A 72089-nucleotide genomic window follows, 5' to 3' on the forward strand; every position below is an offset into this window, starting at 1 on the left:
TTTGCGTTTTTCCCACAGAAACAGAAATTTTATTTAATCATATTCTTCATGTTACTGCATCATCATCATTCATGTTAAGAGTGATTATTGCTACGTACTCTAACGATACAACATCTCATTAGCTTAGCAGCCTGAATGATTATTTCTCACCTAGTCACATTCCAGTGTGAGACAGGCAGACTATGTGGTAACTCAGGTATCCAAGATCTTTTCATCTGTGATGCTGCTGAATTAACAAGATGAGAAAAAAAGAACAAGGGGATGATTATGCATAAGGTGTAATGATCAGGCCTAACAGTGCTGTTTCTCATTTCTACCACATTTTATCATCCAGAATTCACTTACATAGTTGCAATCTACTCACATGGAGTCTAAAAGATATAGCCTTCCATGTATTCAGTAGAAGGAAATGGTTTGGGTGAATAATGACTTAGTCTTCACCACATATGCTAATCCATGCACAGTTTCTCTATTATTTTCGTTTTCTCTTATTTCTCCCTTTGTATCTCTGATTCCTAGACCCATTACCAATCCATCACCATAGGTACCTACTCTGTTCAATTTCTTTTGATATGATTTTTATTCAAAACTTTGAGCTGTTTACACATATAGGTATATTTTTAATTTATTTAAGATATATTGTTCCTAAGATTGGTTTTTATTTAGTATGTTTTACCACATATTTCTGTTGTCATATGTATTTCTATAGAATACTAGAGACTTAAAATTTTCAACTACTTCGTATCATAATCTGAGATTCTGATTCAGTAATTCAGTAATTATAAGGTATGGTATAAACACTTGGGGAAAAAAAAGGAAAAAATAAAAACACTAAGACAAAATAAAACAAAATTTAAAAAGAGCTTCCAATAGGAAATGAGTTTCACGGCCGTGATAGAGACACGGTGGTCTGGTTTTCACAACTTATTAGAAATTAAGTACTGTCAGTGTTATCTGTAATCTAAAAGACTCCATATTCTGGTAATTTCTTCCATTGGTATGTGCCTTTCCCCAAATTATTTTATAGGGATCTGACCATGGATCAAAGATCAACATTCTATGTTAGAAATATCTTAATAGAATCTGTATTCTTAATACTTCCAATAATGTTCTGAAAATAAAACCAAAACAAAGAACTCATAAACATCATTTGAAAATCATGTAAATTTAATGTTGAAAAATATCTTTCTAGACATTTCCTATGCAAATAATATGTGTACATACAGGTACATCACACACTCATATTCTTGTAAAAACAAGAATATACAATGCATACATAAATTGAACAAGCCATGAAGATAGTTTATAAACAAAAAAATGTTGAAATCAATTATTACTGTTCAGTTTTTCATAAATTTCCAGTTGGCTCATTAACAAATTGGAGTTTTTTTGGTTGGCTAATTATCTCCTTAGAAAGCATATATCTCTGCTAGCCTCAAAAAGAGACAGGCATGACCAAAAGAGGGAATATTACTAGTTGAATGGTGTCAATGAGTTCCACGTTCCAAGCTTGGCAAGTAAACCAGAGAGTTCCCAATATGGAATCGCTGACAAGTTAGAGAAGCAAGTTAAACAAAACGATTAATATGCCCTTGTATTGACACCAAATGGGGTTATCAGACAGTAGAGGAAGTCCAAAGTGAATCCCTCCAGCAATTCTTATTCCCTTTGATACCAGAAAAAGTTGTGACCCTTGATACGACAATGTGATAGCTTTGGGTGTGGTGGTAAGAACTCTTTTTGTCCATTAGAGTTAAATTAACCTTTTTTCACGTTTGCTTCATATATATATATATATATATATATATATATATATATATATTTTGCTGTACATAGGGCCCACTGTTTTATCAACAGTTTTTAAAAAGATATTATTCTATTGCCTAGTTATTGAAACGTATATATAGATGAAGAGGTGTTAGTATTAAGGGTGTTTATTTCTTTTAGAGAACCTTGCAAGAGATAAAGCAGTCCTTCTGGCTTCGTAGTGTGCTACTTAGGCTGAGCTTTATTGCTCCCCCTCACTCATTCAAATATTAGTTTTGAGTCATTTGGTTTATTACTGCTGTGAACGTCCTTTTTATTATATGTCATATGAAGGTTTCTATATTTGTGATTTAAATACAATGAAGAGAAAGAAGATGGCGGCGTAGGAAGACGCTGGGCTCACCTGGTCCTGCTGATCACTGAGATCCCACCCGCATCTGCCTAAATAGCACAGAAAACCGCCAGAAGACTAGCAGAGCGGACTCTCCGGAGCCAAGTGTAGACGAGAGGCCCCCGGAAGAGGCAGGAAGGGCGGAGAGGCGGTGCGCGCGACAGGGACCAGCGGGAGGGCGCCGGGGCGGCGGAAGGGCGGCCCGCCAGGCAAGGCAGAGCCGCCGAGTCTGAAAGCGGAGGGGCCCGACTCCGTGAGTTCTGACAGCCAGCAGGACTTAACATCTGGAAGGTTACAAGCGGACAGCTCTGCTCGGAGAGCGGGAGGGAGAGTTGTTGAGCCCCGGACGGCAGAGCTCAGCTTGGCGGGAACAGAGGCGCCCGCCAGCGCCGTCTCCCTCGCCCATCCCCCAGCTGAAATCCCAAAGGGAACCGGTTCGGCATGGAACTTGCTGGCACCGCACAAGTACCCAGCACTGTGCTTCTGCGGATCCATCCCTCCCACGGGTCTGCCTCCCTCCCGGTGCCGCAGGGCCCCTCCCGCAGGGGACCAAAGACCTAAGCCTGCCCCTCCCGCCCCTGTGCACCTTGCGGATCCACCCTAGCTAATACGCCAGGTCCCATCCAAGCCTGGCAGTGTGCAAGTAGCCCAGACAGGGGCCACACCACTCCACAGTGAGTCCCGCCCTTGGGAGAAGGGAAGATAAGGTACACACCAGTCTGACTGTGGCCCCAGCGGTGGCCTGGGGGCAGACATCAGGTCTGACTGTGGCCCCGGCCACCAACACAACTTATTCCAGACAGCACAGGGGAAGGGCCCTGAAGTTCTGTGCCAATCCAGGGACTATCCAAAATGACAAAACGGAAGAATTCTCCTCAAAAGAAACTCCAGGAAGTAGTGACAGCTAACGAATTGATCAAAAACGATTTAAGCAATATAGCAGAAAATGGATTTAAAATAATAGTCATAAAATTAATCACTGGGCTTGAAAAAAGTATAGAAAACAGCAGAAAATCTATTGCTACAGAGATCAAGGGACTAAGAAATAGTCATGAGGAGCTAAAAAATGCAAAATAAAATGCAGGCGACCACAGCTCAGATTGAAGAGGCAGAGGAGAGAATAGGTGAATTAGAAAATAAAATTATGGAAAAAGAGGAAGCTGAGAAAAAGAGAGATTAAAAAATCTAGGAGTGTGAGGAGAGAATTAGAGAACTAAATGATGCAATCAAACGGAACAGTATCCATATAATAGGAATTCCAGAAGAGGAAGAGAGAAAGGGGCTGAAGGTGTACTTGAACAAATCATAGCTGAGAACTTCCCTGATCTGGGGAAGGAAAAAGGCATTGAAATCCAAGAGACACAGAGAACTCTCTTCAGACATAACTTGAATCGATCTTCTGCATGACATATCATAGTGAAACTGGCAAAATACAAAGATAAAGAGAAAATTCTGAAAGCAGCTAGGGATAAACATGCTCTAACTTACAAAGGTAGACATATAGGAGTAGTGACAGACTATCTACTGAAACTTGGCAGGCCAGAAAGGAATGGCAGGAAATCTTCAATGTGATGAACAGAAAAAATATGCAGCCAAGAATTCTTTATCCAGCAAATCTGTCATTCAGAATAGAAGGAGAGATAAAGGTCTTCCCAAACAAAAACTGAAGGAATTTGTCACCACTAAACCAGCCCGACAAGAGATCCTAAGGGGGACTCTGTGAGTGAAATGCTGCAAGGACCACAAAGTACCAGAGACATCACTACAAGCATGAAACCTACAGACATCACAATGACTCTAAACCCATATCTTTCTGTAATAACACTGAATGTAAATGGACTAAATGCTCCAACCAAAAGACATAGGGTATCAGAATGGATAAAAAAAAAAAAAAAAAACCAAACAAGACCCATCTATTTGCTGTCTACAAGAGACTCATTTTAGACCTGAGGACACTTTCAGATTGAAAGTGAGGGGATGGAGAACTATCTATCATGCTACTGGAAGTCAAAAGAAAGCTGGAGTAGCCATACTTATATCAGAAAAACTAGACTGGGGCGCCTGGGTGGCGCAGTCGGTTAAGCGTCCGACTTCAGCCAGGTCACGATCTCACGGTCTGTGGGTTCGAGCCCCGCGTCGGGCTCTGGGCTGATGGCCCAGAGCCTGGAGCCTGTTTCCGATTCTGTGTCTCCCTCTCTCTCTGCCCCTCCCCCGTTCATGCTCTGTCTCGCTCTGTCCCAAAAATAAATAAAAAACGTTTAAAAAAAAAAAAAAAAAAAAGAAAAACTAGACTTTAAGTTAAAGGCTGTAACAAGAGATGAAGGCATTATATAATAATTATATAATATTTTATATAATTTATATTATATAATTATTATATTATATAATTATTATATAATATAATATATTATATTATATATAATTTACTATATAATATATATTTATATGATATGTAATATATTATAATTGTAATTATAAATGTCTATGCACCGAATATGGGAGCCCCCAAATATATAAAACAATCACAAACATAAGCAACCTATTGATAAGAATATGGTAATTGCAGGGGACTTTAATACTCCACTTACGGAAATGGATAGATCATCTAGCCACAGGATCAAGGGCCCTGAATAATATATTAGATCAGATGGACTTGACAGATATATTTAGAACTCTGCATCCCAAAGCAACAGAAAAGACTTTCTTCTCGGGTGCACATGGAACATTCTCCAGGATAGATCACATCTTGGGTCACAAAACAGCCCTTCATAAGTATAAAAGAATTGAGATCATACCATGCACACTTTCAGACCACAATGCTATGAAGCTTGAAATCAACCACAGGAAAAGGTCTGGAAAACCTCCAAAAACCTGGAGGTTAAAGAACACCCTACTAAAGAATGAATGGGTCAACCAGGCAATTAGAGAAGAAATTTAAAAAATATATGGAAACAAATGAAAATGAAAATACAACAATCCAAATGCTTTGGGATGCAGCGAAGGTAGTCCTGAGAGGAAAATACATTGCAATCCAGGCCTAGCTCAAGAAACAAGAAAAATCCCAAATACAAAATCTAACAGAACACCTAAAGGAAATAGAAGCAGAAGAGCAAAGACACCCCAAACCCAGCAGAAGAAGAGAAATAATAAAGATCAGAGCAGAAATAAACAATATAGAATCTAAAAAAAAAACTGTAGAGCAGATCAATGAAACCAAGAGTTGGTTTTTTGATAAGATAAACAAAATTGATAAACCTCTAGTCAGACTTGTCAAAAAGAAAAGGGAGATGACCTAAATAGATAAAATAATGAATGAAAATGGAATTATTACAACCAATCCCTCAGAAATACAAGCAATTATCAGGGAATTCTATGAAAAATTATATGCCAACAAACTGGACAACCTGGAAGAAATGGACAAATTCCTAAGCACCCACACACTTCCAAAACTCAAATAGGAAGAAATAGAAAACTTGAACAGACCTATAACCAGCAAGGAAATTGAATCAGTTATCAAAAATCTCCCAACAAATAAGAGTCCAGGACCAGATGGCTTCCCAGGGGAATTCCACCAGACATTTAAAGCAGAGATAATACCTATCCTTCTCAAGCTCTTCCAAAAAAAATCGAAAGGGAAGGAAAACTTCCACTTTTTCTATGAAGCCAGCATTACTTTGATTCCTAAACCAGACAGAGACCCAGCAAAAAAAGAGAACTACAGGCCAATATCCCTGATGAATATGGATGCAAAAATTCTAAATAAGATACTAGCAACAGCATATAATTCAACAGCATATAATTCAACAGCATATAAAAAGAATTATTCACCATGATCAAGTGGGATTCATTCCTGGGCTACAAGGCTGGTTCAGCATTCACAAATCAATCAATGTGATACATCACATTAATAAAAGAAAAGATAAGAACCATATGATCCTGTCAATCAATGCAGAAAAAGCATTTGACAAAATTCAGCATCCTTTCTTAATAAAAACCCTTGAGAAAGTTGGGATAGAAGGAACATACTTAAACATCATAAAAGCCATTTATGAAAAGCCCACAGCTAACATCATCCTCAATGGGGAAAAACTGAGAGCTTTCTCCCTGAGATCAGGAACACAACAGGGATGCCCACTCTCACCACTGTTAATATAGTGTCAGAAGTTCTAGCATCAGCAATCAGACAACAAAAGGAAATCAAAGGCATCAAAGTTGGCAAAGATGAAGTTAAGCTTTCACTTTTTGCAGATGCATGATATTATACATGGAAAATTTGATAGACTCCACCAAAAGCCTGCTAGAACTGATACATGAATTCAGCAAAGTCGCAGGATACAAAATCAATGTACAGGAATCAGTTGCATTCTTACACACTAATAATGAGGCAACAGAAAGACAAATAAAGAAACTGATCCCATTCACAATTGCACCAAGAAGCATAAAATACCTAGGAATAAACCTAATCAAAGATGCAAAAAATCTGTATGCTGAAAACTATAGAAAGCTTATGACGGAAATTGAAGAAGTTATAAAGAAATGGAAAAACATTCCATGCTTATGGATTGGAAGAATAAATATTGTTAAAATGTCAACACTACCCAAAGCTATCTACACATTCAATGCAATCCCAATCAAAATTGCACCAGCATTCTTCTCGAAGCTAGAATAAGCAATCCTAAAATTCATATGGAACCACAAAAGGCCCCGAATAGCCAAAGTAATTTTGAAGAAGAAGACCAAAGCAGGAGGCATCACAATCCCAGACTTTAGCCTCTACTACAAAGCTGTAATCATCAAGACAGCATGGTATTGGCACAAAAACAGACACATAGTCCAATGGAATAGAATAGAAACCCCAGAATTAGACCCACAAAAGTATGGCCAACTTATCTTTGACAAAGCAGGAAAGAATATCCAGTGGAAAAAAGACAGTCTCTTTAACAAATGGTGCTGGGAGAACTGGACAGCAACATGCAGAAGGTTGAAACTAGACCACTTTCTTACACCATTCATAAAAATAAACTCAAAATGGATAAAGGACCTGAATGTGAGACAGGAAACCATTAAAACCCTAGAGGAGAAAGCAGGAAAAAACCTCTCTGACCTCGGCCTCAGCAATTTCTTGCTTGACACATCCCCAAAGGCAAGGGAATTAAAAGCAAAATGAACTATTGGGACCTCATGAAGATAAAAAGCTTCTGCACTGCAAAGGAAACATAAACAAAACTAAAAGGCAACTGACAGAATGCGGAAAGATATTTGCAAATGACTTATCAGACACAGGGCTAGTATCCGAAATCTATAAAGAGCTCCCCAAACTCCACACCTGAAAAACAAATAACCCAGTGAAGAAATGGGCAGAAAACATGAATAGACACTTCTCTAAAGAAGACATCCAAATGGCTAATGGGCACATGAAAAGATGCTCAACATCGCTCCTCATCGGGGAAACACAAATCAAAACTACACTCAGATACCACCTCACGCCAGCCAGAGTGGCTAAAATGAACAAACCAGGAGACTACAGATGCTGGAGAGGATGTGGAGAAATGGGAACCCTTGCACTGTTGGTGGGAATGCAAACTAGTGCAGCCGCTCTGGAAAACAGTGTGGAGGTTCCTCAAAAAATTAAAAATAGATCTATTCTATGACCCATCAATAGCACTGCTAGGAATTTACCCAAGGGATACAGGAGTGCTGATGCATAGGGGCACTTGTACCCCAACGTTTACAGCAGCACTTTCGACAATAGCCAAATTATGGAAAGAGCCTAAATGTCCATCAACTGAGGAATGGATAAAGAAATTGTGATTTATATACACAATGGGATACTACGTGTCAATGAGAAAGAATGAAATAATGCCCTTTTGTTGCAACGTGGATGGAACTGGAGAGTGTTATGCTAAGTGAAATAAGTCATACAGAGAAAGACAGATACCATATGTTTTCACTCTTACGTGGATCCTGAGAAACTTAACAGAAGATCATGGGGGAGGGGGAAGGAAAAAAAAAAGCGGTTAGAGAGGGAGGGAGCCAAAACATAAGGGACTCTTAAAATCTGAGAACAAACTGAGGATTGATGGGGGGTGGGAGGGAAGGGAGGCTGGGTGATGGGTATTGAGGACGGCACCTGTTGGGATGAGCACTTGGTGTTGTATGGAAACCAATTTGACAATAAATTTCATATTTAAAAAAATAAAAATAAATAAATACAATGAAGATATCAACATCATTTTCAATCGAATTCATCCATATATCTAATTTCGCTGAGACCTCTAGTTATTGCATATTATCAGGGATAGATCTGAAATTGAAACTCACAGGAGTACAACGTTCTCACACCTCTCCGGAATCCCCAAAAATAAAGGCTCAAGTGGTACCCAGGTGGCTCAGTTAGTTAAGCGTCCAACTTTGGCTCAGGACATGATCTCGCGGCTCGTGGGTTCAAACCCTGTATCCGGCTCTGCACTGTCAGCTCAGGCACCGGAGCTTTCTTCTGATTCTATGTCTCCCCCTCTCTCTCTATTCCTCCCAGTTTCCTGCTCTCTCAAAAATGAATAAACATTCATACATACATACATACATACATACATACATACATAAAGGTTCAAGTTAACCAAGAATGTACAAGTAAGTAATCCACTGTCTACTTCTGGATAATCAATTAAGAATAAAGAATAAACAATTATTGGTTGTGAAGAAACCAGTGGTTACAGAATCAAGCTAGCTTACATGTGCAGTGAGCCAGGAATCTTTGTTTTTGTTATTACCATTAGAATGAATCATTATTTGTGGGCATTTTCTAGTTTAGGGTAAAAGACTTTCTCTTAAAACTCACGCTTTCCGTAAGGAACTTAAATGCACTGAGAAATCATGTGCCTTTAACATTTCTTTTTGAAAATGTGACAATTTGATTTAATTTTGCCCCTAAAAGATACATTTATGAACTTAATATCATTTTATATTAATTTGAAAGTTGATGGCAACTTATTTTCTATGCTTGAAGGTTGTTTTTATTGCTTCAAGTATTATTTTGACAACTATAAATGCCGAAGATTTTGAGAAAAGCACTTTTGCACAATCTGTTGGGGGGAAAAAATGGATCCACTAACACATAAAGCAAATTCTAAACTTCATGTTTTCAAGTATCTTCACAGATATGTGCCTTGATTTTTATTTTCCTCTTCAAAATACTGATAATGATCCCTATCTGCCATCTTCACAAAGTTGTTCTGAGACTCAGGTGAGATGGGTATGAAAGCAATTTGAAAAATATAAGAGTTTTGAAATTAAGAACTTTCATACTAAAGAGTACTCTAATAGTCTTTCAAGAGTTTATATAATTAAGGCAAGTGCTTAATTTCCTAAGTTATGGAAATACTCATTGGAGAATAAGCGCTATGGGAACTTGTTTTGCTGAGTTTCTACAAGGTAACTAGAATGAGAAATGGCAGCTTTGTAGGGCCCTCTAAAGGCTTCCATTTCATTCTAACATGTTAAAACAAATCGGTACCTGTATGTCATGTTTCACTTGGGTTTTTAGTGGCATGTCCATGGTTGGGAAGTTTTTGTCTTGTCTGTAAGTAGAAGCTGAGTGTATTTATAATTTGGGAAGTGCCTCTTTATCAACTTTAGGGATATGTTAGGAGACAAAGATTTTTTTTTTCTTGGTTAAATACAATCCACTTACTAAGTAATATCTGCTTTTAAAAACACATTTTGGTTCAATGATATGTAATTCAATATTTAAAAGCTACAAAAAATATTTAAGATCTACTGTTCTAAGAGTCAGAAAGCCAATTCAGGCAACATTCATTAAGGACACATCAGGCATACAAACATATAGCTTTACATACTAAGTGGATAGATAGACATATAGATAAGTAGGTGCAAATTATGTGCATACGTATCCATGGATAAGAATATATATGCATACATACATACGTATCTAAAAAAAATTAAATCTGTCTTGTTGAAATGTATTCTTAAAACTACATTGATCATTTATGGCCAATAACATAAACCCCAGTAAGCCCTTCTTCTCACATAGCCATAGAAATATTGTCCTCGCATGGACTTTCCCCACTTAGTTGAGTCTTTGTGTGCATTTCTTTTCTCTGAGTTATGTCTTTTTTTTTTTTTAATTTTTTTTTAAAGTTTATTTATTTTTGAAACAGAGAGAGACAGAGCATGAACGGGGGAGGGGCAGAGAGAGAGGGAGACACAGAATCGGAAACAGGCTCCAGGCTCTGAGCCATCAGCCCAGAGCCCGACGCGGGGCTCAAACTCACGGACCGCGAGATCGTGACCTGGCTGAAGTCGGAGGCTTAACCGACTGAGCCACCCAGGCGCCCCTCTGAGTTATGTCTTTGATATCACATTACTGGGCTCTCAGGTACATGTAAATGGTTTCAATATAAAGACTGCTCTCAGAATGTTAACAGAAACTCTGTGACTTATGGCAAAAACATTCCATATCTTTCCCCTTTCTGTTCCGTGATAGTGTAAGAGTAACATGGTATGGTGGAAGGAAACATGAATGCATACACATATAAATTTAAATGCCGACTCCTTATTTCATTATTTATCTTTATAAATAGATATTGTAATACCTATCTAGAGATGACAAGGAATAACGTTGGTCCAGAATCCCTATTCCCAACATTTGTTATTTTGTTATTTTCTGAACAGCAAATGATATTGGTTTAGTGAAGTCAGGGTACAGTGACTTATCACTCGTCTCTTGGCTAAAGAGGTGAATTCATGATCTTTCAGCCCAGAATATACGCTGGCATCTGCTTCTGAATACCTGAGATACCACCATGGTAGTGAGGGAGTCTCGCAAGGTTTTAGACCTTTAGACCTCCTCCAACACCTCTCATTCCCTTTAGTTTTATAAATCCCTATGGAATTTGGTTATGAGTCATTGACACTTTAGTGAAAATTCGCTCAATACTCACTCATCTAATGAATAACTCGTATATTCCAGACACTAGGTGAGACAGATGGTATCTTGGAAATAGACTGAAAAATTTCTCCAAGTTTTACTTCTTAGAGACAGATCTTAAAAGGAAGAAACAGGATAAAGAGAATTTTTTGTACAGATCATCTAAGCAGTAGTGCCCCCTTCCCAATTGATGGGAAGCAGATAAACTTTTAGTTTGTTGACAAATTTCTCAACCATCAAAACTCCTACAGTCTGCAAGTCTTCTATTCTCTGATGTCTTATCCACAAATTCTTTTACTATTTTCTCCTTTTAAAGCCATGCTTTCATTTTTCAAATTTGATGAGCATTGGTGCCTTCCCATTTATGACTCAACCTCTTGACTGATTTTATCTCCTTATAGGCAGTGTGCCTCCCTCAGTCACTTGCAGAAAACCCCTTCTAGCTTTAACCTTACACTTGAGAATTTATACTTTATACTTACTAACCCTCTTCTCCACTTTGAATTCACAAGTAGGATTCACACTGTCGAGAAAATGCTACAGAACTGGGAGGGTGGGGTGACTGGGTTTGAGGTTTTCAGCAAAGACAACCTGTTTTGCCTCACTGGCATCATCACAAAGCCATATTACAGAGAACTCAAGGGTTTCTATCTTGTGCCCAGGCTGGAGGGCCTACAGCATGTTGTTCAAAAAAAATTTTTTTGCCTTTTTATAACAAATGGAATTCAGAACACTCAAGAAAGTATATATCACATATGGCAGTCATTCTGACGCTGAAATTAAAATACAAAAGTGGAATCTCTTGGTGAAAAAGATAATAGTATGATCAGAGCATGTTCATGATATGATAATTCTAGTCTCAAGTTGTAATAAATTTACATCTTGGAAGATGTCCATCTATAAATTTAAAATGTATTTTATTTTAAAAAACTTTTATGTTATTTTCTCAAGCCTTAAATGTTACCGTCTTTTGTTCTATTCCTTGAACTAATCACTTCCTGATTACCCAAGATCATTTTGCTTTGTTTTTTATCCCAACTGTAGCATACTTCCTAATATTAAAATGATTTTTATGAACGTGATTTTTATCTCATGTATTAACAATATTGGGAAAAAGAAAAGATATAAATGATGTCCACGAAGCCAGTATGCTGGGTCTCAGCCTCATAAGAGTATAGATCTTGTGAATAAAACTGTAGCCTCTGCAGGCCAAAGCAAATGTTTGCAAAGCAAAGAACACCCTCTGGGCCAGACAACTCCTGGGAGACACTTCAAAGTTAGGCCATAACTGAGAAAAAAAATGAAATCATGACTCTTCCCCAGAATACCCAGCTTTCACTTTGTTCTTGGGGGGGCGGGGGGAGCTAAAACCCAGAATGCATCACTGAAGCTGAATTATTCCATTTTAAGCATTTTACAACTTTAAACATCCTATCTCGGAATTTTCAGATTACATGGGATTAGTTAGGTCATAATTAAGACTTAAAATTTAAAATTAAAAGCTGGAAAACCTACTACATGTACCTTTTCATCTATGCTCATGGATCAATTATGGTTTATAAATGTGATGCCCACTGAACATTGGTAAAAGTAAGGCAGGTGTGTGCGTTCTGATTTACAAATAGGTGTCTAAACCACACTGTGAATTAGTAAAGAAGACTTGGGACACTGTTTATGTGTTACGTGTTATAATGAGATTAAAAACAACAAAAATTTTACATACACACTGTACCAGAGTTCTCCAGAGACACAACACCAACAGAATATATACAAACACACACACACGCACACACACCCATGCACACACACACACACAGAGAAACAGAGAGAGAGAATTTAAGAAACCTGCTACATAATTTTGGGGCTGGCAAGTCTGAAATCTATAAGGTCAACTAGTAAGCTGGGAACTCAGGAGTTGAAACTTTGGTCTTCAGGCAGAATTTCTTTTTCTCTGGGAAATCTCAGTTTTTAGTCTTAACACCTTTGACAGATCAAATGAGGTCCACCCAAATTGTTGACAGTAATCTTTACTCAAAGTCAATTACTGTAGTTGTCAACCACATCTATAAAATATGCTAACAGCAACACCTAGACTAATGTTTGACCAAATAATGGAGTACCATTGCTTAGGCAAATTGGCATGTAAATAATCATTAGAGGGAGGGAATTACACACAGGAGTGAATACCAGGAGGAATTCAATGGGGTCCCCTTGGGCGGGGGGGGGGGCAGTATTTCCAATATAGGAGGTATTTATTTGTGTGTGTGTGTGTGTGTGTGTGTGTGTGTGTTGGGAAGGAGTTTGTTTTTAAATTATTTTTCACCAGATATGAGATGTGTAGAATCCAGTGATGGGCAACACTTCTTCTCACATAAGTTCTACTGAGAAAAATAGAATGTATTGCTTTTAGATAATAAACTGGTAATTCTGGAGATAAAATGGAAATCCATAAATAAGCTCTCTCTCTTTTTTTTTTTTCATTTTAACATTCAGATTTTGAATCAAGTTAGAAGTAGTCTTTCACACCACCACCTATCAAGACAAAGGTCAAAAAACACAACAGTAACCAAAGTATAGTGTTTTCTGCCAGTCCTATTTGCCAAGGCTTTCATTTTTTCTCGGGCAAGAATGATTGGGTGTGTTTACATCTGTGTGTGTATGGGCAAGTGCTTATGACAGAAAAAGGAAGCTGTGACTTAACAGTAGGTGAAATCCTTCACAAAAGTTGTGTCAAGCCTGAATTCTCACTCAATGAGGAAACCTCAATTTCCTGTTCTCAGTCCAAGGTCAGAGCCTGCAGCCCAAGGTCACAGCACATGAGTAGGGCTGCAAGATCACAGAAGAATCTTTCCTGAGATTAATGGCAGGGCTGAGCCGAAGATGACTGAAGGGGCACCCTCTGGCATGCTCATTTATCAGGGATTTACTTGTTGGCTAATGATAGCAATAACAGTTTGTATCTGACAGACACAACTGGATATGTGCAGTAAGAAACTCTGTATTTGAAGTTGGATTATATTGGATCTATACAATTTCCTCTCCTAGTGGTCAGGCTGTCCTCACAGTCTCTGTTGGTGAAGTTTGTGCTTTATTTTATACTTTAAGGAAAAGCAATTGCTGTCTGTTAAAAAATGGTAACACAACTAAAATGATATGAAATTAATTTCATTTTTTTCTACATTCTTTAGAAATATATTTTTCATATGAAAAATCTGGATTGCTATAATCATAGCAGAGATAGAATTAATTTTTTCACTTACACTTTTATTGCCAACACTATTTTGTGCTCTGTATTTCCTAATAGTGTTTTATGATTATTTTTATTACTACAAAAATGTATTCTCTTAGAAAATATACAAAATATTGGTCAATAGAAAAAAAATTTATCATTCTTAATCTCACCACGATACTATAATTACTGGTAGCAATATTTTTCCTATGACCTTCATATTACAAATGCATGTGTATATTCATATATATGCATATTTATATATGTATAATATACACATGTGTATTTATCCATATGCCATGAAATTAGACCGGATTTTTCCTTCTTTATTATTATCTTTGCTATATTTATTTATTATATATAAATATAATATATTTATTATATCATATTATATTATATATTATATATTATATATTATATATTATATATTATATATTATATATTATATTATATTATATATATTATATATATTTATAATATATATTAATATTATATATATTATAAATATATTTATATATAGTAAGGAAAGATAAAGATATATAAATTATATATATAATAAACTATATATATAAACTATATAAAATTTATATATAGTAAGGAAATTTATATATATATAGTATAAATTTATATATATATTTATAAATAAATTATATATATATTTTTATATATATAGTATAAATTTATATATATATTTATAAATATAAATATATATTTATATATAAATATATATACATAAACTATATATAAATTTATATATAGTAAGGAAAGATAAAGATAATAAATGAATATAGTAAATAAATATAGTAAATATATATATAGTAATTTTATAAATTTATAAATATAGTAAATATAATATATATATAATATGTATAATATAATATATATGTTTATAATATATATTATAAATTATAAATATATTTATACATATTATATATAATATATAATATATATTAATAATATATAATATATATTATTATATATAATATACAATAATATATATTATAAATATATTTATATATTATATATAATATATAATAATATATATTATAAATATATTTATATATATTATATATAATATATATAAATATATTTATATATATTATATATAATAATATATATTATAAACATATATATTATAAATATTATATTTATATATATTGACTATATTTATAAATTTATAAAATTACTATAACTATATTATATTTACTATATTTATTTACTATATTTATTTATTATCTTTATCTTTCCTTACTTATTATCTTTTCTTCTTTATTATCTTTCCTTCTTTATTAAGGTTGTATTGTGATAATAGTTATTTCATTATTTATCTTTTTAAAACACAGTTTTAAATGGCAGAATTTTATTCCATTGCAAAATTTCATTTAACCACCTGATATCAGATATTTAAACTTCAAAAAATTTTTTTTCAGCCTATTTTTAAAAAATGTTTATTTTTGAGAGAGAGAGAGAAAGAGATAGCAAGTGGGGAAGGGACAGAGAGAGGGGGAGACAGGATCCAAAGCTGGCTCTGCACTGAAAGCAGAGAGCCAAATGCAGGGCTCAAACTCATGACCTGTGAGATTATGACCTGAGCTGAAGTCGGATGCTTAGCTGACTGAGCCATCCAGGCACCCCCCAGCCTAGTTAATAGTACTGTGATGAAATTTTTTTTATATATTTGTGCTTATTCCTGGAAAAAAATATTAATAGTAAGATGCTAGGACAAATAACAGGTATATTTGCTATGTTCTGAATGTTTGTGTCCTCCAAAGTTCAAATGCTGAAACCTAAAGCCCAATGTAATGGTATTAGGAGGTGGGGCTTTTGGAAGATGATTATATCATGAGGGCAGAGTGCTCACAGGTAGCATCAGTGACCTTATAAAAGAGACCTAGGAAAAGCTCTTTGCCCCTCCTGCCATGTGAGGTTACATCAAGAAGATAGTCAGCCATTTATTTATCAGGAAACAGGCTCTCACCAGCCACAACCTCACCACGCTGACACCCTGATTCTGGATTTCCAGGATCTCCAGAACTGTGAGAAATTAATTTCTGCTGTTCATAAAGTGCCTCATCTGTGTTATTTTGTTAGAGCAGCCTGAGGAGACAATGACATTTGATAATTTAGTTACATATTGTAATTTCTCTAAGTAGACACTCTGGAGTGGGACTGTTGAGTCACATGGTTTAAGTGTATCTACCATTCTCAGAAACTACCAAGCCTTTTCCAAAAGCCTGTGCCATTTTACATTCTCACCAGCAATGCTGTAAAAGTTCTAGTTGCTCTGCATACTTACTATGCTCTTACTGCAATTTACTAGTTGCTCTCACTTACTTTGTGAATAGTTAAAAATATACATACAGGGGCACCTGGGTGGCTCAGTCAGTTAAGCGTCCGACTTTGGCTCAGGTCATGATCCTACAGTTTGTGAGTTCAAGCCCCATGTCCGGCTCTGTGCTGACAGCTCACAGCCTGGAGCCTGCTTCAGATTCTGTGTCTTCCTCTCTCTCTGCCCTCTCCCCTGCTCACGCTGTGTCTCTGCCTTTCAAAAATAAATAAATATTAAAATATATATATGTATATATATTTAAGGCATTCTAACAGTTGTATAGTGGAATCCCATCATGGTTTCATTTCGCATTTCCTTAATGACTATTAATGTTGAGTATCATTTTTATTATCCTTATATCTTTGGTGAAGTGACTGTTCATGTTTTTTGCTAATTTTTAAACTGGATTCTGTTTTCTTATTTTTGAGTTTTGAGTGTTTTTTTTATATATACTCTGTATACTAGTTACTTGTGGGTATATAATATAAAAGACATTTTCTCTCATTCTGTGGCCAACCATTTCATTCTCATAGCAATGTCTTTCATCGTGCTTATTATTATTATCTTTTTATTATGTCTAAGAACTCATCACCAAACCTAAGGTGACATAGATTTTTCTCTTATATCTTTTCTAAAAGTTTTAGATTTTTACATTTAGATACATGATTCATTTTGAGTTAATTTCAGTATAATATGTTAAATTTTGAACAAGGTTCATTTCTTTTGCTGATGAATCTCTAGTTGTCCCAATACAATTTGTTGAGAAACCTAGTCTATATTCATTGAATTCCTCTTGCACCTTTGTCAAAAATCAATTGGTCATATTTATGTGGATCTATTTCTAGAATCTCAGTTCTATTCATTTTATCTATATGTCTATTCCTTCATCAATACCATACTGACTTGATTACTGTAGATTTATAGTAAGTCTTAAAATCCACAGTGTAACTCCTCCAATTTTATTCTTGTCTTTCATAATTCCTTTAGTTGTTCTAGTTCTTTTGTTTTTCCTTATAAATTTTAGAATTAGCTGATTTATATCTGCGGGAAAAAAATCTTGTTTGGATTTTGATAGGATTGCATTAAAGTTATAGAACAATTAGAAGAGAATTTGCATCTTTAATGAGTTAGTTACCAATTAATGATGATGATAGGGTTTGTCATCTATTTAGATCTTCATTTATTTCTTTCATCCCATTTTTTTAGTTTTCAGCATATAGATCCCTTGCATGTTTTGTTATACATATATTCAATTTGGGGGCATTATTATGCTTGCATGGTATTTTATGGTATTATCTTTAAAAAAAAACATATATTCCTGGGTGCCTGTGTGGCTCAGTCAGTTAGGTGTGTGACTCTGGCTCAGGTCATGATCTCACAGTCCGTGAGTTTGAGCCCCACGTCAGGCTCTGTGCTGACAGCTCAGAGCCTGGAGCCTGCTTCAGATTCTGTGTCTCCTCTCTCTCTCTGCCCCTCCCCTGCTCACGCTCTATCTCTCTCTCTCTCTCAAAAATAAATAAACATTAAAAAAAATATTCCAAGTTTATATAGCCTGTACATAGAAATAACATTAGGGGTGCCTGGCTGGGTGGCCCAGTCAGTTAAGCCTCTGACTTCAGCTCAGGTCATGATCTCACGATTCGGGGGTTTTAGCCCAAGTTGGGCTCTGTGCTGATAGCTCAAAGCCTGGAGTCTGCTTCGAATTCTGTGTCTCCCTCTCTTTCTGCTCCCTTCCTGCTCATATGCTATCTATTTCTGCTTCTCAAAAATAAGTAAAAAGAAGAAAAACGTTTAAAAAAAAGAAAGAAGATTATTTTTCCATGTGTTCTCATAATTCAGGAAGTTACTAAACTCATTATTGTAAGAATTACTTTATAGATTATTTGGGATTTTCTACATAGATGATCATATTGTCTGTGGATAGGGACAATTTCATTCCCTTCTCCCCAACCAAATGCTGTTTATTTCTCATTCTGGTTTATTGCCTGGCTGGACAAGAAATAAATTTTATTTTAAAAAAAGTTTAATGTTTATTTATTTTTGAAGGAGAGAGACAGGAAGAGAGAGACAGAGCATGAGCAGGGGAGGGGCAGAGAGAGGGAGACACAGAATCCAAAGCAGGTTCCAGGCTCTGAGCCATCAGCGCAGAGCCAAACGCAGGGCTCGAACCCATAAGCCGTGAGATCATGACCTGAGCTGAAGTCGGACACTAAGCAACTGAGCCCCCCAGGTGCCCTAAGAAATACGTTTTATTTTTTAAAAAATGTATTTGAACTTCCATTTCCAGGACGAAATCAAGTGGATATAGTTTCCCCTATTCCTCTTAAGTGCAACCAAAATCTAGGGGGTATTGTATATATAAAACAAACGTAAGAAGACTTTGAAAGGTAGAGAAAATATAAACTAGTTAAGGACCTTGCAACATGAAGAATGACCTGCTGGTGGATTTCCTGTGCTTTTGTCTAATATATCCCAGATTATGAGCTAGAAAAACTGGAAACCTCAAAACATATACAGGCACAGACAAAACTTCATGGAAACCTATTCTCTGTAGCCAAAGAGCCAGGAAAAAGGATTCTACTCCCAGTTTCCTCAACAAAGCCCAAGTGAGAGCCTAGATTTTTACCCACCTTGTCCCACTGTAATGCGATCCCGCACCTCCCTTCAAGATGATCGCAAAGGACCCAGTAGAGAGGCAAAACTTTCATCCCAGCCTGAAGGTAAGAAACCCTCCACTGCTCCATAACCACACACACAAGGGTGTCAGTGGAGATCTCGTGGAAGGAGTAATGAAGTGCCCTTCCTGACCAGGGTAATGCAAGTAGAGGCCTCATGGGGAGCCTGAACTTCTCCTTCTGCACCTGTTCCCCAGGAGACTGAAAGGAACTTACATGAGGAATCTGGACATCTACTCCATCTTTCCCTTAACTGTAGTGTCAGGAAGTGTCTGCTGAAACAAAAGACTGAAATAAAGGCCAGTCTCAGAACACAACACCTAAACTCTATGGGATACAATTTCTTGACAGGTTAATGGGTAGACAAACTAGTTCATCCATACCAGGGGATATATTCAGCAATACAAGGGAACAAACTACTGATACATGCAGCAACTTGGATGGATCAGAGCATTATGCTAAGTAAAAAAAAAAAAAAAAAAAAAAAAGTTAATCTCTAAAGACCACATATTGTATGATTATCAAAAGACATAGTTGTAGAGATGGAAAATAGATCAGTAGTTGTGGGGGATGGGTAGTGGATGTGCCTCTAAAGGAGTGGCACACAGGAAGATCTTTGTTGTAAAGAAATGTTCCTGTATGTTCCTGCAGTCAAATGTTTGACTGCAGTGATGGTTTTACAAATCTACACTCAGGATTTAAAAAAGGGCGTAGAACTAATCAAACGTATCGTATCAACATCAGTTACCCGAATTTCACACGGTAACTAAGTTACATTAGATATAATACCTGAGAGAAATGGGGTGACAACGTACCTCTCTACTATCTTTGCAACTTCTTGTGAACCCGTATTTCAAAATTAAAAGTTTTAAAAATCAAACAAACAAGCACAAAACGCAGTGTATCTAGAAATACATGTTAATGGGATATAGAAAATATTTTGAAGTTAAAGACAATAAAAACTGTTCAAAGTTGTTTGAGCAGATAAAGCAATATATAGAGAAACCGAATACCTCAAATGCATTTTAAAGAAAGGAAGAGGGGCGCCTGGGTGGCGCAGTCGGTTAAGCGTCCGACTTCAGCCAGGTCACGATCTCGCGGTCCGTGAGTTCGAGCCCCGCGTCAGGCTCTGGGCTGATGGCTTGGAGCCTGGAGCCTGTTTCCGATTCTGTGTCTGCCTCTCTCTCTGCCCCTCCCCCGTTCATGCTCTGTCTCTCTCTGTCCCAAAAATAAATAAACGTTGAAAAAAAAAATTAAAAAAAAAAATAATAAAGAAAGGAAGAATGGTTAGACATTGATAAGCTGAAAATTTGTCTCAGGTCGTTGGAAAAAGAGGAGCAAAATAAATCCAAAGAAGAGTTGAGAAAAGAAAAAAATACATAGTAAAAAAAAAAAAAAAATCTACTGTGTATGATCATCTGTTTGCCCAGCAATCTGTTTTAACAAGCCTTATACAGATGATTCTGATACATGCTAGAATTTAAGAACTACTGATCTAGATGTGTGAAGATCACGTGCACCAAGACGCCTGATCAAGAAAGTTTATGGCAGCATCGGTTGTCATTCCAGACGGAAAACCACCAGATGCCAGTCAATGGTAAACTGTGGTATACTACAAAATGGTAGGCTGTAAAGCAATAAAAATGAATGAACTGCAGATATATGCAACAATATGAATGAATTTAACATACTATTCAATGAATAAAGGAAAACAAAATAATGTATTCAGATACATACACACACACACACACACACACACACACACACACACACATATATATATATATATATGTATTCCTGTTCCAAAGCAGGAAATCTAAGCTATATTGTTTAAAGACGCACAAGCAGGTGACAGAAGGAAAACAAAACAAAACAAAAACCAAGGGCGTGAGGTTCTTTTTTCAACCTTTTATATGGGTTATTTTTAATAATAAAAATGTCTAAAAAGTAAAGCTAAAAATGTGGAAGGTAGAAACGGAAATTATAAAGCTTACTTGAGAGCCATTCTGAAGCTTTACCTTGTTCTTTTGTTTGCAAGGTGTTCCTCTTTTTCTTCATTTTGCTTGGTTCTGTGTTGGTTTCTCTGTGCTAGATGAAACAACCACTTCTCCCTGAAGGCGTGGCCTTGTGTAGGTGACAAAACCTGTCGCTCAACTTTGCTCAAGCCTTGGTGGTCTCACCAACTTTTGTGATTGTCCAAACTGCCTACTATATTTTTTAATAGCTCCCGGCAGCGGAAAGCGAGCCACGACCTGTTCGTGTCCCAAAGGGGAGGATCTCACAGCACCTAGATTCAGGCTGATTGGAAGCCAGACCCTCAGACAGCAGCTTTTAAAGTGTGCAAAGCTAATCAGTCCTGTGGGACCACCAGCATCAGCCCTCATGGCTACCAAGGCCAGGTGATCTGGGGGCATCCTCTGGGTGGCGGTTGGAAAAGAAGAGCTCCAGATGAGTGTATAAGCTCTCTTCTGGGAGATACGAAGGACAAATGTAGGTGCGCATTCCACGTTCCTTGAGAGCAGCTCCAATCGGCCACTAGATGCGTGCCAAACCTGAAGCCTTCCCCTCAGGCCCAAGGTGCAGGACAAGTCAACTGGCCTCTTCTACTGAGAGAGGGGTGCGTTTCAATCTCTGGCACCACCCTGACGGTGGTATCTTGCCAGACCTGTGACTGTTATAACCCCATGGGACCCAGGCCTCTCCTGGGCCATGAAACCCCTGTGAGCAACGAAGGCCCCCTGGGCAGAGGCCGCAAAAATCAGGGCACCAAAAGCATGTGAAAGTTTCCTTCTGGAAGATGGGGGGGGGGTGGCTTGAGAGCACAGCAGAAGGGGGAGTGAGAAGATGGTATCCTCTGGCTGCGGTGAGATGAGGGGGAGCGCCAAGACGGTGCCTCCCAAAAAAAAAGAGAAGAAAAAGAAAGCCTAATGTTAGGGAACCTGGTCTGGATCACCCCGGGGAAGAACCAGGAGGCACTCCGAGATCTTGGAAGGCAGGCGGTTTATTTTAGGCCGGCTCAGAGGAGATCACGCTCCAGAGACGGAGGGTAAGCAGTGGGAACAAGAGATAGTCTTTTACTTCCGCATTCAGCATTCGTGGTAATTTGGCCTGCGCCAGGCAAGCGCGGTAGGAAAAGAACCCGGAAGGGGAGTCTTTGGTCGGGGACTGGAATTTCCCTACCAGTCCTGTTGGCCATCTTATAACAGATTTTTCCCTATCACGAATGTTAAAAACAAAACAAAACAAACAAAACCCTAAAAAATAAAAAAAAATAAAATGGCTCCCATCTCCTACGGCAGGGCGAGGAAGAGAGCAAAACCGGCCCCCTCTAGCTTCCATCCCTGAAGAGTGTTCCAGCATGCTCCTGCATTGTGTGTTAAATTAGATGCCTGCCCCTCAGGCCAATGCTTCAACATAAGCAAAATGAGCCTCTTTCACCGCAAGTCTGGGCAATAAATCTAAGTAGGAGCCATTTAAGAGCTGTTAATCCAGGTTTGTGCAATAACTTCAACATAAGGTTGAAGAAACTGGAGGCCGTGGTAGACAGACAGTGTGCCCTGCTAGACACAGGAAGCTGAAACAGAATCAATAAGAAACTTCTGTGAATCCTGGAGCCAGATACGTTCCACTGGATCACGCTGGTTATTTGTTTAAATTAATTCTATATATTTAAATGAGTTATACTGTTTATACTTAAGAGCCATTTCTTAGATCGCTGCAGTCTTGTGGTCTCGTAGGCACAAACCCTGTTGATTTTCAAAGCTAGATGTTTTGGGGGCTTGTCTCTCAGGTGCAGGTTTGAAAAGCTGGGGTGCCCAATGTGGGGTTCAAACTCTGACTCCTAAGGGGAAGTTCGGGGTCTGAGCTCCTTCTTAATTGCGGTTCACCGGCCTGGAGTGGGGTTTATGGGAGTTGTGTCCCAGTCTCTCCTACCCTCTTTGATGTGGTTTTCTTCTCATTAGCCTGATGTGTAGTTGTTGAGCCAGACTTTAGGTGGGTTGTTTGTTTGTTTTTGTTTTTCTTAGAAAATTCTGTGTGTCTGGGGGGAGGAACTGAGTTCAGGATTTTTCTATGTCACCATCTTGAACCTTAGGACTCTAAAAGGAGAGAATAAAACAAATGGAGGAGGAAAAAAATATTTAAGGAAATAGCAGAAAATACCATAGTATACCAGCATTAGGGGAAAACCACAGTCATACTGAAACTAGTCTCTAAGAGCTAAACAGGGTAAAAAGTCTCACTGATAGAAAAATAATGGTAGTGAAAACTAAGAAAAAGAAAAGTAGAAAATCCTAAAAGCTTCCAAAAAGAGAAGGGAAAAGTAAGCTGCAAATAGACAAGAATCAGATAGATCTGTCGGACTTATTACTGACAGCTCAGGTGCATGAAGACAATAGGCCAATTTTCTCAATGTTCTGAGGAAAAATAACTTTGAGTCTGAGTACATCAAAAGCATCATTCAAATCTGAGTGAGAAATAAGAGGGTCAGACATGCAAAGACACAGAATATTCACGGCCCACCAGTAACAAGGAAGAGGCCTAAAACAATGACTAAATTCAGACTTACTCTAAAAATGAACATAATGAATAAATACATAAATACTGCCAAGAACTTCGACCTTAGAAAAACATACACTGTAGCAGCGTGCACTTCTCCGAGTAAGAGGGTGACAAATGGTCCTGTTGTTCAGAACGAAGGTTCTAGTGAATTTCTGCAATGTTTGCTGTGGAGCATTCTGTCCATCACATGTATTTGCCATGAGCTCTGTGTTATCTGTGGCGTTTAATTCTGCATGTCTTTGACTATCATTTTCTCTGGTCTGGTTATTGTCCCTGTGTGTTTTATGTCTTGTGAGCATTCCTCTAAATTTCTTGTATGCAGATGTTGCTTTTGGTATTTCCCATTGCTTTTTATGTGTATTTAGCTTTTCATTATTGGATCTGGGATTCTGGGGGGGAAGGGGAAGTAAATATATGTGCTCACACCATCATCCCATATGCTATCTTAACTGCATATACTACTCTCCTATGGAAGATTTTATTCAAAAGATGGATTCAAGGTCACCTGCTAATCCAGCTTTGTGCAATAAATTCAATGTAAAGCTGAAGAAACTGGAGGCCATGGTAGACAGACTGTGCCCTGCTAGACATAGGAAACTGAAACAGAATCAATAAGAAACTTCTGTTCTGTGAGGTCCCAGCCAGATACTTTCCACTGGGTCATGCTGTTTATTTGTTTAAAATAATTCTGCTGCATATTTAAATGATTTATACTAAGTGTTTACAAAAGTTAAAAAAAAACTATAAAAAATTAATTAGGAAAGCAAGTAATCATATAAGTTTTCTACAAGTACAAAAACCTTACTATCTGTAAAGTTTTCAAGGAATGCAACTGACTTCTCCCTATACTTTGGCTTCTAAGGCATACAGTTCTATATAAAGAACCAAGTAAATTATGAAAACCTAATTTGTCTATTTTACCAATTTTCTTGAATATGAGACTAAATTCACTACAGCCCGTTCTGTATTTCATGCTACGTCTCATGGTTGATAGCAATTACAGTTAGCATTTATTGGTCACTTCAAGTTCCAGCCCAGACACAGCGTTAAGTACTTAAGAAAGATTTGTAAACCATTTTACAGATGACGAGATGAGGCTACTACTCATTTGAGAAAATTGTGCACAGGCACACAAATATTAATGGGCAAGGTCAGATTCAGAGGTTGTGCTGTGACCACTAAGCTATATTCATCCATGTTCTGATATCAGTGGTGTGTTTATAAATGTTTATTTAGCAAGAGTAGCCTTTGGGATGGAGAGGGATAAAACATCTTGCGTTGTGGCTTCAGTTGCTTTCTGTGCTGTAAGAATCCCCATCATGGTTGACTTAAGTCAGCGAAACAGGTTGGAAAGTGATGTTCAATGTCACACCATTACACAGTGTTCCCATGGTGCGGGTGTAATAGACTTAAACCATCTCAAGCGCATTGGTAATAGTAAAATGTAGCAAAATAATTAGGAAATTATGAATTTTGAGTTTTAATCACTTTTGTTTTTAATATAAGTTATTTAATTGTAAGTTTCTTCAATGTACTTTTTAATAATGGCTATATTTAACATCCAGCTCTCCAAATTTCTGAGAATTTATGTCGTCTCATATAAGCTGGTGTGAAATGGCTCCAGTAGGCTAAAGGAGTAGTTCATAATGACTGTCTTTGCTCTACCTGTAGTTTTGAGGTACAAAAGAATGCTCCTAAATTGGCTTTGCTTATCAAAACACATTCTATTGATTATTTATTTATTTATTATTTTTGCAGGGTGGGGATTGCTCTTTAGGTTTTTGGGGTTTTTTGTTTGTTTGTGTGTTTGTTTGCTATTCCTTAAAGCAAGAACCATAGCCTATAGTAATGCATTCCACAGTACAGTGAATTAATGATATGAAAGTGTTATGTATCATCGTAGATACACATGCACATACATATACATGGAAAGGACATATCTATTATCTACATGTGTGTAGTTCTCATATTTAGATACACAAAATAATAAATTTGGGGTAATGCATTAAAGGAAAAAATGATAGTTCTAAAAAAGTATTAGAAAGTGCTTGAAGGTTTTGCATTTACGATCAGAAATAACTAAATGTATGGATGGATGTGTGGATCAGAATTAACTAATCATAAAGGGTGAAATCTAATTTACTCAAATTTAAATCTGACTCCTCATGCATGGAAAGTTTAGCAGTGACAGTAGACAAAAGATGGTCTCTGGTTGAAGCCTCTACTAAGAACATTTCTCTTTCAGACACAGAATTCAAGACAAGGTCATTGATTGTGTTCCATAAACATCCTTTTCTATTATGTATGGCTTTTGCATTTTTGCCTTGAGATGTTTTTCATTCACGCTAGCACTTATCACTCATCCATCTGTACTTTCTGTAGAATATCTTATTTTACCATTGAACAGTCCAAGATAAATGACTGCTTTACTAGAAGGTAAATAAGACTCTTGAATTTTTCGTATACTGAAGAAATTATTATTTGGTTCAAAGCTATTAAAAGTAAGTGACATTGTAATGTAAGGAAAGACCCTTAGCTATAGCTCCAAATTTCTATTGATGCTATTAAGTTCTTACTTAATTTGATCATATATATATATATATATATATATATATATATATATATATTTCAAGGCTATCCTGCAAACCGATAAGTACCTAATACAATTGCCATACTTAACAGTTGAAAAGTTGAAAAATAATTTTAATTCACTTTTTGGGTTTGCATGTTTCATCATAAAGGATAGCAAATTCTTGTCTTTATCTCTGATCCTGATACATTTATTTTTCTATTATAGAAAAAGTAAATTAATCTAAACATCAAGTAGTTATCATTTCACTATCTAATCTACAAGGATGTTTCAGCAAGGAAAGAAGTTTTCAAGGAAACTGGTTTGGGTTAAGTCAGATGAAATGCATGCCTCCTAAACAATATGTTCTCCATCACTGGCGGCTTTAAGTATAATTTGGATGACTTCATATTAATCATATAATATAATTCTATCGTTAGGATTTATAAAAGGGATTTAAGTATCCGATCAACAGAGAGTGAAGGATGAAGGGTCTAAGTGACTTAAGTTGTCTTTAATATCTGTTACTGTTTGGTCACTGGAACTGCCTCCTCTTGTCACTTTCATACAATAGAACAGCTTAATCATTCAGTACTCCTCTGTCACAACAAAGTGGTGCCATTTTCCCCCAATGATCTATGGTTGTCAATATATTTTTTATATCTGCTTTAATTATTTTAGCTCGGTATAGTGGAAAACACATAGGACCTGAAGCTGTAATTCCTGAGTCATTCCAACTACTATTAGAAACTGTGATGCTAAGAAAGCCATTAGGCTCCAGTGTCCTTGGTACTGAGAAGACTGGTCTCACGGTCTCTGTGTTTGCCAGGAGCTCTAGAAGTATATGATTATAATATCTGCTCTCTATTTCGTTTTTTTCCAAGTAAAGTTGGGCTAAACTTGCTCAACTCTACGCTTACCTCTTACTCTTGAAACTTTATTATCAACTTACATGAAGAAAGGTATTCCCTATGTAAACCTCATATACTGAATTTTGGGTTGAAGTTAAAAGTCTTTGTTTATTGATGTGAGGTACAAGATTTGAGTGCTAGCATTTGAGTATTAGAATCAGCCTCCTAGAAAAGATTGCCAAGAAAAGCTTAAAACCAAGTGTGTTCTGCTAATTTGTTTTTCAAAGTATTAGAAATGTAGTTGCAAGGATAATGTTTTGTGGATTGTGCTATCCATCCTCTCTATTTTGCTGATGTCACACTGAGGTGTCAATTAAAGATGATATGTGCAAATCATTTAAAGCCCTAAAGAGAAAAAGGAAAAGGTTACAAAATATAAGGTCATGCCCAGGCAATTAAGGCAGCAATAAATGGAAATTATAAATGGCAGGCAAACCAAGCCCATAAGAAATAGTATGGGCTTTAAATCTCAGAGACTCTTTTAGGAGGCTGTGTGTATCCTGGCCTTCATATGGAACATGTCATAAATTGAACGATGTCTTTTAGAAACACAAGCATTAGATTCTGTGTAAGTTTTCTATTGTATTGTTTGGTGTTGATAAAATTTATCAGCCTGGAAGTATTATTTTTAAGGATTATTGAAAAAAAATAAGAGACTTTGCTATGTACAGACTTTTTTTTTTTAAGAATCAAGCATATGGCGTAGAAGATATCAGTAAATGCGAACGCAAACTTCTTTAAATAGACAATTATGTGTTCTCGTATGACTCTGCACTCTTCTGAGCTATATTATTGATACGAAAACTTGGTACCAATGCTACATGTTTAAACAAATAATATCAGAATATAAATTCATGTTGCTTCAAAGCATACACTTGTCTAGCTTCACATTCTTAGAATTTCAAATATTTTAAGGTTTATTAGATGCCCCCTCTCCTGGTATTTACATATGAAAAAGAGACTTGTGTAAAAAACATCACATATGCTATTTTCACAGAGCCAGAGGAAAATCACGACGCAGGTGATCACTCAACCCTGCTGAGTTTTACACTGTTATCAGTAGCTGAATGTAGTATTTGCCAGAGCAAAATGAGATGATACTGACAATATCAAGATTTCAGTTTGATGACTTTCTTGCAAGACTTATCTCTGCCCCCAACACAATGTGACACCTACAGTGGTTCAGAGTAGTCGAGCAACACAGAGATTGGTAGCGCTTGTTAACATACCGGTGTGGTCATGGTGGTGACCTCTAAAGCTTAAAACTGGAAGTAATTTTGCCTTCACTGCAGTGTAACAAGTCAGTCAGACCTTCAAAGCAGGTGTCAACTAAGGGAACCAGAGCACCGCAGAATTTCATAGTGGGCATGTTGAAGGCTGTATGTTTTTTGGGGAGGGTTAAGTGTTGTTGTTGTTGCTGTTGTTGTTTTCTTCTGCAAGGAACATGTTTCCTATCATTCTTCACACATCATCCTCTGTTCCCAGCTTCTATGTCATTTTGATAACTCTTTGGACTCTTTAGTCTATTATGTTATATGTAAGCGTTATTATACATTAATTATATACGCATATAATTGTCATATATATAACTTAGTTCTATTATACAATGGTTTTTATTGCCTTTATGGTATATTGCTGTGGTTGGCTTTTGGTTAGGGTTTACAATGCTGAATTTCTAATTTCACTACTGACATTCAATTTTACAAACCACTTTGAACCAGAGTGCACACAGGAATTGGCTTCTCTTGTGTGTTAGAAATGAACTATGCGGGGCGCCTGGGTGGCTCAGTCATTTGAGCCTCTGACTCTTGATTTTGGCTCAGGTCATGATCTTATGGTTTCATGGGTTTAAGCCTCTCATTGGGTTCTGTGCCAACAGCGCAGAGCCTGCTTGGGATTCTCCCTCTCGCCCTCTGCCCCTCCCCCATTTGCTCTCCCTCTGTTTTTTTGTTTAAAAAAAGAAATGAAATATGCTCAGAGATCCCTGTTGGTTCATAATGTAAAATGCCCATGATTTATCGAATTATTTTAAATGCTTTCAAAACAAAATTATTTCTTCAAAAAGAATCTGTTTTTTCCTCAGAAAATTTCTGCTCCACAAGAGTAACCAAATGTGACATTAGTGTTGACGGAGGGAGGTTAAAATGGACCCTCTCTGAGAGTACTCTTCAAATTGGCTCAGAGAAATTTAGATTTCCACCTGGCTATTGTGTTTAAGTTTTTTTTTTTTTTCCTAATGTTTCTTTATTTTTTTGAGACAGAGTGTGAGCAGGGGAGGGGCAGAGAGAGAGGAGAGGGAGAATCCCAAGCAGGCTCCGCGCTGCAGACACAGAGCCCGACGTGGAATTTGATCTCGTGAACCACAAGATCATGACCTGAGTGGAAATCAAGAGTTGGATGCTTAATTGATTGAGCCACACAGGTGCTCCTCCACCTGGATATCATACACAGCTAAAAAGAGGTGTAATTTTGCTGATGTTGTTTGTTTCGCTTTTAACCCCACTATGTATATGAAGTTGGCTTAGACGCTCCAGGATATTTTGGTCACTTCCAAACTCTTGAATGCATTCAGTGGGATTAAGGAAAGCTGAAAGGTCTGATTTGAGCCTCACATACATGAAAAGGCAGAGGTAGAGGATAGGAATAAAAGAAAAATGGGATCAGTCCTGGTTCTGCCACTTCCTACTTGGATGACTTTAGACAAGTCACTGAACCTCTCTAAGCTTCATTGTCTCTCTTTATAAAAATGGGAATAAAATGGCTTCTCTATGCACATGGATCAAATGCCATATGGATTAAAGTGTTTTGGAGGTTGCAAGTAGGATACACATATAAGGCTGATTATTATCATTATTATAATGAAAATGTAGAAAACGGGCATAGGACCAGAAGAGAAGAAAAATATCAAAGAGGCTGGAGACAATGAGTATGAGAAACACCATAAGCATACAACTTGGGAAATGATAGAATGGAAATTTCAAAGTCTTCAGTATGAGGGCTGGTTCACCTCTTGGACTGCGTCAGGTCTATGGTTGCCTGGGCAGTGACCAATGGCATGCATTCTAATGAAACTTGGGGAACAAAGTCTAGGGGATTTGCAGGCTCCTCTAGTCACCAGCTGGGGCTCTGAATCATGGCGGCCCCAGCAATATGGCTCAAGAACAGGAAAAATAACACAATATAACATAAAACCAGATGTGCCACCATTGAATACACAGGTATCTGTTGGCACAGTTGAATGTATACAGATTTTGAGTCAAATCTGGTTAGTTAATTGTGAACAAATGATATAATCCTGTTGATTATCAATTTCCTCAGTTTTAAAATGAGTCTAACACCTGTTTCTTACAGAATTGATGGAGGATTAAATAACACACTTAGCTCCTCGCACAGTATCAGCATAAGAAATGTCTTCAGTTTTCTGTTTCTTCCCTGTCACAAAGACCCATTGCTCTTCTTGTGACCTTCTTTGCTTTTAGCCTTACTACATTATCCTTCTTCTGTTTCTCTTTCATTACAGAATCCTGTGTATCTTACTCCAGTCCTTCTCTCCCTGGTGAGTCTTCCATTACTAGATCTACTGTACAGCTTGCTTTACTAAAATTAAAGTTGCCTATTTACTAGTCAGAAGGAGACAGATGTTCAGTCTCAGGGAACCAATGAAGCTTCCAACCTAATACAGTAAAATCTCGGAATGCGAGCAACTTGTTCTGTCTGTGAGTGTTCTGCAAGATGAGCAAACATTTCTAACACATTTTAACTTGATCAGCAAGGGATGCCTTGCAATACAATGAATAGTATGTGACGGTGAATGTCACATGATCACAACTGAGCCAATGGTTCTTGAAATTCACTTTAATATACAAGTGCTGTGGATTACAAGCGTGTTTCTGGAATGAAGAATGCTCACAAACCAAGGTTTTACTGTATTTGCAAAATACCATTTCCCCAGAAATTTTAAACTCCAATTTAAAGACTCATAAAGTAATTCTCTGTGCACCCATGTTTTTATTTGCTATTGAACGGTTGTCTAAAAGTAAACCGCATGCTTCTTTTCTCCAAGCACTTTCAAATCACAACCTGCTTAATTTTAGCGGAAGTGTTTTCCCAAGTCAAGAATCTTCAGTTTCTTCCCCAGTAGAAAAATGTTTCATTCTTTCCCACAGACAAGTTTTGCAAAGTGAAAAATCAACTGTGTTAACACTGACCTCTAGTTTTCATCTATCAAGATCTTTAATCCTTTAGCCCTGTGTACTGAAGACAGAGTCATTGAATAACAATAACCTGTAAACATACATGACTCTGGAAGACTATGACGTAGACAAAGAAATTATGATCTATATCTGTTAGAGAGAAAATTCAGGGTGGAGGGATCAATTTCTTAATATAGCACTCTGGAACTTGTGCTTTACACATCATGGGATGATGGATGATTGAGTTATCTAATGTGACTTCATCACCAGAGAATGGCCCGCACTATTACTGCAGGTGAAAAAAAAAAAATCCATGTACCAGCATCTACCCAGGCCAATTAATTTTTAAACTGTATCTTTTATGATGTTTTATGGAACCAGGATCACTACTTTCAACCATTTATCTCCATGCTTTTTGTTCATGTATTTCTTCATTCCATCAATCACCAACGTACTTGTTCATTCAATTACCATCTATTGAGGTCTCTGTGTGGCAAGTGCTCTGAGAGATATCATGTCCCTAGACACAGAAGAAGGGGCCTCTTTCCTAGTACATCAAGCAACAAGGAGTCTGTGGAGCGAAAGAAATGTGCCTCCCCCTTGTAATCCATAATTTGGATACCATGAAGCTGGAATTTCCTGTCTGAACAACCCTGGGCCCCCTTCCAGGCTCATATAATCAACTTTGTTCTAGTCAGGGCTGACAGGACAACAGTGTGCCTCTCTTTAGCCCAGAGGGGTGGCTGACTTATAGCTGTTCAGAGGGGTAGTTACTGTGAAAAAGTTAGGATGTGCATTGTGGGGTCTCCACAGTCCCCATACATGCAGGCAAGATGATGTGAGACAGAGACTGAGGTGGAAAGAGAAGGGAAACAGACTATAGGCCAGAAGCCTCCATTTGTAAACCTTCCCCACATCCTGCCAACAGTTGAGATAGAACTGGTAAGAGGTGCCACTAATACAGAGGTGGATGGAATATGTCTTTCTATGTTAGTAGATATAATATGTGAGAAATTTCCCTCTTTTCTTTTCACATTTTGATGTTGTTACAAGAATGTTATACGACTGAGCCAATAATGGCCTCTATATTGCCCCCTGTGTCATTTATTTCTTCAAAGTAGGCTGAGATTCATTAGCTCAAAAGTCTGCTGGAGCCAAACTTGAGTGTTTTTTTTTTAATATAAATCTCATTGTTTTAAATATGGCCTCAAAAAGCAGATTTTTAGCCATTTAGACCTCTTGCTTTGCATATCCCAGGAGATGGAACCCAACATCTGATAGTCCCAGATTAACCCCAGGGTCTATTTAAAACATAAACAAAAACAAAAACAAATAAACACCCCCATCCAAAAAAACAAATAAACAAAAACCCTCAAAAAATAAACCCAGAAGATGCAACTGCCCTTGGGATCTTGTGACCCAGAGATTTCACACAGTATAGCTAAGTGACATTACCTAGACAGATAACTCTCCTCTCCAGTCTCTCTCTCTCTCTCTCTCTCTCTCTCTCTCTCTCTCTCTCTCATAGAAGTTTCCCTGTCCTCTTCCCCTTCTGGATGGTGACTCAGTGCCAGGGGCTCTGGAGGCTATTGTGTGAGGGACTTCCCAACTGCACTCAAACCTGTCAGTGTTACTCAAAGCTTGTGCGTACCACTGCTACCTCATGGTCCTATCTTTTTCCTTGATCAGGCCCTACATTCCCAAATTCACTTTCTATAAGGAAAAGAATTTTTTTTTCCTAAGCTGTGGAACAGTAGTTGTCAAACTATGACCAAATTTGGCCTACTGCTTACAAACTGCAAGCCAAGAATGGTTTTTACATTTTAAGTGATTGGAAAATGGGACACTACTATGGCTCTTAAGGATTTGAAATCTGTTTTTTTACCCTCCTTGCTATATGAGATTTCATTTTTTCTCAAAGATGTTTGATTGACATCATTAGAAGGACTTTAGATTGTGGATCAGATGAAAAAAGCTAACAGTGGGTTTGTTACACACTCTCCCTTTCTCTGGACACCTGAGGTGTTGTTCTTCATCAGACATCCTTATAAAAGGTCAATGGCATTTACTCTTGAAAAGATAAGGAGAGTTCTTATGTAGGCTTGTTTTATCATAAATACCTGATTTTCTGATGCCTACTACCTGATTAGGATACTTACTGCAAATTACTGGAAAATTATGGATTTATAAAACGTAGCTGGCTTAAGAGTAAAAGTGAGTAATATAAATACCTCATCTACATAACAAATAGGATATAAAAATTAGGAAACCCAAAGGGTTTCCTCTGAGCTTACATTTCATTCCATACTTTGTAAGCGTTTCTCTGTTACTCCAAAGCCAAAATCTATTCCAATAAGGAAAAGGCCCAGTCATGAGCCTATTATGTTTTATTTAATTAATCAATTGCTGGGGGTTTTTTCCTTCCCTTTGATGTTATAAGTTCTTTATATATTTGTGATAGTTTTCATTTTTCAGTTATAAGTGTGTCAATTGGTATTTTTTTAGTATCACTTTTTAAAACATATTTTTTGATTAACAGAAGTTCTTTGTTTTTAATGTAATCAATTTTCTAAAATTAATCTATCATTTCATTTATGGTTAGCATTTTCTTTTGTGACTCCATAATTCAAATTTTATTCTAAGAGTATTAAGGTCTTATTTTCTCCTCTTCCAACTTTTTATTTTTGAAATATTCATATCTATTAAAAAGCTAAGAGAATAGTACAAGGATCATTCATATACTCTTGACCTAGATTCATTGATTGACTTTCACTCTTTAGGTGTATATGTTTGTGTTTGTATGTGAACACATACATAAACACACACATATGCATATTTATGGAGAGATGTCTACTATTTGTTTTTTATATCTATATATCTAAGAAGAGCTCTACTTCCCTCCTTTTCTCCTTCCCAATTACTACAACTCAAAGTTTTTTTGTTTTTTTTTTTTTTTCACTTCAATATTATGTACTCTATTAGAACCATCATACCTTCTGTCCCAAGTGTGGCTAGGGGGAGACCTTTCAGGATGGTTTCTGTGTTCTTATGACATCTCCTGATTAATCTTTTTTGTTTGTTTGCTTGTTTTGGTTTGGTTTTGATCACAAAATAAGTGTTTCAGGCTCACTTTGTATTTCCCCTGCTGCAGGTTTAGAAAAGGAATTTCTCTAACAAGCTCTATTTTTCTTTACCTAAGAAGGGGTATTTAGACACAAATATACATGGGTGTCAGGTGTCCTAATTGTTCTCATGTATCACTACTTCTAAACCCTTTTGGTGAGAAGATCAGGAAAAATATTTTTAATAAGATATTTGTGGTGGATATACTTTGAGATAACCTCTTATAACCTCTGCCTATTGGTATTCCCACCTTTGTTTAACCTCTTCTGCTTGACTATGAGCCAGATTTAGTGACTCATCCTAGTAAACAGAATGTGGCAGAAATTATAGGATGTTGCTTCCAAGAGTAGGTTATAAAAAGACTGTGGCTTCTGTGTGGATGATTTTTCTTGCTCTCTTGCTTGGTCCCACAGACGTATGCCGGGTGCCATGTCATAAATTAAGGACAGGCTCATAAGGCAAGGGAGAAAGAGAGAGACTTTCAGCCAATAGCCAGTGAGTAACTGAAGCTTTCAGGAAACAGCCTATGAGTAACCTTGCGAATACGCTTGGGAAACGAATGTTTCCAGTCAAATCTTCAGGTGAGACTGCAGTTCTAACAGTTCTAGTGCAAATTCCTGAGACCTTGAGCCAGAGTCACCCACTCAGCTGCACTTGTATTACACGGATACTGTGAGAAGATGTGATCATTCTTTTACACAGCAACACAATAAGGAATTTAAGAACTTCTGGATACCCATAAGATAATGTTGATCACTTAAAGGGAATCTTTTTCATATATTGGCACAAACAAAAACAAAAAACATACAGGTCAACAAATAAACCATGCATACATAACCTATGTTTATAACATAATTAGGGAACAAACAGTAGTATGAACATCAAATTTGATCTAAGTAGTAATATGAACACTCTTTCCAGTAAAATCAGAATGACATGAGAGTTAGAAGCAGATGGTACAGACAAGGAGTCAGGAAAGCAAATAGGCCAGGCATAATGCGATTAGGTTGCAAACATTTCAAAAAAGAGGAAGTGTGACTCTAGTGACAAAACACTCACACGAGATCAGTGAGTACATATGAACTGAGATGAAGAAGCTTGACAGTGCGTGGAGAAAAGAGATGGGAGTCGTGGGAAGGTGCCGGTTCTGAGAGATGAATGTTTGTCATGGAAAATGGCGATACTTCTCGGACACTTAAGGTAAAAGGGGTTGGGAGTAGGGGAGCAAAAGGTGTAAATTAAGGATACTGCAGAACTCCAGACTATCAAATAGTCAGAAGATATTGTACCCTTTAGCACATCATTGATTAAAGAAACTGCAGTTGACCATACCAAGAAAGGTGAGTGCAAGAACGTACCTCCATGAAACGGAGACTCAAGGAAATGCAAGATCAACTGAAGAGTACACTAATGATACGAAATCCTAACACACCGAGACAGATCAAAACAAGTGCATACGATCAAAAATAAGTATGTCTAAACTATTTGTTTGTTTGTTTGTTTGTTTATATTTTGAGGGAGAGAGCGAGCATGCACACAGGAGTGGGAAAGGGAAGAGAGAAGGAGACAGAGCCTATGAGTGGGGGAGGGGCAGAGAGAGAGGAGAGAGAATCCCAAGCAGGCGCCAGGCTGTCAGCACAGAGCCTGATGCTGGGCACCATCCCACAAGTGTGATATCATGATGCCAATCAAAACCAAGAGTCGGAAGCTTAACCAACTGAGCCACCCAGGCACCCCATATAGAAACTTTTAAAAGCATATTAAAAAAATATAGGGATATGTATTCTGAATTCTAACATTATTGTAGAAAATACACCTTTTTCTCAAATTCATGATGACATTTACAAAAATTGTCCATATACTATTATCAAAGAAACTATTGTCAACTTCCATCTAGTAGAAATCTTACAAACAAAACTTACTTACCGTAAAGGAATCAAGCTAGATGTTATTAAGAAAAAAATTAAATCACTATTAACAAAAAATAGTATACAACTGTTTGGTGAAAGGAAAAATGCAAAACAATACTAGAGAATTTCTAAAAATATAATAAAAAATATAGTGCTACATTAGTAAATTTATGAGATATATTTAAGGCAGTGATCAGAGGGAATTTAGTATTTATATTTATAAAAATGTATTTTTAATTAAATATAAATGAACTAGAATAAATCATAATTAAGAGCATAACAATTTGAAAAATCAGAAAAGTAATAATATGGAAATTTTTTAAAAATAGAGATTTTTTAAAAATAGAGAAAAAAGAAGTTAGTGGGAAAAAATAATGAAATAGATAAATATTAGATGACTTAAGTAAGGAAAATATGTGAGAAAGCACAAATTTTTATATCTTTTAACACCAAACACCAAAGGTAAAATAAGTGAAATATATGAGTTAATTTTAAAAAATCATAAAAATTATAAGCATATATATTTTAAAAAATTTTGTTGAATAATGTCCAGGATAATATAATTTACCAAATATGTCCCATTTGAAACAGAAATCTTAAGCTGATCAATATCCAAAAAAGAATTAATATTATTTAGAAATTTATGCACAGAATAAGCCCAAATGACTTCATATGTATTTCTGTCAATTTTTCCAAACAGAAAGTATCAAAAGAATACAAAATTATTTTAGAGCATGGAAACTAAATAATCACATCCATATAATTTTTATGAAGCAAGATTATGTTGCTACCTACGACTAATAAATATAGTGCACATACACACTCAAAAAAACCCTAAACTCACTGAGAAATATTGGTGAAAAAATATTGAACAAAATACTAGAAAAAAAGAGCTAAGAAACTCATAGATCATAACAAAGCAGAATGTATTCTGGTGAACAAGACTGATTCGATTCTTGGGAAAAGCATTAGAAAAATCATCAAGGTAATTTACCATATTAATAAGTAGGAGGATAAAAATCATATAATTATCTCCATGGGCACTGAAAAGTAATTTGGAAAAAAGTAATGATCATTATTTAAAAAGTTCACAAGAATTAATCGATATTTTCTTAACCTTGTAAAATTAGAAACTTTAAATATAAAGCCAGCATCCTATTTAATTGGGGGGAAAAGGAAGCATTCCCACTAAGGTTAGGAGTAATACCAATATGCACATTTTCCCAAGTCCCTTGTGGCCTAGCAAACATGCTGGGCCAAAGAAACGTAAGTCTGTCTTCAAGGCTGGTCAGGTGTCTGGAATCTGTAGGGAAGGTTGCCGGAGAGGAAGGATCCTCAAAAGAAGGAGGCCTAGAAATCTACATAGAGAATTCTTAGGACTTGGACTCAATCCTAAACTGTGCATGTGCGGAGAGAAACTTAAAAACGCCTAACAGAGAACGGCTCCTGGGGAATGGGGACTGAAACTAGAACAGGATTTCACAGGTAAGAATCCCTTCGCAGAGATGTGGCCTTTCAGTGCAGCCACAGCAGAAAGACTGGGGTGAGTATCCTAAGGATACTATTCAGACCAGAGAATCTACAACTTAGGGGTAAGAAACTACACGATAGGACGAACAGGAATATTGAAATGGGCCTGCCTCAAGAAAGCCTAAAAGCAAGTCTTGACAAGATGACAAGATGATCTGCCAATAATTTCACCATCTGCCAGACACAATTCAACACGCGTAGAAAAAAAAAAAGAAGAACATAATGCAAATCTACAATGTATAATTCATGACGTCTCACTTAAAGTAAGAAAAAGCATTGGACATGTGAAGAAGCAAGAAAATAGGACACATATTCAAGAGTTTACAAGTGTCAGTGGGGGACCACTGACTCAGTTGTCAGAATCAACAGAAAAATGCTTTATAATAACCATTAAAAATACGTCAAATCGTCCGTTGATAAATACGTAAATGTGCGGGCAATTTAACCAGGAAAGTAAAACCCCTGTGGAAGATTGGAAAATTCTAGAACTGAAAAATAAGGTATGTGAAATAAAGAATTCATTAGATGTGCCTAATCACAGACAAGTCACAGCAGGATAATTGTGAACTCAGGAAAGGGTACCTGGGGCACCTGGGTGGCTCAGTCTGTTAAGTGTCTGACTCTGGATTTTGGCTCAGGTCATGATCTCAGCGTTCATGAGACTAAGCCTCGCACTGGGCTCTGTGCTGATGGCACGGAGCCTGCTCGTAATCCTCTCTCTCCCTCACTCTTTCTCTGCCCCGTGCCCTGCTCATTCTCTCTCTCTTCCTTTCTTTCTCTCTCTCTCAAAATAAATAAATAAACTTAAAAAAGCAGAGAAAGGGTAGTGTAATTTATGCAATTTGAGGCATAGAGAGAGAAAAAATAGTAATAAATTAAAAAGAGGAGTCTATAACATGTAGGTCTATATATCAAATAGTCTAACATGCAAGGAATTATAGTCCAGAAAGAGAATCAAGTAGTAATGTACAGAAGACACATTTGAAGAAAAAAATAATGGCTCAATTTTTTCTTGTTTCTAAAATAGATGGACAACAGTGCAGAGATCCAAAAGTCTCAGCACACTCTAAACAAAGTAAATAAAAAGAAAATTGCACCTATGCCCATCATAGTCACACTAATGATAGAGAATTAAAGGAAAAAAATAAGAAAACATTAAAAGTTTTAAGAAAAATAGAACAGCCCGTTGTCTTGAAAAAACAATAAAAATGACACTGATACATCATCAAAAAAGAAAAAAAGAAAAGGAACACAAGAGACAATGCAGTGTTACAATTAAAGTACTAAAAAAAAAGAAAAAAAGAGGTAGACCTAGGATTCTGTACTGAGTGAAAATACGCTTCAACAATAAAGATGAAATAAAGACATTTTTAATAACTATGGAAAGTTAAGGACAATATAGTAATATCTAGACTAACATTAAAATTGATAGAGAGGTAGCTAAAATGTCATTAGAAGTATTAAAAAATATTTTAAAATACTTGATTAACTCAAAAGGAGACAGGAAAATTACAGCTACGAAAGAGAATACTGGAAGTAAATAGCAATCTTATCAATAAACCAAGTATGTGGGGCTAACCACTCCAATTCACTGACAGAAATTATAACACTAAATAGAAAAGAAACTCAACTATAACCTGCTTTTATAACAGAAGGATTTAAAATGTAAGCAAAAATTTAAAAGCAAAATAATGGAAAAAAATATACCACTGAAGTAATAATAATAATCATCATGAGGAAGATTGTTACAAAGAAATAACAATCTTAACTGTGCATCACCAATAGGTGGTTTTGAAATATATAAAACAAAAATTGATGAAACTAAAAGAACCAGATATACCTCCAAAATCATAATTGAGGATTTTAATACTTCTTTTTTGTAGCCCAAATTAAATTGAGACAAAATATGAGTAACAATATAAAATAATGTGAATGAGATTATTAATTAAATTGACCAACCTTACATTTATAAAACACTATGACCGATAACTTCAAAGTGCATGTTATTTTAATGTTCACATAAAATTTTTATCAAAATAGATCAAATGTTGTATCATAAAAAAACTCAATGACTTCAAAGTGATTGCACCATGCAGTGTATATGCTCTGATAGTAATACATTTTCACCAGTATCCAATAAAAAAGTTAACTTCAAAAATATCTTAACTCTTTGGGAACTAAACAATATACCACTAAATAACCCAGGGATGAAAGAACCACTCATAATGAATATTAGAAAATATTTTGAGCTAAATATTAAGAAAAACACCCATTTCAAATTATCATGAATGTATCTAAAACAGTGCTGAGAGAAATATATACTTTAAAAAATATTGTATTTATTTTGAGAATGCAAGTGGTGGTGGGGGGCAGAGAAAGAGAAGGAGAGAAAGAGAGAGAGAGTGAGAGAGAGAGAATCCCAAGCAGGCTCCACACTGTCAGCGTGGAGCCCAACTCATAACTCAAACTCATGAACCATGAAATCAGGACCTGAGCCGGAGTTGGATGCCTAACTGACTGAGCCACCCAGGCGTCCCTAATACTTTAAATCCACATATCACAAAGAGGATACATTTAAAGTCAATAAACTAAGCTTTCACCTCAAAGGAGCAAATTCAGCCTAAAAAGTGCAAAGGAAAATAAAAGAAAAATATAGGTATTTTACTTTTTCCAATATTACTGAGATATAATTGACATACAATATTGTGTAAGTCTAATGTATGCCACATAATGATATGTTGATATATGAATGATTATCACAATAAGTTTGTTGACACATCCATTTTCTCCTATACTTAAATTGTTTTTAATTTAGTTTTATGTTTTTATTTAAATTCCAGTTAGTTAACATATAGTGTAATATTGTTTCAGGTGTACAATATAGTGATTCAGCACTTTCATACATCACCCAATCAATGCTCATCACAAGTGCCCTCCTTAATCCCCATCACCCATTTAATCCATCCCTTCACCCATCTCTCCTCCAGCAACCCTGTTTGTTTTCTAATGTTAAGAGCCTGTTCTATGGTTTGCTTCTCTCTCCCCAACCCCCATGTTCATTTGTTTTGTTTCTTAAATTCCACAGATGAGTGAGATCATATAGTGTTTGTCTTTCTCTGACTGACTTATTTCACTAGCATAATACTCTCTAGCTCCATCCATGTCACTGCAAATGGCAAGATTTCACTCTTTTTTATGGTTGAGACCATTACATACATATATGTATGTACATTACATACATATATATGTACATTACATTACATACATATATATGTGTGTGTGTGTATATATATATATATATACATTCCACAATATGTGTGTGTATATATATAATATATACATATATACATATATATTCCATATATATATACATTTATACTCCGCAATGTGTGTGTGTGTGTGTGTGTGTGTGTGTATATCTCACATCTTCTTTATCCATTCATCAATGGACATTTACAGTCTTTCCATAATTACTATTGTTGATAGTGCTGCTATAAACATCGGGGTGCATGTACTCCTTCATATTTTTGTCTCCTTTGCATAAATATATAGTAGTGCAATCGCTGGATCCTAGGGTAGTTCCATTTTTAACTTTTTCAGGAACCTCCATACTGTTTTCCAGAGTGGCTGTACCTGTTGGCATTCCCACAAACAGCATAAGATGGTTCCCCTTTCTCAGCATCCTCACCAACATCTGTTGTTTCCTGTGTTGTTAATTTGAGCCATTCTCACAGGTATGAGGTGATATCTCATTGTGGTTTTGATTTGCATTCTCTGATGATGAGTGATACGGAGCATCTTTTTCATGTGTCTGTTAGCCATCTGGATGTCTTCCTTGGAAAAATGTCTATTCATGTCTTCTGCTCATTTTTTTTAACTGGGTTATTATTTGGGTGTTGAGTTTAATGAGCTATAGATTTTGGATACTAACACTTTATCAGACATGTCATTTGCAAATATCTTCTATTTTGAGCGTTGCCTTTTAGTTTTCAAATAGTTACAGTTTTTGTGTGTGATGAAAATTTCAAGATTTACTCTCTTAACACTTTCCAAATATATAATACAGTATTGTTAATTGTAGTTAGTGATGTAACTATATATGTATAGAGATACATATACATATCTATACATACCATATTTATCCATTCACACATCGATGGACAATGAGGTTGTTTGCATGTCTTGGCTATTGTAAAGAATGTTGCAAGGAACATGGGAATGCAGATATTCTCCCACAAATGATTTCATTTTCTTCAGATATATACTCAGAAGTAGAATTGCTGGATTATATGGTAGTTCTATCTTTCATTTTTTGAGGAATGTCCACCCTGTTTTCCATGGTGACTATCCCAATTTATTTTCCCACCAGAGTGCACAAGATTCTCTTTTCTCCACATCCTTGGCAGGACTTGTTATCTTTTGTCTTTTTGATAATAGCCATTCTAATAGGTGAGAGGTGATATCTCACTGTGGTTTTAATTTGCATTTCACTGATGATTAGTGATACTGACTACCTTTTCTTTTTAAAAATTTTTTTTAAACGTTTTAATTATTTTTGAGACAGAGAGAGACAAAGCATTTACGGGGGAGGGGCAGAGAGAGGGGGAGACACAGAATGGAAGCAGGCTCCAGGCTCTGAGCCATCAGCCCAGAGCCCGACGCGGGGCTCGAACTCACGGACCGCGAGATCGTGACCTGAGCTGAAGTCGGACGCTCAACCGACTGAGCCACCCAGGTGCTCCCTGACTACCTTTTCATGTACCTATTAGCCATTTGAATATCTTCCTTGGGGAAAAAACCGTCTATATAGATCCTTTGCACATTTTTAATCAGATGATGATGATTGCTGTTGAATTATATGGTTTCCTTATATATATTAGATATTAACCCCTTATCAGATATGTGGTGTGCAAATATTTTCTTCCATTCTTTAGACTGCCATAACATTTTGTTGATTTTTTTGTGTGTGCTGAAGCTTCTTAGTTTGATGTAGTCCCACTTGTTTATTTGTGCTTATTTTTTCCAGAAGTGGATACCAGCTCAGCTCTGTAGCTGGGTAGAACTGTTGGCTGGGATCCTTACTAGAGCATCACTGCAAGGAGGATTGTGGTCTGCCAAGATCTGAGTGCGATTGTTGTAAGCTCCACCTGCTTTTCTGTTTCAATTTGATCTTCAATGGTCAAGCTTCACAGACTGCCCGATTGAGCCTCCTGAGAAGTCTCCTGCAATGCTAGGGGGAGCTGGATGTCCACCTTGGGCTCTCTTTATCCTACTGGAATAAGTGTGAGCCTGGGCAAACTGTCTCAGTGCAGCACTGTGCTGGTCTGGAGGAGGGGTGATGTGGTCAGAGTGTAGCTGTTCCTCTTACTCTTTTAATATGGTCCTTCTTGCTATATATGGTCCAAGGGGTGATTCAGACTCACCTCTGTGTTCTGGGTTTTTCACCATGGTGTCTTATCTATGGATAGTTGCTGGCTGGTCTTCTTGTATAAGGCTAAAGTTGGTAACAGCCTATGTTTCGATCTTGATGATGTCATTCCCCCATAAAAATATTAGTGAAAACCAATAAAATGAAAAGCTATAAGCAATAGATAAAATGAATAGAGTCCAAACTTGTCTATATGAAAAAGATTAATAAAATTAAGGCTACTGAGACTATCAATACTAATCAAGGAAATATGAAAGAAAGCAGAATTTGAGAACAGAAGTGTAAAGAGACATCATTCTAGTTCATTTATAAAAGAAAAATACATCAATATGAGATAAACAAAATTTTGCAAAAATGCTCAATGAATTAGGCAAATGCATAAATTCCTTGAAATATACAACTTTAATAAACTAACAAAATAATAGAAGAACTCAATAGTCTTAAATCTGTTGAAATTTTTAATCTATATTTTAAAACTCATGTATAAAACTTAATTCCTAGATGGCCTTAATAATTCATTCTACAAAATATTTAGGAAAATAATAAAAGTAAACTTACACACATACTTTAAAACAATAAAGAAAAAGTAAAACGTGTGTAAAAGAAGCATGATGCAGATAACACAACCTGAAAAGGGTATTAAAAAAAAATTTCAAATCAAGATTGTGAATGTAGTTGCAAAGATTTCAGCTATAGGTGAAACAAATAAATCCAATAATATATAAAGTAGGTAGTACATCTTGAATGATTAAACAGGAAAAGTGCTACTAGTTTAACATTAGAATATAAATTAATATAATTCACAATGTTAACAGAATAAAAAGAATAAGTTAAATCTGTATGACATATAGAAGAAGACATAGAGGAATATCTTCACACTCCTAGATAAGTAAAGTTTATTTTAGTTAACACACAAATAAATCCATTTGCAAAAGAAAAAAAAAATGACAAGTTGGATTTCATTAAGATTTAACTTAGGGTAATCAAAAGAAACTGTTTAGAAAGTCAAAAGGCCATAGGACAAGTCACCTACACCTACAGATAGTAGCAAACCTTTATCTTGATTTGGCTGATTACCTTACCCAAGTCAATATATGTAAAAATTTACAGAAATATACAATTATGTTCAAAAACACTGCTATCAAGTAAATTATGATTCAATAAACTACCGCTAGCCTGAAGTAAGTTTCAAAATATTTTCATATTTCAAAAACAATAGTGCGGGCACCTGGGTGGCTCACTGGGTTGCAGGTCTGACTCTTAGTTTCAGCTCAGGTCATGATCTCACCGTTCATGAGTTCCAGCCCTGCGCTGGGCTCTGTGCTGACAGTGCAGAGCCTTGGGATTCCCTCTTCCCCTCTCTCTGCTCTTCCCCTGCTTGCATCCTCTCTCTCTCTTTCTCTCTCTCTCTCTCTCAAAATAAATAAACTTAAAAAGATAGTTGTTAGAAGACATAATGGTAGAGAAAATCTGATTTTCAGTATCATTGGACAAAGATAAAATCAATTAACCAAAATACATAAAATGTATTTTTTGAAAATTGTTGAATACATGGAAAATAATATTGTTTAAAGATAGCCTGTCCCAATCATTAAGTTCCTGTTTTTTTCTAAATTAATTTATAACTTCCATGGAAGCTTGATAGATATTCCAAACATTTGAAGACGGATGAGATATAAGAGCTATTATTAAGTTCATATATAAAAGTAGACATTTCAAAATTGAAATAACAACACTGGAAAGAAAGAGAATGAGGTGGGAGTAGTTCTACCAGATATTTAAACACAGTGATAATCCTCTTTAGTTAAAAGGTGTCACACTGGTGCATGAACTCATAGACCAATGAGCAAAATGGGAAAACAGCACTAGAATTAGATTTAAACACAGAAAGACAACTAATTGACAAGAACAACAACGAAAATAATGCGGGAAAAAAGGGACTTTAAAAATTTTTTTTTTTCAACGTTTATTTATTTTTGGGACAGAGAGAGACAGAGCATGAACGGGGGAGGGGCAGAGAGAGAGGCAGACACAGAATCGGAAACAGGCTCCAGGCTCCGAGCCATCAGCCCAGAGCCCGACGTGGGGCTCGAACCCACGAACCGCGAGATCGTGACCTGGCTGACGTCGGACGTTTAACCGACTGCGCCACCCAGGCGCCCCAAAAGGGACTTTTAAAATAAGTAGTATTCATCGGGGTGAGCACTGGGTGTTGTAATGAAACCAATTTGACAATAAATTACATTTAATTAAAAAAACTAATAACAATAATAACTCAACAATTGAAATAAAATAAAATAAAATAAGTAGTATCTGTATCACCTAATAGCCACTCAGAGAAATAAAGACATCAATCTGTTTATCACACACCAAATATAAGATCTAAATTAATAAGGAAAAAAAATACTGCAACAACTGGGTGAAATACTTTGTAAATTCAGTATTGAGAAAACCTTTTTCCGTGTGGGGGCCATTGTATATGTGAGCACGGATGCTGACTACAGTACAGTATTAATAAGCTCTTGTCATACACTGTATTTAATGTAACTGGCAACCAGGCTGCAGAGGAAAAGGTCTTTATCTGCAGGCAGCCTGACCCAGAATGAAGCAAACCATTCCTAAGCTTACTTTTGTATGGAAAAGCAAAGGACTGCCTGTAGGTGCTCTGAAGTGACAAAAAGGACACCAGTGCCAGTTGCGGGCACCTTCCAATGTTCTGAAAAATCACTACTTTCTACTAACCACTGCAGCCTGAGACCAAGCAGCCGAGCATGGGAGATGATCACTCACAATCTGGCAGCGAGAGAGGGAGAAGAACCATTGGCTCAGTTGTGATCATGTGATACTTGCCATCACATACCTCTCGTATTGCAAGACATTGCTCGTTTATCAAGTTAAAATATGTTAAAAATGTTTACTCGTCTTGCGAAACACTCACGGAAAAGGTTACTCGCAACCCAAGGTTTTACTGTACACGCACATACATACACACACAAATACTATTCAGCAATAAGCAAAGAAAGAAATCCTGTCATTAGTGATGATGTGCATGAGTCTTTAGGTTAAGTGAGATAAGTCAGGCAGAGAAAGACAGATACTATGTGATCTCACACATATGTGAAATCTAAAAAAGCCTAACTTTAGGGCACCTGGCTGGCTCAGTTGATAAAGCATGTGACTCTTGATCTCTGAGTGGTGAGTTTGAGCCTCATGTTGGGTGTGGAGCCTACTTAAAAAATAAATAAATAAATAAGCTTAACTTCAAGAAACAGAGAAGAATGGTGGTTTCCAAAGGTGGGGGATGCCTATAGTTAATGATGTTGTATTATATGCTTAAAATTTGCTAACAGGGTAGATCTTATGTTAAGTTTTCTCACACACGTATACAAAATAACAACAACAATAATAAAAGGGCAGGTGTAAACTTTGGAAGGTGATGCATATGTTTATGGCTTTGATGTTGGTGATGGTTTTATGTGTACCTACCCCTAAACTTGAGTGGTACATATTAAATATCTTCAACTTTTGTATGCCAGTCATACCTCAATATATATTTTTTTAATTCTCTACACACCAAAATTCTTTCTTCTTCCATCCCCAAACACAACCCTAACCAATCTCCTATCATTATCTTGTGAGGAATTTAAATTTCTCCATTGAATTTATGTAATTGGACAGTGAACATGGCAGATCCTATATTCAGATGGCAGTTTTCTTGGAAGGACTTGAAGATTCTGTCTCAGTGTCTGAAGCTTCTATAAATAAATGGATTCATTCTGGTAGAAGCGTTGTACTTTGGGTGCAAATATGTTATGCGTTACGGATGATACTTTAAAATATTGTCACTCATATCTATATGTCATTATGTTAGATTCTTTAGGAATGGAACATGAAATAGGTATGCTTACTTGTCAGTGGTTTGGGAAGTTTTCTTTTTTAGACTGAGTATAAGGTAGGGTGTCTTTCCTTAGAGATTACAGTCAGTCATTGGGTCACTTGCTACTCAATGTCTGCCTTGAGGAACCGGTGTTATCAGCATTGGCCTCTCACAGGAGTTTGTTAGTAATGCAGAATCTCAGGCTTAGAGCTGGCCCAATGAGTCAGATTCTGACTTTAACAAGATCTCCAGGAGGTAAGTAATGTGCACAATTGTGAAAAGCACTGATTAGGCCTATTGCAGTAGAAAGAGAAATGACAGCAAGAAGAAAACCCAGTTTCCTGAATATTCTCAGTTGCCAAGGACTTTTATATACTTTTAACATCTACTCCCTCCTCTCTCTTCTAATTCCGCTTTACAAGAATTAGCCTGTATCCACTCTTGCCAGGAATCTTAAAATAACTTCTAAACTGTTCACCTTTTCCACTTTCCCCCACTCGGATTTGAAATCATCCAATTATGACTTAGCCTATCTAGGAAGGGGGAATGTGTAAGGGAGAGTATATTTGAGTCACTTTGAAAATTTTTAGAGATTTGGAATGTATTAATTATTGCTAAGAGAAAATAAAAAGTAATGGATTGAAGAAGAGATTTAATAGTTCCAAATGCTGTAAAATATGTATACCAGTGATAAACATAAATAATGTTATTTTAGGGATGAAGTACAGGAATGAAGAAAACCTATAGCAGCTGAAGGAAAGATCAATAGAATCCAAATTTTAAAAAAATACAAATAATGAGATAAGCTTTTTAGTGAAAAAGGAAACCTCAAAAAAAATAAAAAAAAGAAAACGATATGTTAATGATATCCAAAGGGGTTTTCAAAAAAATAAATAAGGATTATGTATATATATATACACTAATTAATGAGGAGAAGATAATGAAATCCACAAAGACTTTGAAATGATTAGGATATTGACCTGGTTTCTAAAATCATCTTTAACAAAAGATACAAAAAAAAAGCCAAAAAAAATAAATAAATAAAGCATGGGTAGGAAGTTGAAACAATTAGCATGCAATGGAGATCTTGTTAAACACAAGGAAGACAGGTCATTTTAGAAATCAACCATTTTGTTTTTCCACCATACAATCTAGAATGTTGAGAAATACACACACACACACACACACACACACACACACACACACAGAAGGAGATTGTGCCACATTTTCAAGACAGAATAGGGAGACATTATCTGCTCAGTGAGCTTGCTTCTCAATGATGAGTGCAGCTTTGTTTATTTTCATAGGTAACTCGAGACTATAAAAGAGAAAATCTCTGAGCAAACAAGACCCTGTTTTTTTTAAAGGAGAGCAGCAGTCATCTCAACTCTTAGTAAAATAAGGAGACAAATCCTAAGATAAATATTGGAAGACATCTAGAGGATAAATGAATTATGAAAAGCAAGCAGTATGATTTTTTAAGAGAAAAAAATCATGCCAGGCAAATTTAATTGCTTTTTTTTTCCTTGTGGATCAAGTTATGAGATTAATAGATGAAAGCAGCAATAGATGTGGTATATCTTGATTTCAGCAAAGCAAAAGGATAGCATATCTTATAAAAATTTACTCAAAGAATTAGGTTAAATTAGCTTCGATGTGAATACTTTCATATCAAGTCAAAAATTGGTTGAAGTATCACATAAAAGGGCTCATAATAAATGGCAGTTTTTCGAGGACGGAGGCAGTGTCTAGAGAACTGCTTACATGGGTTGGTGGTAGGTCCATTTCTTTTAAACAGGCTCATTAATGGTGGCAATGAGGAAGTAAACAGCATGCTAATTAAATTCACGGACTGTGCTAAGTTGGGAAGTATTTCACACAGCCCCAAGACTGGAAAAGCAATAATGAGCCCGGAGCAGGTTTGATATTTGGTCAAAACTTCATTTTGATCTATCCAACTTGGGAAATTCATTGGGGAGAAAAAAATCTTAGACTACATAGGAGACTCCAGAGCAAGATGCCCCTAAAGCTGCTGTGCTAATTGGTATCTATTCAAGAAGCAGCCAAAAGTCAGGGGTTTCATCATTTGGCTCGTGATATTACAAAGTCCAGCTGATTTGAAAATGTATTCTCTAAATCCCTGACATTCTTATGGTCAAAGCAAGGCTTAATATTTATTGTCTCTGGTCCTTTAGAGTACAGAGATTAGTTTTAAGGCATCTCATTTCCAGGAAGAGGTTAAGAAAAAATACAGGTGGTCCAGAATACAATGGAGAAGTCCCACTAGGAAAGTCTACTTAACATGTTATTTCTACTAGAAGTTTGCATTTATTTATAAAACTCTGTTCCTTTCAACCAGCTAATTTTATGTCCAGTACCAACCTTTAAGAAAATGGTAGGATACTTATCAATAAAGATATTCATTAAACTATTACTTATTTTAGCAAAAAAAAAATACTGCAAATAATGTCAAAAATAGACAATATTACATAATAATAATAGAAAGAGTTTGCAGCCACAGGAAACATTTTTTAAAGCACTGTTACAACACTGAAATAAAATATCAGATGAAAATAAAGACACCAATAAACCTGAGGCAAAATTATAACATACACTAACTTCCCAATCTTATAGTAGTATATGGCCTGAAAAAAATATTGAGGAAGGTTCATCAAAGTTTAAAAAAAATGATTATCTCTGCATAGCTAATGATTACTGGAAATTTATTTTCATATTTCACTGAATTTTCAAAGGCTACCTTACTGTAATTAAATTACTAACGTTTTATATTTCATACAATTATCAATATAGACAACAAAAATGAAAATTTTAAGGCATGGGCATGTAAATCAAGAAAAAAGAGAAGAAAGCAGTAAGACTCATCCATTAAATTACTCAAGGAAGCCAAAGTCATGGAGAGCCCACTACCCATAGCTATTTTTAAACCAGATTCAAAGAACAGACCAGAGGGGTGCCTGGGTAGCTCAGTCAGGTTAAGCATCTGACTTCCACTTGGGTCATGATCTCACGGTCTGTGAGATCGGGGCCTGCGTTAGGCTCTGTGCTGACAGCTCAGACCCTGGAGCCTGCTTCGGATTTTGTGTCCCCATCTCTACTTGCCCCTCCCCACTCACACTCTGTCTCTCTGTCTCTCTGTCTCTCAAAAATAAACATTAAAAAAAATTTTTGTAAAGAATAGTCCAGAAATATGATATATTAAAAATCCATTTTGTAAGACCATTTTGGTAACATATAGACATGTTTGGCAACTTTATAATATATATACATGTAAAAGCTGACAAATTAGAGCCCAAACTTATTTGTTCCATAGTAATTTTGAAACACTACTGCAAATCTGAGATTTTCCCCCACAGAACTCATTTTTTTCCTAAATATACAGTGTGTTTCCATGCATGGTACTACAATGGATAAGCATTTCTGAGGTTAAAGAGTTTTATGACTAAACTTACTGATACCTTCTTTGTTAATGCTTTAAGTTATAGAAATTATTTTTTTTTAAGATTTAGAAAAAAAAATCACTTTGTTCCAATCCAAACATTAGCTTAAAATACAAGTCAATTTCTTTGTTGGTACAAGGAATGCTCACCTAATGTATACTGTGATTTCATACAATTTATCTCTCAAAAGCGAGATACCGTTTATGATTCATACAAAGGCATTATATTTAAAATGTGCAGAATACGTTGCAGCGACAAAATTAAGGATTTGAGTCTGGAGATCAAAACTTCTTTGTGCTTGTTCTCTGATGCTTTCTTTATCAAGTTATACAAAACAGTGCTGCTTATCTACTAGATAGTGTGGAGATGTTCATCTTGTTTTACCAAAGGGGATCTTGATCTTTCTCCGGTTTGTCCACATCTCTTATAAGAGTGTCAGCAGGAACTTTACTGTTTCTAGACTAATAGCATAGAAAATAGAAATATTACAACGGCTACTCTGCATGTGGTAATCATTTTGAAAAACTGCAGTTTAGATACTCACATGGTGCTTTCATTGCAATCTGCACTGCATCAAACAATAAGAGTATCTTTAGGGTTGTGTTAACTTTTCAAAAAATAAAATAAAAAGCACAGTGAAAATAAATGAAGTTGCTTGCTTTATTTTCTTATACAAGGAGGGATGAAGTGTATGGAATAGATGCTTATTCTCATATTTAACATATTTGTATTTAACAGAATCAGCTCCAATTATCTTAAATCTGCTCATTCCTTTTCTAAATTTCTCCAGATTTTTGACACTTTACTATCATGATCTGGGACCCAGCCACTGATTTCATTCAGTTAACAAATAACAACATGCAGATATACTTGTTCTGTTCTTCAAATACTGAGATCAGACAGTTTTAGGAAACTTCCAATGCTCTCTTGCCCTGATGTCTCTCTGAAGGCTACCCAATAATAGTTGTTTATGAGCCTCTGTGCTGTGCTATCATAGAAACCATCCATCTAGGCCTACAAAGCCTTTTCATTTTATATTTCTGATTACTCAGTTTGTGTACATAAACTTTATAATAAATTGGTTTGGACTCTGGTAATGGTTGATGTTTTGATGCAAACCATACCTAAATTAATGATACAGTTAAAACATGTTCATTCGATTTTTACAAAATCTACTCATTTAAATGCAAAGAAAGATTAATGTAATCCTGGAACTCATTTTAATAAAAATTAAAAATGACTTGTTTTTTCAAAGCGTGCTCATAATGTCAGAAAGCAATTTTTAAAAAGATAGAAATTACCAAAAAAACTAAGCATCTTAAAAAAATTAAAACTATAAGTAAATGAAATAAAGTAAAACCATTCATATTCGTTAGCCAGATGATAAGTGAAAATATCTAACATTTCTTTAAATTTAAAATTTCCAATATGCACTTTATACTAGACTAAAGGTTAGGAAATATATAAATACTACTTTGAGCTTCCATTAATGAGTAATAATTATCAATGAAAATTTTAGAATATAAATAAAAGTGCTGACACTCAATATAATATATATATGTGTATATATATATATATATATATATATATATATATTCATACAAAGAATTACATTACTCAAATTCCAAATTGATGTCTGATAACTTATTCCAATGAAACACAGGGTTTCTTTTCTTAAAACAAAGAGCTTTTCTTAGAATGTATTTCCAGTGGGATGCTTTATATAGACATGTAATAGAATGCATAAAAAATGACTTGCATAGCCTGTTAGTCTCTAAACTCTTCTCATATTCTTTATGTAGAGAGCAATGCCATACTTTGAACCAATTTTATCATTCTTATTTAACAACATCTTTTGCTTCTTGAGTGCCAGCTCATTAACAAATTATACAATTTTGACCCACATCTCATTTTTCTGAGTTAAATCTTTAATACCATCAATTTTTATAACACAATTTTCTTATTTTACAGAAAAATCTCCTTAATAAAATGCCCTCTGTAGGGTATATAGAATCTACTCACTATAGCTGGCACCTACCTTCTTAGCTCTCAGGCCTTGGAACAGCATCATTCATGAACATCACTATCATGATCATCAACCTCAACATTCTGAGTATTTACTATTTCTAGAATTGTCACTACCACTTAAGAGGTTTTATCGCATTAAACTCTCACAATAATATTTGAAGCAATTGGTGTGGCTGTCTTCAATTATAATACTGAGAAGTAATATGATCAAATAGATGATCACTTGTCATCAACAATTATGATCATATGAATATTAATTTGTAAGCTAAGACTTTAGAAAAGCCCATAGCTGCCTGGCTATCCTGACTTGTAATCATATCGTCTATACCACAATTTCTTCAAAACAAAAACAAAGGTAGTAAATTAAATGATCACTATGTACCATTCCATAATAATTTGATAGGTATTAGAAGCACAACCAAACTCTATCCCCTTTGCATCACTACTTACATGCTAGTTGTAATCACAGAAAAATCAAGACATCAGATGTGTGAAGGGATTTGTATATACACAATCCTTCACTAAGACACGTATCCAAAATTAAAGATACTAAAGGGAGGGGCACCTGGGTGGCTCAGTCAGTTGACTCTTGATTTCAGCTCAGGTTTCTGAGTTTGAGCCCCCTGTCAGGCTTTGCGCTGACAGAGTGGAGCCTGCTTGGCTCTGTTTACCTTTCTCTCTCTGCCCCTCCTCTGCTCTCCTGTATCTCTCAAAAATAAGTACATAAACATTTTTCAAAAAGGAGAGGCTATAGGGAAAATTAACAAATGAGTTCTTTTTGTTTAAAGTCATAGTAATAATTGAAATTATCGGTAATTTGCGATAAAATTATTTCTGTAATGAAATAATTTCTAGTAATTTTCAAGTCATACTTATAATAATCTTCTATTAGCATAATATTTAAATAAATATATACATTAGTGTATGGGTAGCATTTTCCTACTTTATAAATTACACATTTATTATAAATTTATTTAACAGTAGATGCTTATCTGTTTAATAACTATATACAATCAGAATATCCTTCAGTAAACTGTACTTCTTAAAATAATATGCTTATTATAATTTAAAAAATAATTGTTAATGGTCTGTGCAACTTGTTTCTCTACACTTTAAATAGAACAGTGGTTTCTTTGATTTAAATAAACAGTACAAGATTCAATTTGATTATTATTTCAGCATGCCAAAGTATTAACTATGGAAATAAAATTTATTTGTGGGAATATAAAATTAACATATTTTTATCTAATCCAATTGTGAATATCAGACTAGACTATTTTCATATGCACTGATACATAAAACATGAAATATTTGTATTTTATATCATAGATTATGAACACAGATACATGGGGAAAGCATTATTCTAAAAGTCATACTCAGGAACCCATTCATTGGGGAAAACAGATATGTTCAGAAATGAATGTGGATTTGACCCAATAATCAAATGTTTGGAGTATCTAATAAACCTACCTTTTAAATTTGGCATATGTTGGCTCATATGCTATGCAATATTAAACTAGGAGACCAAATCTTTAAGAGAAATATTTCTCAGGATTGCTTAAAGTCTCACAATGAATGCATAATAGATTATAATGAACAAACATCTCATAACAATAATAAATTATTGATAGTTATTATTATTATTATTACATAATAAGTATAGCTGACCTTTTTAAATGTATTATACTGCCAGGCACTACCATATATCTAACAACCAGTTCAATCAATTTTTTGCCACACTTACTTTATCGCATTTGCTTTTCCTCTAAAGATTTTATCATATTTTTCTTAAGGACAAGGGTATTCCTATTTTTTATAAAACACAGTACAATTATCAAATTCAAGATAGTTTACATTTATACAATACTATTATTTCATGTGAAATACATGCTGAAGTTCATTAATTGTCCCAACACAGTCAGTGAATAGCTATTATAATTTTCACTGAGGTAGGTAGAACCTACTATAAAGCCAAACATAGCAGTTACTTGCTATGCTTCTTTATTCTTCCTTAAGCTGGAAGAATTTATGACATGAATAGTTTTTAAAAGCACTAGCATATTGTTTTAAAGAATGTCTCTCAATTTGGGTTTTTCTAATGTTTCTTTATGGTTCCATTCAGGTTATCAACATTTGGTGGGAATACCAGCCCATAAGTGATGCTATGTTCTTTTCAATGTATCGTATTAGGGGTACCTGGTTATAGCTTGAGCATTATCTGTAATGCTTACTTTGATCATTTGATTAAATCGTTTCATGTAAATTTTTTTCCCTAAAACATTACCATATTCAGATTTCCATTTAATAAATAGTTGATCCTTGAACAACACAGGGTTTTAGGGACACCAACCCCCATGCAGTAAAATATCTGCATATAATTTTTGACTACCTAAAAACTTAACTAGTAATAGACTATTTTTGCCTGGAAGCTTTACTCAGAACATAAGTAGTAGATTACACATATTTGTATGTATATGAATTATACACGGTATTTTTACTATAAAGTAAGCTAGGGAGAAGAAAATACAATTAAAGCAAAGATAATATAAAAACAGGGAGGAAGACAAACTATAAGAGACTCTTAAATACAGAGAATAAACTGAGGGTTGCTGGAGGGCTTTTGGGTGGAGGGAAGGGCTAAATGGGCAAGGGGCATTAGGAAAGACACTTGTTGGGGTGAGCACTGGGTGTTACATGTAAGTGATATTCTATTCCTGAAATCATTATTACACTATATGTTAACTAACTTGGATGTAAATTTAAAAAAATAATAATAATAAATACAATTAAGAAATTGTAAAAAGAGAAAATATGTTTACAGTACTGAATTTACTAAAAACAAAACCTGCATTTAAGTGGATGTACAGTTCAAACCCGTGTTTTTCAAGGGTCAACTACAACATATAAAATCACCCTATTCCTTTTCAAGCTATCAGTCAGTATCTTCAATTATCTTTGCATCCTTTGGTGATTCCTGCTTTAAAAAATTACTACTATACTTGTTTCAAAAAAAGGTGATCTTGTATTGTTCCTTTTTCATTTATTAATTGATACTCTTTATTAAAGCAGGATTCTCCTTTTGGATAGAAATTATCAGTAGGATACAGGGATTCTTTTTGGTTTTTTTTCCAATGGTATAAAATTCATTTTTGTGGGGCACCTGGGCGGCTCAGTCTGTTGAGCGTCCAACTTCGGCTCAGGTCACAATCTCATGGTTCATGAGTTCAAGCCCCACATGCGGCTCACTGCTGTCAGCACAGACCCCGCTTTGGATCCTCTGCCCCCCTCTCTCTGTCCTTCCTCTGCTTGCACTCTCTCAAAAATAAATAAAACATTAAAAAAATTTCATTTTTATAATTACTTATTTAAAGCTCAAACTTTCTAAGATTTGGCTTTGGTGAGTCCCTTCAAGAGACTTCTTCACATTTTTCACATCTGCCCAGTATTTAACAAAATAGTAATAGTAACTGTTGTTTTATTTTCTAGTATAACGAGGTGATCCAGCCTTATTTTGTACTTCCTCAAACCCAGGCCTGGATGCAATCATTTCTCCAAGGTACACTGATTTATTTTACACGGGAAAGATATTTAGAAACAAGATTTGGATGTTAGGTAGGCAAGGTATCACAGCCCTAAAGTCCAAATTTTTAACTTAAGATATGCAATTCAACTCTGGGCAAAATAGAAAAGGCATATAAAATAAAGTTTCCATACTTAAGCTTAAAATATATTAATTCAACAAATATGTATGGGCATTTGAGCAAAGCATAGGACAGACATGAGACTATAAAGTTAAGATTCTAGATATAATTTTGTATGGATCCTCATGTAAGGAACTTAAAAATCACAACTCATCCCACCAAGAAGTAAAAAGCTGAACAGTATGAAAAATCAACAGATCTTGGGTCTGTAAGAGATGGGAGGACACAAGGCAAACCACTGTCAAGACTGCTGTCGAGACTGGAGAGACAGCAGGTGGATACAAGAAGGAGAGGCTTACTGGAGTAGACAGGAGCAGGGACCGCCATGGAACAAGTACAAACATAGGAAAACCTGAACCGTCATTGATGAATTGCTAGAGGCTCTGTGTGGACAAGTCTAAGTTAAGAACTCCAGGGGGATCCCTGCAATATAGTGAGATTTACCTCCAGGAGCTCACCCAGGTTCCCACAGTAAATATGGGAGAAAAGTCCCCTTGTGCTTCCGCCAGGGGGAGGGGGAAAGGAACCATTTTCAAATATGACACAGCACTTTGTTCTTAACAAGATGCGTCCTCAGGGGAAACTAGTTAACCAGAGCCAAACCTGCTTGGGTTTTATCAGTGTCTAACTAACCTGGGGGAAGAGAAATATCCAAATATAGCCCACTCTAGCCATCTTCACCCACCTAAGTGGGGAGGAAAAAAATACTGAGAAACACCTGAAATTCACAGTCCAGAGGCACAGTCTCACCAAAAGACTAGGACCTCATTATAGGACTACAGAACACCCCCCTTCTCCCAACTCACCTCACCACATCACCAATGGCCTATTTAATGCAATTTCTTTTACCCTGTACATCATGTCCAACTATCAAGAAAAAAAAATACAAGACATACTGAAATACAAAAAAAAACCACAATTTGAAGAGACGGAGCAAGCACCAATATCAGACATGGCAGAGATGCTGGAATTATCAGAACAGAAATTTAAAGCAACAATAATTAATATGTAGGGCTCTAATGGATAAAGTAAGCAGCGTGGATGAACTGATGTGTAATGTAAGCAGAGATAGAAATTTTTAAAAAAAGAACCAAAAAGAGATGCTAGAGATCAAAAATATTGTAACAAAAATGAAAAAAAAAGCCTTTGAAAGGGTTATTAATAGAGTGGACATGGCTGGGAGAAGAATCTTCGAATTTGATGATATATCAATATAATATTGCCCTCATTCTTTTTAAAAAGTGTATTCATACAACTGATGACATACAATAGTTTTGCTTACCTCTGTTAACATTTCAAACAAAAGTGTCAGAATGAAATGTATTAATTTAAAAAAAAATACTATTAACCATTTAACTGTGAAAGAAATATCAAGTTGTGCTACCATAGTTGGTGAACATATAAAGCCTGATGTAGGGCTTGATCCCACAATCCTGGAATCATGACCTGAGCTGAAATCAAGAGTCAGAATTTCAACCAACTGAGCCACCCAGATGCCCCAGGACTGAGGTGATTCTTAAAGAAAAGGTTATGGGGGGGCCTGGGTAGCTCAGTTGGTTAAGAGTCCAACTCTTGATTTTGGCTCAGGTCATGATCTCACAATTTGTGAGTTCGAGCCCCTTGTAGGGCTCTGCACTGACAGCGTGGAGCCTACTTGGGATTCTTTTGCTCTCCCTTTCTCTCTCTCTCTCTGCCCGCCCCCCCCCCCCGCTCACACTCCTTCTTGAAATAATTTAATAAACTTAAAAAAGAGAGAAAAGGTTATGATTCTCATTGTTGGAGTGAAAGAGTTGAAAGAAACATGAGCAAAGGCAGATAAATATAGCATGTTTAGAGGGAAAATGTTTATTTTGGGGAAAAATGGATAAGTTTTGTCTGATGAATTTAGGTAGATTGAGTCCAATTTTCAGATTATGAAAGAAGAATCTATTCCAAATTCTTCAGCAGAAGAGTAACATAATGGAAATATTAGAACATCAGGCACATCGATCTTTTGTTGTTGTATATTTGTTTTCCTAATCTTCCTTTTTTCAAATGTAGAAATAGCTTTGACTTGCTTTTTGATATTCAGCTGGGAAAAGGTATAGCTAGAGGAAAACTGACTGCTTAATTTCTGAGGCCCTAGTCTTAATCACTGTGGTACAGATTGCAACCTCTCTACTAGAATCCCTTCTCCCTCCCATCCACACTGCTTCTATGACTGCCCAGCCACACTGCATTTCCCATCTCTTCCTGCAGTTAGGACAGGTTACCTGTATATAGTAACCAATATACTGTGAATGGTCCATGCCAATTGGAGCCTGGACACAAAATCTTCTACCATACAAAGGTCCACAGGTACAGGGGATGCAGAGAAAGACCTTAGAAGGAAACTGGATCTCAGAATAATCCTGTGAAGGAGAGCAGAGCCACTCGCCATCGGAGATCTGCCACATTGCAAGCCTCTTTGTCACTGCAGCCTAGCCTTATTTATTATGCTATATGAAAATCTTTCACTTCTTGAAAAGTATCTGTCTTTCATCTCTTATTATGAGGACTAATGTAAGTTGTGTCAGACAGAAGCTCCACTGCTCTGGGAATATTTAATGAAGGAGGGAAGGAAGGAAGGAAGGAAAGAAGGAAGGAAAAAGAAAGAAAGAAAAAGAAAGAAAGAAAGAAAGAAAGAAAGAAAGAAAGAAAGAAAGAAAAAGAAAGAAAGGAAGAAAGAAAGAAACAAGGAAAGAAAGAAGAGGAAAAGAAAAAGAAAGAAAACAAAAAGGTTTTGCATGATAAAATTTACTTGTGTTAAATGTATAATTTAAAGATTTTTAATGAATTACCTGAATTGTGCAACCAGTATCATCTAATATAAAGACATGTCTATCACTCCAAAAATATCCATATACTTCAGGTATGGATTTACTTTCTCTGCCTACAGAAATTCCATCAAAGCCATTATCTGAAGTTTTCATAATGGCATAATATCCTGCCTAACATGCCTCAAACCAGGGGGCCCGTTTTCTGGCAAATATATAACAACGGGTGCCTAAAAGTGGAATCTACTGGTTGTTACACCTCACTTTTGAGAATCATGTAGCCTAATACAATGGAAGAAGCTATAGTGCCAGCTTGGGGATATAGCATCATATGGGTTGGAGTCTTGTCCTCCAGGATGTAGCCTTTGTGAACCGAAGGCCATTGTACAGTGTCCTTTCTCTAATAACTAGAGCGTGGATCCAGAAACAATGAGGCAAGATTAGGGTTGGCCTGTCTCACCCTCTTACCAGCATTTCCAAAGAATCATTTGTACATGTTTGCTCTAAATCCCTCAACTTTAGATTTTTCTAGATATTCCCCTTTTTTGGGAAAAGGGATTGGTGGAGGGAGGAGAGACAGCAGAAGGAACACATCCACCAGTGGACACACAATATCTTGAAGCTCAAGATATCAAATGACATCTGATAGCTTTGGCACTTAGTGCCACTGGAACAGCAGGGAAAAATAAGAGCTACTATGCTTACAGAGATGATAGACTGACTACCATAAAAAGTATACATATGCTACATATTATGGGCAAAGAGAAATATATCTGAGGCTAGGGGACTGCATGGATGGTCTGGATATTTCTTTATCTAATAATAACACTATTTGGGTAATAGTCCCATCAAAAGGCAAGTTAACTATAAAGTTCACATCTCTCAGGTAAAAGTCTGAGCCACCTCGTTGTTCATGGACTGCATATTTTTCAAAGTGCTTATTGGAGGTAAAGAATGTTAGTATGGGGGTGCCTGGGTGGCTCAGTTGGTTAAGCACCCAATTCTTTTTTTTTTTTTTTAAATTTTTTTTTTCAACGTTTATTTATTTTTGGGACAGAGAGAGACAGAGCATGAACAGGGGAGGGGCAGAGAGAGAGGGAGACACAGAATCGGAAACAGGCTCCAGGCTCTGAGCCATCAGCCCAGAGCCTGACGCGGGGCTCGAACTCACGGACCGCGAGATCGTGACCTGGCTGAAGTCGGACGCTTAACCGACTGCGCCACCCAGGCGCCCCTAAGCACCCAATTCTTGATCTTGACACAGGTCATGATCTCACAGTTTGTGATATTGAGCCACGCGTCGGGTTCTGTGCTCACAGCATGGAGCCTGCTTGGAATTCTCTCTCTCCCTTTCTTTCTGCCCCTCACCCACTCCCACTCAATCTCTCTCTCTCTCTCTCTCTCAAAATAAAAACAAACAAACAAACAAAAAAGAATGCTAGTATGGTTGATTGAGAACTAAAATTGAAAATATCATTTAAGGCTTTGGATCAATTAAACTACAGTGACTGGGGCTACAGCTTGTTTTATTAACCCTCATATTGAATATATATGTAGAAGATTCCTGCTTATTACCTTCAAGAGGATTTGCATGAATTGGATTTAATGGGGGGCTCATGGGATCTGAGTGCTGCAAAGAGTAGACTGCATTGGATAAATACCTCTTGAACTTTTCTTCAAATACTCTCCCCCTAATCTTATTACAACCTCTGCTGTGATGACCTGTTCTATTTTGTTTAGTCAGCTTCACACAGTGAAATGTGACAGCACTTTAGTGTAGGCTCGGACTGTGTGCCTCATTTCTTATTCCAGGACTGAGCACTTACATATGTATAATCCAGAAGTGCAAAAAGTCAATACACTGTGGGGCATCTCTCAGTCAGTGAACGGGGGAGCTGACTGATGGTGTTTCTTTACACAAGAAGTCTCTGAAGATACGACCTTTGGCAGACAGCCCATGGCATCAAGCATCCAGTTGCCTGTAGAAGTGGCCAATGTAATAAAGCTTTTTGATAATGGTTCCTTAACATTCCCTGTTTTGCTCTTCCTGTCCCAGATTTCTACTCTCTGTGTGGCACTCCTAAATAAAGTACATGAACTTAAACCTTGGGCTCAGGTTCTGATGTATAAGGAATGCAAGCTAAGTCAAATATCACAGGCTCAAGCACCCACCTAGGTAAATGTGAATGCCAGTTTTCTCAGAGAGTGCAGAACAGATTGGAGAAAGCAGATAAGAGTTCTTGAACTTCCCAAGGCTGAGAAGGCTTGTGGCCAACATTTTTTCATCCTCTCAAGGATGAAAACTACATTTTCTGGAATTGCTAAGATGGCTAGCAGAAGTGAAGATTGGAAAGAGAATGGACGATCTCTAGGAAACTGACAACTAAAGACCAAGGCAAGCTATGAGAATTAAGAGCATATGCAAGGATGAAGCAAAGACCAAGAAAGACAAGTTCTTCTTAAAGAATAATCAGAAAGAACACAGAATAGTATATAGAAGAGATACAACTCCGCCTGTGTGTTCCAAACCCACCATAGAAGACTTCGTATTTCCAGAAGGGTATGCAAAGTGGATGAGAGAATGCTGATTTTTTTCCTTGCATTTTACCTATAGAGATAGAGATTTCAATCAGTAAGTTTCCATAAATTAGTAAGACATAATTCCATAGTCAGTGGAAATAATTGTTCAAGAGCAAGATGAATTTCAGATAGATAAGTATTGTCTTAAATTCTACACATGCATTTATAAACTGTAAATATAAATTATGATCTCATTAAAGCTGGACCCCAAATAAAATGGTGCATTTTTAGAGCAGATTATGTAGTGTTCTAGACAAAGATACGCTGCCGAAATAGCATCCTGTCAACACATACAGCTCTATTTAATGAGATGTAGCATACATCTAGTGTTTTGTTTGTTTTGTCAGGTGAATGAAACGTGTTCATCTAGGAGGGACACAGAAGACTTTTTATCTTCCTTTTGTTATTACTTTAATATATAGTTAAAACTTTTAATGTTTATTCATTTTTGAGAGAGAGAGAGACAGACAGACAGAGCATGAATGGAAGAGGGGCAGAGAGACAGGGAGACACAGAATCCGAAGCAAATCCAAGCTCTGAGCTCTCAGCACAGAACTGGATGCAAGGCTGAAACCCACAAACCATGAGATCATAACCTGAGCCAAAGGCACCCTGATATATAATTTTAAGTGCACAAGTATTTTTGTGTCCATTGGAAAGAAAACCCTTGGGCTGAACTGTCAGTGAAGTTGGAAACTACATTTTCTGGACTTTTCCTCCTTGTAAGGTTTAAAGTGAAAGTTGGATGAAAGAGGAAAACGTGGGATTTGGAAGTGCATGGGGGTAAAGACTATTACTGGTAGAAGTTCATGGGTCATCTAAGAGTGACAGGCAGACACAGATGTCCTTAGTCATCCTTGCTTGCCCTCAGACTTCTCTGCTTTACCTCTGGTTCATCATCCTGACTGGTGGCCCTGCTGACTATTGGGGTCCCCAGCTCAGCAAAAGTTGCTGCCTTGTGGAGCTACACAGGTGGCAGATGCACACAGTAAATGGTTTTCCAGGTCTGTTTCCATGAACACCTCTCTGCAGCTCCATTTTGAAGGCTGAATATACTTGGCTCCTCAGATTTCTCTATAAATTCTGACTTATTCACCCAAGGCAGGGCTTCAGTAGGAATTATTAACTTTCTCTGATCTTCTGCCTTTCTCCTTACATATCTTCACTTTCTCAGTTTCTCTTTCTGCAGAAGGGCTAATCTATAGAATAAATGCTCCATTCACAGAGGACTCTTTGTACCTCTGCTTTACTGAATGAGCCCTGACTCCTACAACTCCAAACTAACCCCATTTTTAATAAAACAGACATTTGTTGGGCACCTATCTTAACCTAGGTGCTGGCTTAAGCACTGATAACTCAAAGGTCTTCAAGATTAGTAAGAATAATTTAATCATGATTAAACAGTAGTTATACTTTCCAATGGGTTACTTCAATCCAAAATTCATTTCAGCATATAAAGACACTAATGATCCAAACCTCATCTAATCCTGATGAGCATAATAACATTTTTGCTTCTAGAAGTACCCCTGGCAGTGAGTCTGCTTCCCAAGTCCACTGGGCTATAGCTTTGGGGAGTACAAAGAGTAGTGACCGTAAGTCTGAGCCTGCTTTTACTGGTAGAACAACTCTCACTATTTTATCTGCATCTGTTATGAAGAAAAATATATTACCATGGATCTCTTAAACCCAGACCAGACATTTGAACTGTCATTTTCACCTCTGATTTCCATCAAGGTTCACAAAGCTTTTAAAGGCACTCAGTAATGTATCCTGTATATCAAGATCCACAAAAGGCAACGTTTCTGTTCTACAGGGGTGAGAGGCAGAGTGCCGGACTCTTTGTAGTCCACGACCAGGGAGTTCAAAAGCACCAACAAAGGACTTTTATGCAGCCAAGGACTTTTTTCTATGACTTTTATTCTCAGCAAAATGTATTCAGCCAAGAAAGAATGGGAAATAGTGGTCTTAAAATAATTTCCGTGGCAGAAACTGGATTTCAAATGATATAATGAACTAATGTGCAGTAAAGGGATGGAAATAATTAGCCAGAAAAGGCATTTGATAGAGTTAGCAGAAAAATAATTGATCTACATTTTATGCCGTTCTTTTAAAAAAAAGGACTATATGGATAAATTAATAAAGTCTTTGATAGCTCTATTCCAAAACACAGACACCTGATAAATATTGGCACACCATCTTGTGATACATCACATAGATCTGATTAGAATTCAATCATTTGTTGCCTTTATGAACCCAAGACTAATGCTCTTTTTCATAATGGAAATTTCCATTTTCCATTTATAGATGAAATTTTATTACATAAATCTTATTTACCAATTGGTTATTTACAACTTGTATAATTTCACAGAGACGGTGACAAAATATACTGACTATAAACACAAGGAAGTTGTACCCTTCAAAAACACTGGAACCGGACTGGAAAACATGAAAGAATATGTTTACCTGTTCACCTGCTTTGTTAAAAAGTTGGAACTGTTCCTTGGACACTCAGTTTACACACTTCAGTTCCTTTATTTAGCTGTGGCACGGAATTGTGTTGGTCTATCTATACTCTGTATTAGGAATGGAGTTAATGGGTATGAAATTTTTATTTCCTTAACACTAAGATCAATCACAGAGGATGGAAGTCAATCACCTAGGAAACCACATAGTTCACTACTATTGCCCCATCTCAGGCTGCTTCCTGAGGGCCCTTCATGTCGTGGTGGCATGGCCAGTAGCGGTGGGCTACTAGTTCTGCTTCAAAGAGAATGCACTTTTTAATCCAATGACTTTATAGCTCTTAAATGATTGATCTCAGTACACTAAACACTGGCAGTTTTAAATTGTCTCTTGCCTGGAGCTTTGCCCCAACTTTGGTATCCATTTGATCTAGTGCCCTAAATGTAGCTTCTTTGGGACTTCATGACCTATCTCTCTCCATTTCTATCTGATCTTGGTATCCAACTCTTGTTCTGATGTATGCCCTGTCCTTAACTGTGACTATCTGCTCCCCTGGTTGCAGAGGTGAAAAGAATAACCATCCATTCATGTTCATCTCTCCAGGAATTTATTCTTTGCTGCCCTCAACTTGGCCTAGGTGTATTGTTTCCAATCTTCCAACCAAGTTATTCCTCTAAGTACTGGTGTTATAAAATTGTACATAGTTTTGGAAAGGCATTCAGTGATATTATACTGTATATTAAGATACATATTACTACTATTATCTGCATTAGTGTCTATAATAACGATAGCTATCATTATTATTACTTCATTATTTTAAAACAGAACCATGAGCCATGAGTGTGGCAACAGGGATTGAGGCATAGTGTACAATCCTTAGAGCTGTGTACTGTACTCCACATAGTGGGCATAGGACTAGCTAGATACTTTAGATACAATTCCTTATTTCATCCTTATGCTAGCAATACAAGGTGGTTGTTATTACTCTCATTTTGAGAGGAATCTAAACTTCAGTAAAATTTAGTCTTCTGCTCAAAGTCCTACAGCAAGGAAGTTGTAAAATGCTTTTATTTCAAGCTTAACTCCAAACCCCATGCTTTTGTCATTATGCTTTGACTTCACATTAATTTTTAAACGTCATATACAGTATGTAGTGATTTAATATTTAAGAGAGAGAGCTATTGACCTAGGCCGAGACTTTCTTGTGAATATTCCCTGCATTTCGCACGTTTCCTTAAATCATTAAATATTAAGAGGAAGGAGAGTAAGAGAATGCAGAAATCTACCAAACTTTACAAAAAGCAGTATGTAATTTGAGTTTGTCTCTCAAGGCAATTTGCTTAGTTCTTAGACTGGGGAAACGCTGGAGTTATCTCTATTATAATGTCACCATCACTATTTGGAATATTTTCAAGGTTATAGGCATAGGGGCTGAGCTGATCAGCAATTGAATACACTGGTTTCTTAGATACTTTTCTTCAGCCTTCCAGCAATGGGAAAGGACATATTCTGTGACTGTGTTTTGACATATTTGTTCACTGTCTATTCACAGAGATGAGGAATAGGTCAAAAAATATTTTGGGGCTTTTCAAACTCTTTTGGGGGGGATACTCAATTTGTTAACAACATACTGATTTCACTCCCACTTAAAAAAATTCTTATGAAGACCAATATGCTAAATCCAAAGAAAATAAGTTAAAACCGCCATTTGAAATAGTCATTTGCAATATGCTATGGTTATGTAAGATACTATCATTAGGGGAAGTTGGATGAAGTGGACAAGGTAACTGTATAATATTTGTAACTCTCATGAGTCAAACTGTTAAACAATAACAAGTTATAAAAATATGAAAAAGTTATAAAAATCATTTGCACTCATTGTTTTAATTCATTTTCTTTCTGAAATCTGACACATGGTTCCTTCTAATCTTCATAGAAGATTAGATTTTCCCTATCCAATGGATGTTTATGAACATCTATATTAGCGACACACACAAAAAGTTTAGAAATACAGTTTAAGTTTCTGTTGGAAGGAAACCATGAGGATGAAGGACATTTTTTCATTTTCTTGTTTTTAAAATATATTTTTAGGGGTGCCCAGGCGGCTCAGTCAGTTAAGCATCCGACTTCTGCTCAGGTCATGATCTAATGGTTCGTGAGTTCGAGCCCCTCATCGGGCTCTGTGCTGACAGCTGAGAGCCTGGATCCTGCTTTGGATTCTGTGTCCTCCTCTCTCTCTCTGCCTCTCTCCCACTCACGCTGGGTCTCTCTCTCTCTCTCTCTCTCAAAAATAAATAAATGTTAAAAAAAATTAAAAAACATTTTTAATGTTTATTTATTTTGAGAATGAGAGAGAGAGAGAGAGAGCAAGTGGGCAGGAGGAAGGCAGAGAGAGGGACAGACAGGATTCCCAAGCAGGCTCTGCAAACTGCGAGATTATGAGCTGAGCCAAAATCAAGAGTCAGATGCTCACTTAATGAGCCACATAGGTGCCCCATCACTTTCTTCATCATCATCATCATCATCATCATCATCATCATCATCATCTTTGTAACCATTCGGCACCTTTTTTTGAAGTGGGCACTGTTGTATGTATTAACAAGTTTCATATTAGAATCCCTTAGCTTCTAGCTAGAACTACCCATATATGATAAAAATATGTAAGAATAATAGAAAGAACTCAACTAATTAGTAAACCATTAATATAATTAGTGCCTATAGTATTTTAATTTAGAAATTATATCTTTGTAAAATAGTATCTTCCTATTTCCACAATATATAGTTACAAACCCTAATAAGAATTATAAATGCAAAAGTACAAAGCTATATAAGCCAAGAAATTTGGTTTCTATTCTAAGCCCTGCCATTAACTAGCAGTGAAACATTTGGAGAATTGCATACTTTTACAGACCGATAATCTCTAACCTGAAAATCCTATTTTGCGAACAGTTTGATTATATGTATGTATAAGCAGATTTCTTATCTATAATTGATTTTTATATCTATTTTAAAGAAACATCTCAATTATAATATAATTATTTAGAAAAGACCAAGGTTAATGTTCAGCATTAAATAACGTTTTCAGTATCATACAAAAAGGACCGTAAGACTTTGGTATAGCTGCCAATCCTAAAGCCATATTTTAAAGGAAAATGAATATCAAAATTTTATCCCACTACATTATATTTTTACTGTAATTTTAAGGTCAAAATGCAATTTTTTTTCCTTGGGTCTGAGATAATGGTGCAATTGACCAATATTTAAAATAAGATTTCTTTATGTATTTTAAAAATTACATTATATATGCTTAACCATATATTTGCTTCCAATGAGCTTTACGTGAATTCTTTTTATCCTGCTGGGTTATGAGATAACACACAGCTAATATGTATTAATTGCTTTGGTGCTGGACACTATGTATTATTTCTTATGCTATTATGCTATGTGAACTAGATGCCTTTTAAAAACCCCAAATTACACGTGAGGAAAGACTTAGTTGCTAACTTCCCTGCTCAAAATGCCAATTAGTAAGAAAGAGGGCACAATCCGAACCCAGGCAATCTGCCTCAAGAGTTTGCTCACCTGCCACCAGGCAACTCTGCCTTCTTTAACATACATCTAAGGACAGCCTTACCTTTTGGATACTAACTAATGTAGACCTTCCCTTCACTAACAGGACTAACTTTGGAAGACACTTTTTTGACAGTTTTAATGTGCTAAAATGTAGTGACCTGCCTTCCAGCATTTTGAAATCTTTGTCTTTTTCGTTAGCCTAAGAATGGGATTATCATGAACTTGTTAAAATGGCAGGGAAACCTATAGGATTCTTTTAAAGAGCTGTGACCTAGTTTTTCTAAGTGTGCTTGCGCATTTAAGGTTTAAGGTCAAGATAAGGGTTTCCTTGTCTTAAATTTGCAAATCTCTGTTAATGAACCTCAATTATGACCTTTACTTGGTTGCTTCTCTATATATACCAGAGCTTGGAGGAGACTCTTAGTCCTGAAAAATTTAGAGCTGGAGGAGTCCTTCGTCATTTGGTTCAACTCCAGCATTCAATTAAGTTGAAATGCATCAATCCAAATAACTTTCCAGCATAATTACAGTTTCAAATGAAAATCAGGGTGAAATGTGCTAACAGAAAACATTGTTTCTTTTAAATTTTTAAGTTAGTTTGGATACTGTTAAATTCAAGGCAGTGTTTACTGTAAATGCAGTATTTGAAGTATTAATTGCATAAAAAAAGGGGAAATAAGAGATTCACTTCTTAAAAAGGGAATCTTTTCTCTGTTTTAATATCTTATACACAACACTTTTTAAAAATTTTAATGGGGTGGTACAAAGGAGGCAATGATGTTTGTTAATTTTTCAGTGTGTTTTCAGTAAATTCACTTTAAATGTATCTAAAATGTTTACAAATTATACTGTTTAGGGAAATAGATTTTCTCTTAACATTTTTAGGATCGGGCCTATAACAGTTCCAGTCAACTTGTTCTCAATACTGGGTACACATTAGGATCATAGGGAGGATTTAAGGGGAAAAAAATTAATGATATGATCTCATTCAAGGCAAAATAAATCAGAATCTTCTAGGAGGAAACTCTGTCAATGCTATTGTTTGAATGCACCTTCCCCCAACCTAGGTGATTTTAATGATTCACACTTGCTTTTTGTTTCTCATTTACTGACTTCCAACTATGCTGTCTTTCTGTGCCTGGGAGAATATTTACAGGTTCTCCCTGGTGGCCTTTCCTTTTTCATTTTACCTTTGTACCTTTAAATATACTTACATCTCCATAACTTGATACAGTGAATTCTGACATTTTCTTAATAATACCTTGATCCCTAGTTAAAATAAAATTTCGCTTCATTTGCAGATTCCCAGTCTTTTAAATCTTACTGTATTTAGCATGCATCAGGCTATCTTTGTGACTTAATCGTAAGCTTTTAGGTTCAATTTCCAGTACATTTGTGTATACCTTTTTAATAGTATAAAGCATCACATATATTAGCAACAATTACCTGAACTGAATTGAATTTAGAAATTTGTCTATAAAGTATGAAATAAATGTGCAGTAAAATGTAATACTTCTTCTTTACCAAAGCATTCTTTTGTTTCTGGTGCACTCACATTCTACTCAAATTAAACTTTGGTTGAAATTTCTTAGAAAGTAAGTCTGTTTTTGAAAAAACTTTGGAGACACACACACACACACACACACATATATACATATATACATATATATATATATACATATATACATATATATATATATACATATATAACATATATATATGTTATACATATATAACACCTCTCAGATCTCATATATATATAACACCTCTCAGATCTCAAAATCCATCTCAAGTTCACCTTTTCTGTGATACCCTTCCTAATGCCATTCTGCCTTTCTTCTACTTCCAGAATTGACCCCCTTTGTGTTTCCACAGTACACTGTGCAAATTATTCACTGTTCTTTTTCTTTTCTTTCTTTTTTTTTTTAACAAAGAATATTTGCTGTTTGTAGGCAGGGGTTATGCTTATTCATCTTTGTATACTGAGAAATTGTACCTGACTGTCATGAAAAAAAATTCTTTGGTTAAAGAGATGTGGGGAAGAGAGGGGCAAATGGGTGATGGGCACTCAAGAGGGCACTTGTTGGGATGAGCACTGGGTTGCATGTAAGCGATGAACCACAGGAATCTACCCCAAAAACCAAGAGCACAGTTTACACACTGTATGTTAGCCAATTTGACAATAAATTATATTAAAAATAAAAATTTTTAATTTATAAAAAGGGATGGGAGAATCTGTTGGGAGACAGCCCATCTCTACTATTAATCTCAACCAATTTCTTGGCTATATTAGCAATCAGAACCTAATTTCTCTCTCTACCTTGCATTTGATCAGAAGACGACCATGTAGCCAATAGGACTTCTTTGAGGCTGTTGCACTGGGTTTCAAGTTTATGTTGTCAATTTTCAATTCTTTTCAAGATCTTTGTTTTTTTGGTTTGTTTGTTTGCTTTGTTTTGTTTTTTGAAAGAAGATTTTTGGGAATGGGAAATTGTAGTCCCCTGCACAGTCCACACCAGTAATCTTTAGAAACCTGGCTTCATAAAGGACACCAAGGGTTGCCTGGGTGGCTCAATGGGTTAAGCCTCTGACTTCGGCTAAGGTCATGATCTCATGGTTCGTGAGTTCAAGCCCTGTGTCAGGCTCTGTGCTGACAGCTCACCCTGGAGCCTGCTTCAGATTCTGTGTCTCCCTTTCTCTCTGTCCCTCCCCTGCTCACGCTCTCTTTCTCTCTCAAAAATAAATAAAACATTAAAAGAAAAAAAGAATAACAAGAATAAAAACATGTAAAAAAATAAGGGAAACCTATATGCATACGGGTTAAGTCATTTGTTTCAAAGGGTGACATCCTTCTTGTATTTTCTTTTTATTTTTTTATTTTTTGCCTTTATCTGACAGTTTGTTGATGCTAGGTCAAGCCCTATATTGTATTTTACATTTCTCTTTCTCAAAAAAATTGTCCTTTCCTCCCCATCTCTGTGCTATGAATAAAGCATGAATTCTCAGGCCTATTTTACTTTGGAAACTTTGTAAAATTTCTGCTTCTTACCAACCATAAATACCACCTACATTTTTCTTTAGTGATTTACACATATCAAACTAAAATGCAATGTTATTGTTTCATATGTGTTATTTGAAAAAAGAAACTGCCTTTTGATAGTTAACTCAATGAGACTGGTATCGATACAAATAACATCCTGTATATAATTTTTAAAAGTAAACGACCATGTGTTTATTGCCACTGGTTTATTCGTGTTACCTGTTTGTGATGTTCTTCAAAATCATTATAAGAGGAGTCTTAGAAATAAGACCGAACTGCCAGCTGTGTCTTTCAAAGCTTCACAAACTCACCTTTCTATTTCATCTTGTGCTGTTATGTAAAATTTGCCCTAGCATTTTGCTCAGCAAGATGGCAATTATTAACAATATATTTCTCTAAACTGTTGCCGCAAAGCTATTATTCACGCAGGGTTACAACCGAGTTAATTTTGGGAGAGAGCTGTTCAAAGAGGCCCAGAGCTGTGGCGCTTATGAACACCGCCTTTTCTCTTATTTCTAATTAGTGTGAAATGGCTCCAAACAGGAGTCAGCCCCGCGGAAGTCTGCGTAGCACAAAGCCAGGCTCATTAACGGACACAGGGAACAGTTTTGTTTTGCTGAATAAACAACTGCGTCATAAAGCCTTTTCAAAAGGAATACAATCTGATTTACCACGCTCCTTAAATGTTGAACAGTGTTTATATGCCTCCAAGTCTTTTTTATTAACATTTGAAAGGCCTATTATTATGACTCAGTATAGATGATGATATGTTTGCAATGTTCCCCGCACTAGGACTGTAGACTTTCCTCGCAAGACATTTTCCCCTTTCTTATTTTATAAACGAACTTTTATTTTTTGTTTTGTGTGTTTTGGGTGCACGACCGCCCTCCTTAATTTCACCTTAGGCTTTTAAAACAATGCTGCTACCGATAATTACAATATTGGAAGAAAACCCATGGATCACTTCTACAAAATTTAGTTTCTGTTGTATTACAGATTGCTGTATGCTTCC

This window comes from Lynx rufus, unplaced genomic scaffold, assembly GCF_022079265.1.
Source record: "Lynx rufus isolate CCGP_SWC_20201006 ecotype Redwood Valley unplaced genomic scaffold, mLynRuf1.p SCAF_10, whole genome shotgun sequence".
Classification (NCBI taxonomy): Eukaryota; Metazoa; Chordata; class Mammalia; order Carnivora; family Felidae; genus Lynx; species Lynx rufus.